The sequence below is a fragment of the Heptranchias perlo genome, chromosome 45 (assembly GCF_035084215.1).
Source record: "Heptranchias perlo isolate sHepPer1 chromosome 45, sHepPer1.hap1, whole genome shotgun sequence".
In the NCBI taxonomy this organism is placed as follows: Eukaryota; Metazoa; Chordata; class Chondrichthyes; order Hexanchiformes; family Hexanchidae; genus Heptranchias; species Heptranchias perlo.
The window spans coordinates 2,603,129-2,675,217 of record NC_090369.1 but is presented as its reverse complement, the minus strand read 5'-3'; the positions used below and the strand labels follow the sequence as shown (position 1 = coordinate 2,675,217).

General features: G+C 49.0%; 1 protein-coding gene across 6 annotated transcripts; it reads right to left on the bottom strand.

Annotated features, from left to right (window-relative positions):
* Positions 1–26,048: 26,048 nt before the first annotated feature.
* LOC137306808 (GATA-binding factor 2-like) lies at positions 26,049–71,272 on the bottom strand. 6 transcript variants are annotated; one of them, XM_067976197.1, is made up of 7 exons: positions 67,854–68,252; positions 59,220–59,452; positions 44,738–45,012; positions 37,448–37,942; positions 31,437–31,582; positions 29,954–30,079; positions 26,049–29,279 (listed from the first exon to the last, which is right to left on the bottom strand). In XM_067976197.1, exons 3-7 carry the CDS (start codon positions 44,952–44,954, stop codon positions 28,974–28,976), a joined length of 1,290 nt encoding a protein of 429 aa, XP_067832298.1. In that variant the 5' UTR covers positions 44,955–45,012; positions 59,220–59,452; positions 67,854–68,252; the 3' UTR covers positions 26,049–28,973. The 6 variants fall into 6 exon arrangements, with proteins under 6 accessions (XP_067832298.1, XP_067832299.1, XP_067832295.1 ...); XM_067976198.1 differs by lacking the exon at positions 67,854–68,252 and adding an exon at positions 67,284–67,779; XM_067976194.1 differs by lacking the exons at positions 59,220–59,452; positions 67,854–68,252 and adding an exon at positions 71,034–71,272.
* Between the last annotated feature and the right edge of the window lie 817 nt (positions 71,273–72,089).

Genomic DNA, 72,089 nt, shown 5'->3' with positions numbered 1-72,089 from the left:
GCAAAATTGACTGGGGATCAAGGACTCCGTTAGGTCCCCAGAAATGTTGGCCTCACATGAAGACTTTATGCTGTTTGATGCAGAATATAAGGGTAAACTAAGCAATGAGTTCAAATCATGTGTATTAAAACAGTGAGCTGAATTGGTGTACATTAAAACAATGAGCTGAATTGGTGTGTATTAAAACAATGAGATGAATTGGTGTATATTAAAACAATGAGCTGAATTGGTGTATATTAAAACAGTGAGCTGAATTGGTGTACATTAAAACAATGAGCTGAATTGGTGTGTATTAAAACAATGAGCTGAATTGGTGTATATTAAAACAATGATCTGAATTGGTGTATATTAAAACAATGAGCTGAATTGGTGTATCTTAAAACAATGAGCTGAATTGGTGTATATTAAAACAATGAGCTGATTTGGTGTATATTAAAACAATGAGCTGAATTGGTGTATATTAAAACAATGATCTGAATTGGTGTATCTTAAAACAATGAGCTGAATTGGTGTATATTAAATCAATGAGCTGAATTCGTGTATATTAAAACAATGAGCTGATTTGGTGTATATTAAAACAATGAGCTGATTTGGTGTATATTAAAACAATGAGCTGATTTGGTGTATATTAAAACAATGAGCTGATTTGGTGTATATTAAAACAATGAACTGAATTGGTGAATATTAAAACAATGAGCTGATTTGGTGTATATTAAATCAATGAGCTGAATTTGTGTGTTTTAAAACAATGAGCTGTGTTGGTGTATATTAAACAATGAGCTGTGTTGGTGTATATTAAACAATGAGCTGTGGGTTGGTGTATATTAAACAATGAGCTGTGTTGGTGTATATTAAACAATGAGCTGTGGGTTGGTGTATATTAAAACAATGAGCGGAATTGGTGTATATTAAAACAATGAGCGGAATTGGTGTATATTAAAACAATGAGCGGAATTGGTGTATATTAAAACAATGAGCTGAGTTGTGTATTAAAGCAAAGAGCTGAATTGGTGTATATTAAAACAATGAGCAGAATTGGTGTGTATTAAAACAATGAGATGAATTGGTGTATATTAAAACAATGAGCTGAATTGGTGTATATTAAAACAGTGAGCTGAATTGGTGTACATTAAAACAATGAGCTGAATTGGTGTGTATTAAAACAATGAGCTGAATTGGTGTATATTAAAACAATGATCTGAATTGGTGTATATTAAAACAATGAGCTGAATTGGTGTATCTTAAAACAATGAGCTGAATTGGTGTATATTAAAACAATGAGCTGATTTGGTGTATATTAAAACAATGAGCTGAATTGGTGTATATTAAAACAATGATCTGAATTGGTGTATATTAAAACAATGAGCTGAATTGGTGTATCTTAAAACAATGAGCTGAATTGGTGTATATTAAATCAATGAGCTGAATTCGTGTATATTAAAACAATGAGCTGATTTGGTGTATATTAAAACAATGAGCTGATTTGGTGTATATTAAAACAATGAGCTGATTTGGTGTATATTAAAACAATGAGCTGATTTGGTGTATATTAAAACAATGAACTGAATTGGTGAATATTAAAACAATGAGCTGATTTGGTGTATATTAAATCAATGAGCTGAATTTGTGTGTTTTAAAACAATGAGCTGTGTTGGTGTATATTAAACAATGAGCTGTGTTGGTGTATATTAAACAATGAGCTGTGGGTTGGTGTATATTAAACAATGAGCTGTGTTGGTGTATATTAAACAATGAGCTGTGGGTTGGTGTATATTAAAACAATGAGCTGTGGGTTGGTGTATATTAAACAATGAGCTGAATTGGTGTGTATTAAAACAATGAGCTGAATTGGTGTATATTAAAACAATGATCTGAATTGGTGTATATTAAAACAATGATCTGAATTGGTGTATATTAAAACGATGAGCTGAATCGGTGTATATTAAAACAATGAGCAGAATTGGTGTATATTAAAACAATGATCTGAATTGGTGTATATTAAAACGATGAGCTGAATCGGTGTATATTAAAACAATGAGCTGATTTGGTGTATATTAAAACAATGAGCTGAATTGGTGTATATTAAAACAATGAGCTGAATTGGTGTATATTAAACAATGAGCTGAATTGGTGTATATTAAACAATGAGCTGAATTGGTGTATATTAAAACAATGAGCTGAATTGGTGTATATTAAACAATGAGCTGAATTGGTGCATATTAAACAATGAGTTGAATTGGTGTATATTAAAACAATGAGCTGAATTGGTGTATATTAAAACAATGAGCTGAATTGGTGTATATTAAAACAATGAGCTGAATTGGTGTATATTAAATCAATGAGCAGAATTGGTGTATATTAAAACAATGAGCGGAATTGGTGTATATTAAAACAATGAGCTGAATTGGTGTATATTAAACAATGAGCTGAATTGGTGTATATTAAAACAATGAGCGGAATTGGTGTATATTAAAACAATGAGCTGAATTGGTGTATATTAAACAATGAGCTGAATTGGTGTATATTAAAACAATGAGCTGAATTGGTGTATATTAAAACAATGAGCTGAATTGGTGTATATTAAACAATGAGCTGAATTGGTGTATATTAAATCAATGAGCGGAATTGGTGTATATTAAAACAATGAGCGGAATTGGTGTATATTAAAACAATGAACTGAATCGGTGTATATTAAAACAATGAGCTGAATTGGTGTATATTAAATCAATGAGCTGAATTGGTGTGTATTAAAACAGCGAACTGAATTGGTGTATATTAAAACAATGAGCTGAATTGGTGTATATTAAAACAATGAGCAGAATTGGTGCATATTAAATCAATGAGCTGAATTGGTGTGTATTAAAACAGCGAACTGAATTGGTGTATATTAAAACAATGAGCTGGATTGGTGTATATTAAAACAATGAACTGAATCGGTGTATATTAAAACAATGAGCTGAATTGGTGTATATTAAAACAATGAGCGGAATTGGTGTATATTAAAACAATGAGCTAAATTGGTGTATATTAAAACAATGAGCGGAATTGGTGTATATTAAAACAATGAGCTGAATTGGTGTATATTAAAACAATGAGCTGAATTGGTGTATATTAAACAATGAGCTGAATTGGTGTATATTAAAACAATGAGCTGAATTGGTGTGTATTAAAACAGCGAACTGAATTGGTGTATATTAAAACAATGAGCTGGATTGGTGTATATTAAAACAATGAACTGAATCGGTGTATATTAAAACAATGAGCTGAATTGGTGTATATTAAAACAATGAGCTGTGTTGTTGTATATTAAACAATGAGCTGTGGGTTGGTGTATATGAAAGAATGCGCTGTGTTGGTGTATATTAAACAATGAGCTGTGTTGGTGTATTTTAAAACAATGAGCAGTGTTGGTGTATATTAAAACAATGAGCTGTGTTGGTGTGTATTAAAACTATGAGCTGTGTTGGTATATATTAAACAATGAGCTGTGTTGGTGTGTATTAAAACAATGAGCTGTGGGTTGGTGTATATTAAACAATGAGCTGTGTTGGTGTATATTAAACAATGAGCTGTGGGTTGGTGTATATTAAACAATGAGCTGTGTTGGTGTATATTAAACAATGAGCTGTGGGTTGGTGTATATTAAAACAATGAGCTGTGGGTTGGTGTATATTAAACAATGAGCTGTGTTGGTGTATATTAAACAATGAGCTGTGTTGATGTATATTAAAACAATGAGCTGTGGGTTGGTGTATATTAAAACAATGAGCTGTGGGTTGGTGTGTATTAAAACAATGAGCTGTGGGTTGGTGTATATTAAACAATGAGCTTGTTTGTGTATATTAAACAATGAGCTGAATTGGTGTATATTAAACAATGAGCTGTGTTGGTGTGTATTAAACAATGAGCTGTGTTGGTGTATATTAAACAATGAGCTGTGGGTTGGTGTCTATTAAACAATGAGCTGTGTTGGTGTGTATTAAACAATGAGCTGTGTTGGTGTGTATTAAACAATGAGCTGTGTTGGTGTGTATTAAAACAATGAGCTGTGGGTTGGTGTATATTAAACAATGAGCTGTGGGTTGGTGTATATTAAAACAATGAGCTGTGGGTTGGTGTATATTAAAACAATGAGCTGTGGGTTGGTGTCTATTAAACAATGAGCTGTGTTGGTGTGTATTAAACAATGAGCTGTGTTGGTGTGTATTAAAACAATGAGCTGTGGGTTGGTGTCTATTAAACAATGAGCTGTGTTGGTGTGTATTAAACAATGAGCTGTGTTGGTGTGTATTAAAACAATGAGCTGTGGGTTGGTGTATATTAAACAATGAGCTGTGGGTTGGTGTATATTAAACAATGAGCTGTGTTGGTGTATATTAAAAATGAGCTGTGTTGGTGTATATTAAACAATGAGCTGTGGGTTGGTGTATATTAAACAATGAGCTGTGTTGGTGTATATTAAACAATGAGCTGTGTTGGTGTATATTAAACAATGAGCTGTGTTGGTGTATATTAAAACAATGAGCTGTGGGTTGGTGTATATTAAACAATGAGCTGTGTTGGTGTATATTAAACAATGAGCTGTGTTGATGTATATTAAAACAATGAGCTGTGGGTTGGTGTATATTAAAACAATGAGCTGTGGGTTGGTGTGTATTAAAACAATGAGCTGTGGGTTGGTGTATATTAAACAATGAGCTTGTTTGTGTATATTAAACAATGAGCTGAATTGGTGTATATTAAACAATGAGCTGTGTTGGTGTGTATTAAACAATGAGCTGTGTTGGTGTATATTAAAACAATGAGCTGTGTTGGTGTATATTAAACAATGAGCTGTGGGTTGGTGTATATTAAAACAATGAGCTGTGGGTTGGTGTCTATTAAACAATGAGCTGTGTTGGTGTATATTAAAACAATGAGCTGTGGGTTGGTGTATATTAAACAATGAGCTGTGTTGGTGTATATTAAACAATGAGCTGTGTTGGTGTATATTAAACAATGAGCTGTGTTGGTGTATACTAAACAATGAGCTGTGTTGGTGTATATTAAAACAATGAGCTGTGGGTTGGTGTATATTAAACAATGAGCTGTGTTGGTGTATATTAAAACAATGAGCTGTGGGTTGGTGTATATTAAACAATGAGCTGAATTGGTGTATATTAAACAATGAGCTGAATTGGTGTATATTAAATCAATGAGCGGAATTGGTGTATATTAAAACAATGAGCGGAATTGGTGTATATTAAAACAATGAGCTGAATTGGTGTATATTAAACAATGAGCTGAATTGGTGTATATTAAAACAATGAGCTGAATTGGTGTATATTAAAACAATGAGCGGAATTGGTGTATATTAAAACAATGAGCGGAATTGGTGTATATTAAAACAATGAGCGGAATTGGTGTATATTAAAACAATGAGCTGAGTTGTGTATTAAAGCAAAGAGCTGAATTGGTGTATATTAAAACAATGAGCAGAATTGGTGTATATTAAATCAATGAGCTGAATTGGTGTGTATTAAAACAGCGAACTGAATTGGTGTATATTAAAACAATGAGCTGGATTGGTGTATATTAAAACAATGAACTGAATCGGTGTATATTAAAACAATGAGCTGAATTGGTGTATATTAAATCAATGAGCTGAATTGGTGTGTATTAAAACAGCGAACTGAATTGGTGTATATTAAAACAATGAGCTGAATTGGTGTATATTAAAACAATGAGCAGAATTGGTGTATATTAAATCAATGAGCTGAATTGGTGTGTATTAAAACAGCGAACTGAATTGGTGTATATTAAAACAATGAGCTGGATTGGTGTATATTAAAACAATGAACTGAATCGGTGTATATTAAAACAATGAGCTGAATTGGTGTATATTAAAACAATGAGCGGAATTGGTGTATATTAAAACAATGAGCTGAATTGGTGTATATTAAAACAATGAGCGGAATTGGTGTATATTAAAACAATGAGCTGAATTGGTGTATATTAAAACAATGAGCTGAATTGGTGTATATTAAACAATGAGCTGAATTGGTGTATATTAAAACAATGAGCTGAATTGGTGTGTATTAAAACAGCGAACTGAATTGGTGTATATTAAAACAATGAGCTGGATTGGTGTATATTAAAACAATGAACTGAATCGGTGTATATTAAAACAATGAGCTGAATTGGTGTATATTAAAACAATGAGCTGTGTTGTTGTATATTAAACAATGAGCTGTGGGTTGGTGTATATGAAAGAATGCGCTGTGTTGGTGTATATTAAACAATGAGCTGTGTTGGTGTATTTTAAAACAATGAGCAGTGTTGGTGTATATTAAAACAATGAGCTGTGTTGGTGTGTATTAAAACTATGAGCTGTGTTGGTATATATTAAACAATGAGCTGTGTTGGTGTGTATTAAAACAATGAGCTGTGGGTTGGTGTATATTAAACAATGAGCTGTGTTGGTGTATATTAAACAATGAGCTGTGGGTTGGTGTATATTAAACAATGAGCTGTGTTGGTGTATATTAAACAATGAGCTGTGGGTTGGTGTATATTAAAACAATGAGCTGTGGGTTGGTGTATATTAAACAATGAGCTGTGTTGGTGTATATTAAACAATGAGCTGTGTTGATGTATATTAAAACAATGATCTGTGGGTTGGTGTATATTAAAACAATGAGCTGTGGGTTGGTGTGTATTAAAACAATGAGCTGTGGGTTGGTGTATATTAAACAATGAGCTTGTTTGTGTATATTAAACAATGAGCTGAATTGGTGTATATTAAACAATGAGCTGTGTTGGTGTGTATTAAACAATGAGCTGTGTTGGTGTATATTAAAACAATGAGCTGTGTTGGTGTATATTAAACAATGAGCTGTGGGTTGGTGTATATTAAACAATGAGCTGTGTTGGTGTCTATTAAACAATGAGCTGTGTTGATGTATATTAAACAATGAGCTGTGTTGGTGTATATTAAAACAATGAGCTGTGGGTTGGTGTATATTAAAACAATGAGCTGTGGGTTGGTGTATATTAAACAATGAGCTTGTTTGTGTATATTAAACAATGAGCTGAATTGGTGTATATTAAACAATGAGCTGTGTTGGTGTGTATTAAACAATGAGCTGTGTTGGTGTATATTAAAACAATGAGCTGTGTTGGTGTATATTAAACAATGAGCTGTGGGTTGGTGTATATTAAAACAATGAGCTGTGGGTTGGTGTATATTAAACAATGAGCTGTGTTGGTGTATATTAAAACAATGAGCTGTGGGTTGGTGTATATTAAACAATGAGCTGTGTTGGTGTATATTAAACAATGAGCTGTGTTGGTGTATATTAAAACAATGAGCTGTGGGTTGGTGTATATTAAACAATGAGCTGTGGGTTGGTGTATATTAAACAATGAGCTGTGTTGGTGTATATTAAAACAATGAGCTGTGGGTTGGTGTATATTAAACAATGAGCTGTGTTGGTGTATATTAAAACAATGAGCTGTGGGTTGGTGTATATTAAAACAATGAGCTGTGGGTTGGTGTATATTAAAACAATGAGCTGTGGGTTGGTGTATATTAAACAATGAGCTGTGTTGGTGTATATTAAACAATGAGCTGTGTTGGTGTATATTAAACAATGAGTTGTGTTGGTGTATATTAAACTATGAGCTGTGTTGGTGTATATTAAGCTATGAGCTGTGTTGGTGTGTATTAAACTATGAGCTGTGTTGGTGTATATTAAACAATGAGCTGTGTGTTGATGTATATTAAACTATGAGCTATGTTGGTGTATATTAAACAATGAGCTGTGTTGGTGTATATTAAACAAAGAGCTGTGTTGGTGTATATTAAAACAATGAGCTGTGTTGGTGTATATTAAAACAATGAGCTGTGTTGGTGTGTATTAAAACAATGAGCTGTGGGTTGGTGTATATTAAACTATGAGCTGTGTTGGTGTATATTAAACAATGAGCTGAATTGGTGTATATTAAACAATGAGCTGTGTTGGTGTGTATTAAACAATGAGCTGTGTTGGTGTATATTAAACAATGATCTGTGGGTTGGTGTATATTAAAACAATGAGCTGTGGGTTGGTGTATATTAAACAATGAGCTGTGTTGGTGTATATTAAACAATGAGCTGTGTTGGTGTATATTAAACAATGAGCAGTGTTGGTGTATATTAAACAATGAGCTGTGGGTTGGCGTATATTAAAACAATGAGCTGTGGCTTGGTGTATATTAAACAATGAGCTGTGTTGGTGTATATTAAACAATGAGCTGTGTTGGTGTATATTAAAACAATGAGCTGTGGGTTGGTGTATATTAAAACAATGAGCTGTGTTGGTGTATATTAAACAATGAGCTGTGGGTTGGTGTATATTAAACAATGAGCTGTGTTGGTGTATATTAAAACAATGAGCTGTGGGTTGGTGTATATTAAACAATGAGCTGTGTTGGTGTATATTAAACAATGAGCTGTGTTGGTGTATATTAAACAATGAGCTGTGTCGGTGTATATTAAGCTATGAGCTTTGTTGGTGTATATTAAAACAATGAGCTGTGGGTTGGTGTATATTAAACAATGAGCTGTGTCGGTGTATATTAAGCTATGAGCTGTGTTGGTGTATATTAAAACAATGAGCTGTGTTGGTGTATATTAAACAATGAGCTGTGTCGGTGTATATTAAGCTATGAGCTGTGTTGGTGTATATTAAAACAATGAGCTGTGTTGGTGTATATTAAGCTATGAGCTGTGGGTTGGTGTATATTAAACAATGAGCTGTGTTGGTGTATATTAAACAATGAGCTGTGTTGGTGTATATTAAGCTATGAGCTGTGTTGGTGTATATTAAGCTATGAGCTGTGTTGGTGTATATTAAGCTATGAGCTGTGTTGGTGTATATTAAGCTATGAGCTGTGTTGGTGTATATTAAACAATGAGCTGTGTTGGTGTATATTAAGCTATGAGCTGTGTTGGTGTATATTAAGCTATGAGCTGTGTCGGTGTATATTAAGCTATGAGCTGTGTTGGTGTATATTAAGCTATGAGCTGTGTTGGTGTATATTAAGCTATGAGCTGTGTTGGTGTATATTAAGCTATGAGCTGTGTTGGTGTATATTAAGCTATGAGCTGTGTCGGTGTATATTAAGCTATGAGCTGTGTTGGTGTATATTAAGCTATGAGCTGTGTTGGTGTATATTAAGCTATGAGCTGTGTTGGTGTATATTAAGCTATGAGCTGTGTTGGTGTATATTAAGCTATGAGCTGTGTTGGTGTATATTAAGCTATGAGCTGTGTTGGTGTATATTAAGCTATGAGCTGTGTTGGTGTATATTAAACAATGAGCTGTGTCGGTGTATATTAAGCTATGAGCTGTGTTGGTGTATATTACGCTATGAGCTGTGTTGGTGTATATTACGCTATGAGCTGTGTTGGTGTATATTAAGCTATGAGCTGTGTTGGTGTATATTACGCTATGAGCTGTGTTGGTGTATATTAAGCCATGGAGTGATTGTTTCGGTGTGAGAGTTGCTGTGTTGGAGGGGGGAGGTGAGCGATCTGGGTATCGAGCCAGGATCAGGACCGTAAGAGGGTCTACCCTCGGCCTGTATTGAGCGCCCTCTGCTCCGTCAAGGGATGTGTGGTGACGATCGCATCGAAGGTTGGAGTAAAAATTAAATGAGCTGGAACTCCGGCTCCTACAAACTGCGGAAATTCTCCCTGCCACCATTCTTCCCATCCTCCTGCAATCTCCAGGCTTTGAAATCCCAAGCTTGGCCTCACCTGATCACTAATTCACGATTTACCTCGTCTTTTCGCCAGCACTTTCCAGCCGTGGTGGCGTCCTGGGCTGCGGGCCTAACTCCTCCTCTCCAACCTTCCTTTGTTTGACCGGAGTCCAAGGCAGAAGGCCGCAACCTGCAGCGTGAGCGCCCGCGTGCCGTGCTGGCGATCCTGCAATTGAGTCAGAGTTAGCAGCGTGGCGGGAACGCAGGGTCGCGTCTACGATCCCCTCCTTCCCCCCCCGACACTTACGTGACCCGGTCCCTGAAAGTCAGTCGGAAGCTTTGGAAAGATGTCAGACGAGGAGCCGGGCGCACCCCCTGCAAAATCTGAGGGGGGGAATCAGATCGGAGGGAAGAGGGCGGGCGGGCGGGCGGGGCGGGGGGGATGTCACTTGGACACGACCTCCAGCTACCCCGCCCCAGCAGCTTTTGGAAGCAGAACTATAGCTGAGGCCTAACTAGGCCTCTGAAACCATGGGAACGGCGTGGAGCCGAGGGAGGGTGGATGGGATTTAGTGCAGCGAAGAGAAATTGAGTGGGGTTTTAATTTTGATCAAATGGGATTGTGGTGAGGAGAGGGTACGATTGAAATAAATAAAGAAAGAAAGATGAAGTCCAGCGGGAGGCCAAATCCTGTCTGCACAGCCTGCTGATGAGGAACATTGTTCCTTCTCGATAAAAATCTTTGGCCCTGGAAGTAAGAAAGTGAGACAGCAAAAAAACACATGAGATCACCCTTGTTAATTTTCTCGCTGTTGCAACCCTCTTTCCAGGCTCCTCTGTGGGAGATCAGAGAGATCGGCCTGCAGATTTGCTCCACAGCACCCTCTTTGAATAGGCCCGAAGACGTGGGAAAAGGGGTGAAGGGGACACGGCGGAGGAGAGGCTGTGATGTAACTTCTCGGGAGAACAAGGGTGGGCGGTGTGGGAAACCGAAGCAAAGTGACTGCTTGTCGTGCTCAACAATCTCCTTCAACGCTCCTTTGCTCACAGCCGCTGTAACCTTATACCTTCCCTGTCAGCTGCAGCTCAAATGGGTAGCTCCCTCCCCCCCTCTGGTTCAGAAGGTCGTGGGCTCGAGCCCCCACTCCACAGACATGAGCCCCATAATCCAGGCCGACACTCTCCGGTGCAGTACTGAGGGAGCGCCGCACTGTCGGAGGTGCCGCCCTTCGGATGAGACGTTAAACCCTGGCTCCCTGTCTGCCCTCTCAGGTCAATGTGAAAGATCCCACGGCCGCTATTTCGAAGAAGAGCAGGGGGAGTTCTCCCCAGTGTCCTGAACCAATATTCATCCCTCAACCAGCATCAGTAAAACAGATTATCTGGTCATTTATCACATTGCTGATTGTGGGAGCTTGCTGTGCGCAAATTGGCTGCCGCATTTCCTACATTACAACTGTACCCGTAGACTGGAAGGAGGCTAAAATAGTTCCAATTGTTTAAAAGGGGGAATAAGGCAGAACCTGGTAACAATAGGCCCATCGGCTTGACGTCAGTTATAGGGAAGATGCTTGAGGGAATCAATAGGGATGCAATATATGTCCACTCAGACAAAGTCCATTTCAGACAATAGATACTGTCTACCTGGACTTTCAGACAATAGACATTGTCTACCTGGACTTTCAGACAATAGATACTGTCTACCTGGACTTTCAGACAATAGACATTGTCTACCTGGACTTTCAGACAATAGACATTGTCTACCTGGACTTTCAGACAATAGACATTGTCTACCTGGACTTTCAGACAATAGATACTGTCTACCTGGACTTTTAGACAATGGATATTGTCTACCTGGACTTTTAGACAATGGACGTTGTCTCCCTGGACTTTTAGACAATAGATACTGTCTACCTGGACTTTTAGACAATAGATGCTGTCTACCTGGACTTTTAGACAATAGACATTATCTACCTGGATTTTCAGAAAGCTTTTGATAAGGTACCACACAAGAGACTTCTCTACAAGATAGAATCTTGTGGAATTCATGGTAATCTGCTGCGATGGATTGAGAATTAGCTGAATGCCCGCAGGCAGAAAGTGGATGTCGATGGATTTGGATCTGCTTGCTTGGAGATCAGTCATCAGTGGTGTCCTGCTAGGATCGGCATTGTGATTTTTGCTATTTACTGTTTTAATTGATTATCTAGACTTGGGCGGGGGGGGCGGGTGGCGGGATTTGGAGCTTAGGAGGAACAAGGGAGGTCTGGCCATAGTCGGAGGGGTAATATGGAGAAAGGCGAGAGATGTTGCCGCAGAGAGAGAGGATTTGGAGGCTAGAGGTGGCAGTAGAACTGGCAGAGGGCAAACCTGACAGAAGAGTAAACGTAAACTGTGTCAGGGGGTGAGGTAAGAAAAAAAAATGTTGCCTGCCTAATCATTCTTTGCCGGGATCAAAATGCAAGTGACAATACATTAAAATTGCCACTGTTGAATGATCGTTTAAATGCACTGCCCAAAAGGAAATCAGTGTTTTGAGATAAAGTATTCCCCGCATAAATATTTTTATCTTGTTGGGAGATGTTAGGGGAGGGAGGAGTGCAGAGAGGCAGGAGCAAGAGAAATGTCACTCAGAGGGAGCATGGGTCAAAATGTGCGGTCAGCAATCTATTAGGCTCGCTCGCTCTTTGGCACTTCCCAAATTGTTGCACAAGGGATCGAGCAGATAAGCTGCAGGGCTCTTCCATCGATGAGAGATGTTGTAGGAAAAAAAGTAATGGGTTTCTGCTCCTCTCAGACAGATTGCTTTTAAACGGAGAATTGTGCCACCAGAGAAGGCCAAAGAACCTGCCCTGGGAGTGTTTGATGGGACAGTGTAGAGGGAGCTTCACTCCGTATCTAACCCTGTACCTGCCCTGGGAGTGTTTGATGGGACAGTGTAGAGGGAGCTTCACTCTGTATCTAACCCTGTACCTGCCCTGGGAGTGTTTGATGGGACAGTGTAGAGGGAGCTTCACTCTGTATCTAACCCTGTACCTGCCCTGGGAGTGTTTGATGGGACAGTGTAGAGGGAGCTTCACTCTGTATCTAACCCTGTACCTGCCCTGGGAGTGTTTGATGGGACAGTGTAGAGGGAGCTTTTCTCTGTATCTTACCCTGTACCTGCCCTGGGAGTGTTTGATGGGACAGTGTAGAGGAAGCTTTACTCTGTATCTAACCCTGTACCTGCCCTGGGAGTGTTTGATGGGACAGTGTAGAGGGAGCTTTACCCTGTATCTAACCCGTGCTGTACCTGCCCTGGGAGTGTTTGATGGGACAGTGTAGAGGGAGCTTTACTCTGTATCTAACCCTGTACCTGCCCTGGGAGTGTTTGATGGGACAGTGTAGAGGGAGCTTTACTCTGTATCTAACCCTGTACCTGCCCTGGGAGTGTTTGATGGGACAGTGTAGAGGGAGCTTTACTCTGTATCTAACCCGTGCTGTACCTGCCCTGGGAGTGTTTGATGGGACAGTGTAGAGGGAGCTTTACTCTGTATCTAACCTGTGCTGTACCTGCCCTGGGAGTGTTTGATGGGACAGTGTAGAGGGAGCTTTACCCTGTATCTAACCCGTGCTGTACCTGCCCTGGGAGTGTTTGATGGGGACAGTGTAGAGGGAGCTTTACTCTGTATCTAACCCTGTACCTGCCCTGGGAGTGTTTGATGGGACAGTGTAGAGGGAGCTTTACTCTGTATCTAACCCTGTACCTGCCCTGGGAGTGTTTGATGGGACAGTGTAGAGGGAGCTTTACTCTGTATCTAACCCGTGCTGTACCTGCCCTGGGAGTGTTTGATGGGACAGTGTAGAGGGAGCTTTACTCTGTATCTAACCCGTGCTGTACCTGCCCTGGGAGTGTTTGATGGGACAGTGTAGAGGGAGCTTTACTCTGTATCTAACCCGTGCTGTACCTGCCCTGGGAGTGTTTGATGGGACAGTGTAGAGGGAGCTTTACTCTGTATCTAACCCGTGCTGTACCTGCCCTGGTCTCTATGCTTTACTGCTGCTTTCACTCAGGAGCTCATTGGAGAGCCCTTGTAGAATGCTCACTCCTCTGTGGTGTGAAAGACCCTCATTTGCATGTTTTTCGAAGTGCCTTACCAAAAAAGAAAATTGCAAAGAAGAGATAAAAGTCCCTTCTCGATGATTTTCCCAGTGTGCCCCCTTTGAAGTGGGCAGCTGTCAGAGCCCTGACAGGCCTGGGTTAAATTTGGCCGACTGACCTGCGCATTTAGAAAAGAAAACGTGAAATCTATTTGGAACGTTCATTTTTTTTCTGTCTTAAATTTAAGTTTCACATTTGGCCGGGGTGGCGAGGGAGGGTGGGGGGTGGATTTGTTGGAGAGGTTCGTTTTTTTGACAATGACGATACGATTCGAGTAAGTTCAGCCCACTGTGAATGTCAACGTAGAAAAAGCAGATCGTAGACGGTGATGACATAGCTTGGAATTGCGGGGCCCGGCTCCCTTGTTGGTTTTAGGCGTCTGGTGCCTTGATTTGACTCCAGCCCACAAGGGCCAAAGGATGGGCATGGACATGGTCAGGTACAGCACATCACGCCAACTTACATTGGCTCCCAGTCCGGCAACGCCTCGAATTTACAATTTTCAACCTTGTGTTCCAATCCCTCCATGGCCCACGCCCCCCCTCCCTATCTTTGTAACCTCCTCCAGCCCCTGCAACCCTCCGAGATCTCTGAGCTCCTCCAATTCTGGCCTCTTGCCCATCCCCCTCGATTCCCATCGCTCCGCCATTGGCGGCCGTGCCTTCAGCCGCCTGGGCCCTAAGCTCTGGAATTCCCGCCCTAAACCTCTCCGCCTCTCCCTCCTCCTTTAAGGCTCTCCTTAAAACCTCCCTCTTTGATCGAGCTCTCCTAATGTTTCTTTATGTGATTTGGTGCCAATTTCTGTCTGATTTCGCTCCTGTGAAGCGCCTTGGGATGTCTCACTACGTTAAGGGCGCTACAGGGAGAACAGACTGTGAAGAAGTGTCAGTTTGGGCTCAGTCGGTAGCACTCTGAGTCAGACGGTTGTGGGCACCAGCCCCACTCCAGGACATAATCCAGGCTGACACTTCAGTTCAGTACTGAGGGAGTGCTGCACTGTTGGAGGTGCCATCTTTTGGGCGAGACGTTAAACCGAGGCTCCACCTGCCCTCTCAGGTGGATGTTAAAGATCTCAAGGCCACTATTGGAAGAAGAATTCTCCCTGGTGTTCTGGGCCCTCAACCAGCGCCACCGAAAAAACAGCCAGTTATCGGTTTTGTGGGATCTTGCTGTGCGTAAATTCCCCCGCAGAACAACAGTGACTACGCTTGCGGATGAGACGTTAAACCAAGGCTCCTTCTGCCCTCTCAGGCGGACGTAGCCGCTATTGGAAGAAGAGCAGGAAGGGGGCGGGGGGGGGGGAGTTCTCCCCACTGTCCCGGGGCCAATATTTATCCCTCAACCAACATCGCTTAAAAATGCAGGAGTTCTGGTCATTTATCACCGTGCTGTCTGTGGGATCCTGCTGTGCGCAAACTGGCTGCCACGTTTCCTACATCACAACAGTGACCGCACTTCAAAAGTACTTCATTGGCTGTTGAGGCGCTTTAGGACGTCCCGAGGACGTGAAAGGTGCTGTAGAAATGTCAGCTCTTCCTCTCTCAAATGAAACTCTCTTCGAACTGATATACACGACTTCCCTTCCCCCTCCTTCCTCCCCCCCAGCTAATGGAACAAAATGTATTTTCCGTTCTCATCATGTTGCACAGTCATCTAGCGTCTGAAGTGATGGGCAGGGCGGTGGGAGTGGTGCCTCGCTGAAGCTGCCTCGCTCTCTCAATGTGTGCGAGATCGATAAGCTATCAGGCCCGACATGTGTTGAATCAGTCTTTGGGGGGGAGGGAGGAGGGGGGAAGGTGGTTTAAGGAGGGGGGCGGTATTGCACTCAGCAAGGAACGATTACAGAAAATGCCAGCTGTTACCGATGCTGAGTGTGTATGTTAGTCCTCCCCACCGCCACCCCCACCCACCCCCCGACTCCAAATTCTTCACCTGATCAGAGATCTGATAGGAACATAGGAACAGGAGGAGGCCATTCAGCCCCTCGTGCCCGCTCCACCATTTGATAAGATCGTGGCTGATCTGTGATCTAACTCCATATACCTGCCTTTGGCTCATATCCCTTAATACCTTTGGTTGCCAAAAAGCCATCTGTCTCAGATTTAAATTTAGCAATTGAGCTAGTATCAATTGCCGTTTGCGGAAGAGAGTTCCAAACTTCTACCACCCTTTGTGTGTAGAAATGTTTTCTAATCTCGCTCCTGAAAGGTCTGGCTCTAATTTTTAGACTGTGCCCCCTAGTCCTGGAATCCCCAAACAGCGGAAATAGTTTCTCTCTATCCACCCTATCCGTTCCCCTTAATATCTTATAAACTTCGATCAGATCACCCCTTAACCTTCGAAACTCTAGAGAATACAACCCCGATTTGTGTAATCTCTCCTCGTAACTTAACCCTTGGAGTCCGGGTATCATTCTAGTAAACCTACGCTGCACTCCCTCCAAGGCCAATATGTCCTTCCGAAGGTGCGGTGCCCAGAACTGCTCATAGTACTCCAGACCTGACAACAACTTGCATTTATATAGCGCCTTTGACGTAGAAAGTTGTCCCACGGCGCTTCACAGAGGCGTAATTCGACAAGAGTCAACACCAAGCCAATATTAGGAGGGGTGACTAAAAAGAAAATCAAAGAGGGGGGATTTTAAGGAGGGCCTTGAAGGAGGAGAGCGAGTTGAGGTTTAGAGAGGGAATTCCAGAGTGTAAGGGCCAGAAGGCTGAAGGCACGGCCGCCAATGGTGGGGCGAAGGGATTTCGGGATGCGCAAGAGGCCAGACGAACGCAGAGTTTTTGGAGGGTTGAAGGGCTTTGGATGAGTAGAAGTTAATGGAGAGTGGAGGATGGGAGGTCGGCCAGGGGAACATTGGGATAGTTGAATCTGGAGTTTTTGTTAACAGATAGGCTGAGTCAGGGTGGAGATGTGCGTGGAAGTAGACAGTCTTGTGATGGAGAGGGAATGGGGTTGGAAACTCAGCATGGAGTCATATAGGACGCCGAGGACGCAAACAGTCTGGCTTAACCTGAGATAGTGGGCAGGGAGGGGGGATGGAAGGGAGGGAGGGAGTTTGTGGTGGGGGCCGAAGATGATGCTTAACTGGAGGAAATTGGACTGGAATCGGACGAGCAGGCTGACAACATGGAGGCAGTGGAAGGGTCAAGAGAGGTGGTGGAGAGCCAGAGCTGGGTGTCATCGGCGTACATGATGAACCTGACCCCATGTCTTCGGATGATATCACCAAGAGGCATCGTGTAGGTATGGGAGAGGAGGGGGTCCAAGGATTGATCCTTGAGGGGCTCCAGAGGTACTGGTGCGGAGGAAGGAAGAGAAGCCATTGCTGGAAATGCTCTGACTACAGTTGGATTGGTAAGAGTGGAACCAGGCAAGGGCAGTCCCACTCAGCTGGACAAAGGAAGAGAGGCGTTGGAGGAAGATGGTGTGGTCAACTGTGACCAAATGCTGCAAAGAACTTGAGAAGAATGAGGAGGGACATTGCCATTTGTGACTATGGTTGGGGCCGTTTCAGTGGTGGGGCGAAAACCTGATTGGAGAAATTCAAACACGGAGCTGCAGGAGAGATAGGCATGGATTTGGGAGGTGACAACACATTTAAGGACTTTGGAGAAGAAAGGGAGGTTGGAGATGGGGTGGTCGTTTGCAAGGACAGAGGGGTCATGGGTGAGCTTTTTGAGGAGGGAGGTGATGATGGCAGTTTTGAGAGGGAGGGGGACAGTACCTGAGGAGAGGGAACCATTTACAATATCAGCTAACACGGGGCCCAGGAAGGTAAGCTGGGTGGTCAGCAGTTTGGTGGGAATGGGGTTGAGGGAGTAGGAGGTGGGTCTCGTGAACAAGATGAGCTCGGAGAGGGCATGGGGAGAGATAGGAGAAAAAATTAGACGCGGTTCAGGGCTAGGATAAGGGGGCGCCTGGGGGGGAGGTTTGGCTTGGTGGGCCAGGGAAGGGAGGCAGCTGAACAGATGGTCTCAATCTTAGTGACAAAGAAGTCCATGAGCTCCTCGCACTTGTTGTTGGAGGTGAGGGTGGAGGGGGGGCAGGGGAGAGGGATTTATAGAGGCGGTTGGGAGTGCAAAAAAAGAGCCGGGAGTTATCTTTGCTTTTCAGGATGTAGTGAGCAGTTTTGACAGAGGACAGCAAGGCCCCAAGAGCGCTTGCTGTGATCTAGCCAGATCTGGCGATGGACAGTTCGACCAGTTGTGTGCCCAGATACAGTCGACTCTGCGCCCCTTGGACTTGAGGAAGCGAAGATGGGGACCGTACCAGGGGGAACGACCAGGCTGGGAGAGAGTAAGGCAGGAAAGGTGGAGGTGAGAGAATGGTTGAGCAGATCAACAGTTGCAGAAGTATCATGGCAAATGGAGGGCTAAAGCTGATCGGACTCCCTCTTTAAAAGGGGTCCTAATGGTGATGATCCCCCTTGAAATGGGTTCCCACTGATGAGATTCATTTTTTAAAGAAGCCCTGCAGGCAAAACTCCCTCTTTAAAAGGGGTCCCAATAGCAAAACTCCCTCTTTAAAAGGGGTCCCAATAGCAAAACGCCCTCTTTAAAAGGGGTCCCAATAGCAAAACGCCCTCTTTAAAAGGGGTCCCAATGGCAAAACTCCCTCTTCAAAAGGGGTTCTGATGATGAGATTCTCTCTTTTAAGGGGACCTGCTGGCTAAACTCCCTCTTTAAACAGGGGCCTGATGGCCAGACATTTTAAAATGGCCTTAAAGCAAGACTCCCTGTTTAAAAGGAATCCTGAAGGTGAAAAAGCCTCTTTAAGAGGGGTCTCTGATGGCGAAATGCCTTCTTTACTGACATTGGGTTGGCCCAGGAGAGCATAGAACCCCCCTGGAGGTACCAACCCTCTAAGGATTAGGGAGCAAACTGTTAGAGAGGCCCGAGAACCCATTGCCTTTTCATTCTTGAGACACCCAAGTGAAGGGCCATGGGTGGCAGGGCAGAACACCACACAGTGCAAGTATTAGTGTACCAGTTAGAATAGCCATAATAAGCTTTTAAAAAGATATCCATATGTTAGTACTCATTCTGCAACGGTTATACGAGAGATTGAATTACTAATAAGCACTCATATGCGGAATATCCAGGGTGTAATAAACAACCTCAGACATTAAAGGCACACACAGCAAATGGTAGCAGCTAAGCTCACCACTAAACGAGCTTACATGTCAACAGCACACACACAGAATGTGATGACATATGGGACCCCACATTTGTCCTCCGTGACCAAACCTCTAAAAGATACAACACACTGGAGCTCTCGGGGAACTTCAATCGAGTCTTGCCGAGGCTAGTGTAAGCAGTCGAGGCCACCCGCTTGCGACCTCCTGAAGGAGTCCTCAGTATTTTGCTCTGAATTGGAGACCGCTGTGACTTACGGTAATCGGCAAAAGAACCAAAGGCGAGATGAGGAGAATTTTTTTTTTTACGCAGTGAGTTGTTATGATCTGGAATGCACTGCCCGAAAGGGTGGTGGAAGCAGATTCAATAGTAACTTTCAAAAGGGAACTGGATATGAAGGGGAGCAATTTGTAGGGCTATGGGGAAAAGGCAGGGGAATGTGACTAATTGGATAGCTCTTTCAAGGAGCCGGCACAGGCACAATGGGCCGAATGGCCTCCTTCTGTGTGCTGTCTCGTTCTACGAACCTATGGATATTTCCTGTCCTGTTCCTTTTCCTACCCCCACCGCATCTCCTTCCCTGGAGAAATGTTCCACACTGCACTTTTTAAAATTTAATTTGTTGCGTCTCCTCTTACACAAAGGTCGCGATTGCAGATTGCACGCAGTTTAACGTTGCAATCTCCCAGAATGATGCAAGCACCCTTCCTCTGGCGAGCTGCAAGAACATAATAAACTGACCACAGCCACAAGAGAGGCTCTTGCTGACGCGACAACACGGGGCAACTTCCACTTACGGTTGCGAGCGGCGTACCAGAGGTGCCCCACCTCGCGCCAAGGAGGCGAACATGGTTAAAAGTGGCAAGCTGCCTCCGTCACGCGAGTGGTGGCTGAGCAGCACCTCATGCGTTCGCTATCCTCTGTCCCTCTTGTTCTATATTGCTTTTTCTCCCTCTGTAAGTGTTTCTCTTCCTCTCTTGTTGGAGAGTGAAGGCGGCGGGGGGGGTAAAAAACAAGAGAAAGTTATGGAGGCAGGGCTATCCCAGCATCCACAGCACCTGTGAAAGCTCTCTATTAAGAACATAAGAAATAGGAGCAGGAGCAGGCCATACGGCCCCTCGAGCCTGCTCCGCCCTTCAATCAGATCATGGCTGATCTTCGACCTCAACTCCACTTTCCCTCCAGATCCCCATATCCCTTGATTCCCTTAGAGTAAAAAAATCTCTCGATCTCAGCCTTGAATATACTCAACGACTGAGCATCCACAGCCCTCTGGGGTAGAGAATTCCAAATATTCACCACCCTCTGGGTGAAGAAATTCCTCCTCATCTCAGTCCTAAATATCCGACCCCTTATCCTGAGACTATGTCCCCTAGTTCTAGACTCTCCAGTCAGGGGAAACACCCTCTCAGCATCTAGCCTGTCAAGCCCTCTTAGAATCTTATATGTTTCAATGAGATCACCTCTCATTCTTCTAAACTCCAGAGAGTATCGGCCCAATCTACTCAATCTCTCCTCATAGGACAACCCTCTCATCCCAAAGAATCAATCTAGTGAACCTTCATTGTACCGTCTCTAAGGCAAGTATATCCTTCCTTAGATAAGGAGACTAAAACTGCACACAGTACTCCAGGTGAGGTCTCACCAAAGCCCTGTACAATAGCAGCAAGACTTCCTCACTCTTGTACTCCTACTCCCTTGCAATAAAGGCCATGCATCTTTCACGACCTCAGGATGTCCCAAAGCGATTCACAGCCAATTAAATACTTTGAAGTGTCGTCACTGTTGTAATGTAAGGAAACGCGGCAGCCAATTTGTGCACAGTAAGGTCCCACAAACAACTATTAGATTAATGACCAGATCATCTGTTTTAGTGATGTTAGTTGAGGGGTAAATATTGGCCCCACCGGGAGAACTCCACAGCTCTTCTTCAAATGGTGCCGTGGGGTTTTTTACATCCACCTGAGAGGGCAATCGGGAATTCTGAGGAATTAGGAATTGTTTACAATGGGAGTGTATAGGAAAGGGTTCAGTCCAATAGGACTTTATAGTGAGAGTGAATAGGAAGGAGTTGGGTCCATTGCGATTCTGTACAATAGGAGGGAATAGGAAAGGCTTCGGTCCATTAGGATATTATCATTATCATTGTATCATGCAGCTACCAGGATGGTGGAATTCTGTGAAACGGGAGTGAATGGGAAGGGGTGTGATCCATTGGGATTCTGTACAATGGGGATGAATAGGAAGGGGTTTGGTCCATTGGAATTCTGTGAAACGGGAGTGAATGGGAAGGGGTTTGATCCATTGGGATTATGTACAATGGGGGTGAATAGGAAGGGGTTTGGTCCATTGGAATTCTGTGAAACGGGAGTGAATGGGAAGGAATTTGGACTTAAATGAAGGGACTGAGTGTAATGTATCCAAGTTTGCTATACAAAGCCAGGTGGGAAAGTAAGCTGTGAGGAGGACACAATGAGTCTGCAAAGGGATGTAGACAGATTAAGTGATTGGGCAAGAAGGTGGCAGATGGAGTATAATGTGAGGAAATGTGAGGTTATTCACTTTGGTAGGAAAAATAGAAAAACGGAATATTTTTTAATGGTGAGTGAGAAACTATTAAATGCTAATGTTCAAAGGGATTTGGGTGTCCTTGAACATGACACACAGAAAGTTAACATACAGGTACAGCAAACAATTAGGAAGGCAAATGGTATGCTGGTCTTTATTGCAAGGGGGTTGGAGTACAAGAGTAAGGAAGTCTTGCTGCAATTGTACAGGGCTTTGGTGAGACCACACCTGGAGTACTGTGTACAGTTTTGATCTGTGCAACGAAGGTTCACTGGATTGATTCCTGGGATGAGAGGGTTGTCCTATGAGGAGAGATCGAGTAGAATGGGCCTATACTCTCTGGAGTTTAGAAGAATGAGAGGTGATCTCATTGAAACATATAAGATTCTGAGAGGGCTTGACAGGGTAGTTGCCGAGAGGCTGTTTCCGCTGGCTGGAGAGTCTAGAACTAGGGGACATAGTCTCATGATAAGGGGTCGGACATTTAAGACTGAGATGAAGAGGAATTTCTTCACTCAGAGGGTTGTGAATCTTTGGAATTCTCTATCCCAGATGGCTATGGATGCTCATTTGTTGAGTATATTCAAGACTGAGAGCGATAGAATTTTAGACTCTAAGGGATTCAAAGGATATGGGGATTGGGCAGGAAAGTGGAGTTGAGATAGAAGATCAGCCGTGATCTTGTTGAATGGCAGAGCAGGCTCGAGGGGCCGCATGGCCTACTCCTGCTCCTATTTCTTATGTTCTTACGATTTGGTCCATTAGGATTCTGTACAATGGGAGTGAACGGGAAGGGGTTTGGTCCATTAGGATTCTGTACAATGGGAGTGAACGGGAAGGGGTTTGGTCCATTAGGATTCTGTACAATGGGAGTGAACGGGAAGGGGTTTGGTCCATTAGGATTCTATACAGTGGGAGCGAAAGGGAAGAAATTGGGTTTATTGAGAATTTATGGGGCAGGAGTGAATGGAGAGAGGCTTTGATCTGGTCTGTGTCTGTACGAGGTCAATAATGTGGACTATCTCGGATCTCAATAGTACTCCTTATTATAAAGGCGAATATAGAGACTTATTAAGGAACAAAGCATTATGAAGAGTGTCTGCAAGGCAATGAAGTCCACAAAGGAGCAGGAGGACAATATCAGCTGTTTCTTTATCTCTTCTCCACAAGTTTCCTTTGGTTGATGGGTTTATGTGATGATAATGCAGTTTTCAGGAATCTCCAACAAACAGAGAACACCAAAGCAGTCCCCGCTGCATAACAGAGAGATGAGAATAAAGATATGCGAGGACAACATACAACGGACAGAATAATGCTATTTTTAAAAAAAAAACAAGTCAAATAATGTGCCGCAAGTCTGTTTTTCTATCCATGAGGAAGGGCAGGGAAACATGGAAAAGCTTCATCTCAGAGTATATCTTAAAAAGAGCACTGAGGATGAGGCGGAAGATGTCATGGCAACTCCATGTTGACGCTCAAACAACATAGTGCTTTAACATAGTAAAACATCCCAAGGCGCTTCACAGGAGCGTAAATCAGACAAAATTTGACACCGAGCCACATAAGGAGATATTAGGACAGGTGACCAAAACCACGGTCAAAGAGGTAGGTTTTAAGGAGGGTCTTAAGGGAGGAGAGCGAGGCGGAGAGGTTTCGGGAAGGAATTCCAAAGCTTATGGCCTTGACGGCCAAGGTACGGCCGCCAATGGCGGAGCGATGGAAATCGGGGATATGCAAGAGGCCAGAATTGGAGGAGCGCAGAGATCTTGGAGGGTTGTAGGGCTGGAGAAGGTAACAGAGATGGGGGGGCGAGGCCATGGAGGGATTTGAACACGAGGACGAGAATTTTAAAATCGAGCCCTTGCAGGACCAGGAGCCAATGTAGGTCAGTGTGCACGGGGGGGTGATGGGCGAATGGGACTTGGTGCTTGAACACAGAGTTGCAGGACAAGTTCCCCTGATGGCTCAATGCTCTGCAGTCTGCTACTGAACCACACAGACCAGGAAGGCCCCAGGGTGCATCCCTGCTCTGCGTCAAGTAAGTTGACTTTAGCCAGGATTGCAGTAGGGGTGCTAGAAGATAACTGGCCTCAGCGTCTGTGGGCGAGGGACAGAGGGCTGTGGAATGCACCATCGGAGTTTGTGAGTGTTTAACATTTAAGAATGGGTTAGATTGGCAGTGTCAGGAAAAGTGGGGTTGAAGGGATATGGGAACAGGGCGGGCACATGGGATTAGGGCTACTGCTCGTGTGGAGGATGAAAACTCCAATAGGGAGTGGTTGGGCAGAATGGCCTGTTTCCGTGTTTTAACTGCTGTGTAACTGAGGTCTGTTTAAGTGACTATAAACAATTTCGGAGCACTGTTTGAGGACCAAGCAGACCTGGCCAACATCGCTCCCTCAACCAAATGTTAATTGCATGATTTACATCAATGAGTGTTAATTGTATTCAGGTGGTGGGTATCAATTGGGGACTGTCTTGTATCTTTTTTATAGGAGAGTTTATCTCGGGGGTGGTGTGTGGAAGGGGGATCTCTATGAATAAAAGCTTGGAAAGAACTGAAGACCAGGCTTTAGTATTCTATCCTTTACCACATGGCTATCCATTTATAACACCAAAACCAACATTCACTGGTCAGCCATCTCATTTGCTGTTTCTGGGATCTTGCTGTGCCTTATCTACCTGCGGCCGCACTTCACAAATAACTCGTGGGCTGAGAAACGCTTCAGGATGTGAAAGGCACTGTATCATTGCAATTTTTTTCTTAAACCATCTTAGCAACCATCTCCACCTCAACTCACCCCAACAGCTTTCAAACTCAACCAGCTCATTTCCCCTGCTGAATTGTGTAGGAGTTAATCGATGCAGAATTTACCGCTTTCACAGACAGTCTGCTTCGCTACTCTGTGGGGGGAGAACATTTTTAAAATTTCCTCTTTTGCTTAAATTTTCAATTGGATCTTTCGGTTCAACACATCCGACTGTTCAACAGACTACAGTCCCTCTTGTGAAAGTTTTTGATCAAGGTGAGGGATGTTAGTGCTGGGTAACAAAGCCTCTTTCTGAGCTCCCTCTACACTGTCCCCATCAAACACTCCCAGGGCAGGTACAGGGTTAGATACAGAGTAAAGCTCCCTCTACACTGTCCCATCAAACACTCCCAGGGCAGGTACAGGGTTAGATACAGAGTAAAGCTCCCTCTACACTGTCCCATCAAACACTCCCAGGGCAGGTACAGGGTTAGATACAGAGTAAAGCTCCCTCTACACTGTCCCATCAAACACTCCCAGGGCAGGTACAGCAAGGGTTAGATACAGAGTAAAGCTCCCTCTACACTGTCCCATCAAACACTCCCAGGGCAGGTACAGGGTTAGATGCAGAGTAAAGCTCCCTCTACACTGTCCCCATCAAACACTCCCAGGGCAGGTACAGGGTTAGATACAGAGTAAAGCTCCCTCTACACTGTCCCATCAAACACTCCCAGGGCAGGTACAGGGTTAGATACAGAGTAAAGCTCCCTCTACACTGTCCCATCACTCCCAGGGCAGGTACAGCACGGATTAGATACAGAGTAAAGTTCCCTCTACACTGTCCCATCACTCCCAGGGCAGGTGCAGCACGGAGTTGGATGCAGAGTAAAGCTCCCTCTACACTGTCCCATCAAACACTCCCAGGGCAGGTGAGTTAGTTGATCACAGCAGAGGTGGGAGGGAGGGAAACTACAATCGGCATCAGTACCCTGGGCTAGGGAGGGCATAAATCAGGCAGGGTTCCTAATCCCAGTTACATCTGCTGTGGTGTGTCTGCGAACCTGGGGCTTAGCTGCCCAACGGGAGAGAATAGTCTCTGTCTGGGCTCACACATCTACTGGGATGAAGTAGAGTGCTGTGGAAAGATACTTGTTCAGAATCAGTGCCTTTAGGAAAGGAGGGGAGGAGCGGGGAAAAAAAAAGGTTTTCTTCAGCTTTTCTGAAATGAACTGTTATGGGGGAAAAGATATTTTAGGATGGAGCTTCCAATCTGCAAAGTTCGAGTGCGGACACTTAAGCTTGTGCTATTTTGACACGAGCGGTAACAGGTTTATTTTAACGGGGTTGACGCCTGCATAAAGATAGCGCAGGTGGGAAAAGTACTGCCGGGCGCAGTGCATGAAACCGTGTCGGGGCCTGGAAGCTTCAACGGGTCAAGCCTGGGAGTATCCCGCCCGCCTCCCCACGTTAACCCTCCCACCCCAGGGCCACTGATCGGAGGCCCCAGGTGCCTCCTCGTAGGGGAGGATCGGGGCGGACTTCTCCCCTCCTGCCTCATTGCAGAGTGGCACCTCCGGAGCCCAGGAGGAGGTGACGCCCACCCTCCTGCCCTCGCTCCAGTTGGCACCGAGCACAGGTACCCCTAATAGTGGGTGAGGGGTGGGGGAAATGCCAGAATATCTCAAGCAAGAGGGATCTTCACCCTCAACAACCAAAAATGACTTACTGAACCAAGCAATTTATTGTTTTTTGGGGGCATTTATGCAGTATAAGATCAGCAATTTATTCCACACAGTAATATATAAATATACATTGACAAATATTTCATTACTTGAGGAAGCTGAGCGAGCATTTTAAAAAAACAATAGTCTGACATAAACAGCCCATCCTTTTACTGCTTAGAGTAGGTGGGGTGGAATTGCTAACTACAGTGGGTGGGCATGGGGTTGCTAACACATATGAATAGGTAATATATGGATAATGCTATAAAATAATATGACAAACGCACAGTTTTCCATTGCACTAAATAATTCACACAGACCTGCCAACCTCAAGACAGCGGGTAGCTTCTTAATGCGTATTCATTTCGGTCTTACTGCTTCAGGCAGACATCCTACAACCCAGGCTACTCGTAGCTCACGTTTCACCAGCGTTACCCCCTACCTCGGACAAGGATCACTGTGAGGTGGATGGAAGTGGGATATCTGGAGCCGTCCCGGCTTTGGGATGTTTGTTTACTTCCAGCTGCGGGTTAAGATGGTGACGGGAGCCTGAGCGCCGTGAGAGTGCTGCTTCGCATACCCCTAACAGCGTAAGCAAGCATGGAGCGAGGGAAGAGCGTTTGGCCCATTAAAGCCTGTCCCTTCCCTAGACCCCGTGTACGTCTTTAGCGTGGCGTCTACCCAACTGGTTTGACCTCCTGAGGGAAGGAACTAACAGGGGTCGTCTCTATCTCTGCTCATCCTTATAACCCCCTCATGCTCGTCCAGCTCGTTCCTTAATTTGGCTGGGAGTCTATTCCACCTGTCCCTGTGTGAGGAGGAAAAATAAACAAAGGGTCTTGCGTGGGGCTTGCTGATGTGACACACACGTCCCACTAGTTCTATAGTCTGCTCGGCGTACTACTCAAAGACCACCGAGGCCAGTTCTGCAGGTGAAGGTCACTTTCCGTGGGGCACCACGGGTGGCTCGAGCTCTTCCCAGTCGTCCCAGTTGGGTCCACTGCCTGGAGCGAGGAGCCTCTCAGTTCTATTGGTAAGGCTCGGTGTTGAGGGTGTCCAAAGGCTCGAGTGCCTGCCATCTGTTCTGGTGAAGATCGGTTGCGCAGGGGTCCATGGCCCTTCCGGAGGAAGCCGGATCTCCACCGGTGAGGCTCGAAGGCTTCCTGATGTGCTAAGTTTTTTTTTCATTCAGGTAAGGTATGTGGATATCCAAGGGCGACGTCGCAGGACACCATCCTGGGTTGAAAAAGAGTAGGGGCGAGGGTAAGATAAATCAAGGAATAGAAGTTAGGTTAGCCTTGGAGAGGGTGCAGAGAAGATTGACTAGAATGGTACTTTTGGTCACCTGTCCTAATATCTCCTTATGTGGCTCGGGGTCAAATTTTGTCTGATTTACACTCCTCTGGGACATTTTACTACATTAAATGCGCTGTATAAATGCAGGTGGTTGTTGGTACCAGGGATGAGGGACTTCAGTTTACGTGGAGAGACTGGAGAAGCTGGGGTTGTTCTCCTTAGAGCAGAGAAGGTTAAGGAGAGATTTAATAGAGGTGCTCAAAATCATGAGGGGTTTTGATAGAGTAAATAGGGAGAAACTGTTCCCAGTGGGCAGGAGGGTCGGTAACCAGAGGACACACAGGTTTAAGATAATTGGCAAAAGAACCAGAGGGGAGATGAGGAGACTTTTTTTTACGCAGCGAGTTGTTATGATCTGGAATGCGCTGCCTGAAAGGGCGGTGGAAGCAGATTGAATAGTAACTTTCAAAAGGGAATTGGATAAATACTTGAAGGGGAAAAAAAATTGCAGGGCTGTGGGGAAAGAGTAGGGGGTGTGGGATCTAATTGGACAGCTCTTTCAAAGAGCTGGCGCAGGCGCGATAGGCCTGTGGACTCCTTCTGTGCTGTACGATGCTATGATTCTAGGTGATGCCAAGCTCGGGTTTTAACAGTCGGTTGAGTGGAGGAGGATGGGGAGACTGAGGGAGGTGAGGAGGTCCATCGTTTCGAATTCCTGGGAAGTAATGAGTTGAGAGCGGGAGGCACAGTGAGGATGCAGGGGGGAGGAGGAAGAGGAGCGTGCAGCACGGTGGATTTGGAGCTTAGGAGGGACAAGAAAGAAGTAATGACGACAATGGTAAGAGAGGGACGACAGTATTAAAGATGGATGGTAATGGATCAACCAGTGTACAAGAGAAGCTTAATTCTCCAAGAGCATGATCCACGTGAAGTCACAGGGAATTGATCAACACGACATCATTCCAAGAGCTCGGCACCTTCCCCAGCAGCGGGGTTATCCGATAAAGGTTAGCGGGTGAAATACCAGTCAAAGGTCAAAGGCTGCTTTTTCAGGTTTATTCTTCCAAACCCAATTCTTCGAAGTCGAAGCTGCTGGGAGGTTTTTTTTTTAAATTAGGGAAGGCGGGCCCAGGCCTGCAGTGGAGGGCGCCGCCGAGATTAAACAGAGCAGAAGATGAGGTAAATCAGGTTCTAGGACACAGAGCTTGGCTTTTAAGAGCCTGGATCAACAAATACAACGGGCTTTTTGTTCAGAAAATCCATCTCCACTCAAGGAACGCTTCGTTTCCTGTTAAATCGTCTGGACCACTGTGACAAGTTGGGCCACTGAACAAGCGATGGAAAGATGTAAAGTCATCAGTTGATGTGTAAATTTTGAAAAAAAAAATATATAGCGCTGGATCGGGCCTGGGATCGATGACAGACTCCGGAGAGAAGGGAGGCCAAATGTTGAATTCTTACGGAGAAGAGCTACCAAGTCACAAATATAAAACGTACTAATCCAGCACCGTTTGCCAATACCATAATCACGTCAAGTAGAGTGTGCACGTGCCATCTTGTGTGGGATATCAGCGATAGTCCATGCGTTATCCCGCCTGCTTTGCGGCCTTTTGCTGGGTGAGGTGATGCTTTAACTGAGGGCTGACACCATACTGGCCGCAGGGTGGTGGCTGTAGGTTAAGGTTGACTGCGGGTGCAGGGCAGTAGGCGTGGCTAGCAGGTGAGGGGTGTGGCTGTGGGGCATCATGTGGCCAACGGAGGTCATGTGATTCTGGAAAGCTGTGGCGCTCAAGGAGAAAGGGGATCCCTCCTCCAATAAATCTTTGGTCAGCTCCCCGTAGAGATCCTGAGATTTCTTTGCCTTCTTGGACTTGTTGGAGACTTTCCTGTTACGTGTTTGGATTCCGTCTTTCTTCATCGTTAAAGGTCTGTTCACCTGCAGGGAAAGCAAAGTTTCAATGAAAGGGGTCGGGTGGAGCCACATGATAGGAGTAATAGAGGGAGCTTTAATTTGTATCTAACCCCTGTTGTACCTGCCCTGGGAGTGTTTGATGGGACAGTGTAGAGGGAGCTTTACTCTGTATCTAACCGTGCTGTACCTGCCCTGGGAGTGTTTGATGGGAACAGAGTAGAGGGAGCTTTACTCTGTATCTAACCCGTGCTGTACCTGCCCCTGGGAGTGTTTGATGGGACAGTGTAGAGGGAGCTTTACTCTGTATCTAACCCGTGCTGTACCTGCTCTGGGAGTGTTTGATGGGACAGTGTAGAGGGAGCTTTACTCTGTATCTAACCCTGTACCTGCCCTGGGAGTGTTTGACGGGACAGTGTAGAGGGAGCTTTACTCTGTATCTAACCCTGTACCTGCCCTGGGAGTGTTTGACGGGACAGTGTAGAGGGAGCTTTACTCTGTATCTAACCCGTGCTGTGCCTGCCCTGGGAGTGTTTGACGGGGACAGTGTGAAGGGAGCTTTAACATCCTAAGGCACTTTGCAGCGTCGTAATTAGACACAAATGGACACCGAGCCACAGGGAGGAGATATTCGGAGGGAGGTGACCAACAAGCTCGGTTAAAGGAGGGTCTTCAACGAGGATTGGGACCCTCACACTTACGTTGTGCAGTTTGTAGTACAACCCGCAGGCGTTGCAGACCGGGTCCCCGCTGGCATTGCGTCTCCACAGCGTGGTGGTGGTGGTGTGGCAGTTGGCGCACTGCGTGCCCGCTCTCTTGCTCACGATCTGAATCAAGAAAAGGTTTAAAAAAAGACGCTGAGACCAGCTTTCCCTTCAGTCCTATCCCCCCGTGGGAGGGATTGTAGGGGGGGGCAGAGTCCGGTTCCGTGGATACCCTCCAGCTTCTCGCACAAGTGACCGTTCCACACCCGCGAGCCTCGACGCTGAGTGCCGGCAAGGGTATTTGGGTATGGAGGGTGCCACAGCCAAACTGTGTCCTTTCCTCGTGGTACGGCAGTGTAGTGGTTACGTTGCTGGACTAATAATTTGGGGAACGTGAATTCAAATCCCACCAGGGTGGTTTGAGAATTTGAACTCAGTTTTTAAAAAATTGGAAATAAAAAGCTGGTATCAGCAAAAGTGACCGCGAAGCTGTCAGATTGTCGGAAAAACCCAAATGGTTCACTAAAGTCCCTTTAGGGAAGGAAACCTGCCCTCCTTACCCGGACTGGGCCTATATGTGACTCCAGTCCCACTACGCTCTGAAGTGGGCCTAGCGAGACACTCTGTTGTATCAATCCGCCACCGGCGGTTCAAGGCGAAGGCGCCTCTCGGGGGCAACTGGGGGCGGGCAGTAAATGCCGGCCTTGCCAGCGACACCCACACCCCCAGAATGATTAAAAAAACAAAACTCCGCATCTACCCCCACCATTTTCCAGCAGAGGTCACCGGATAGCTGCCACGGGGGGTGGGGGGGTGGTAATTGCCCCCTCCCCTAACTCAGGGGCGTTAAGGCCGTCGGTAGCGTCCCCCTACGATCACTTCGACTGAGATCGACTAACTGAACACGCCGGTGATTGAATGTGGGACCTTGCTGGTCTGTGCGGGTCAGCAGCTCGTGGATATTTGCTGACCCGTCGGTGGGAGGTGCGGGTGGGGGGGGAACCAGGAATCGGGAAATTCAGTTATCTGGAGAAGCTGGGATTGTTCTCCTTAGAGCAGAGGAGGTCAAGGGGAGATTTAATCGAGGTGTTTAAAATCATGAGGAGTTTTGATGGAGTAAATAAGGAGAAACTGTTTCCAGTGGCAGGAGGGTCGGTAACCAGAGGACACAGATTTAAGGTAATTGGCAAAAGAATTACAGGTGGGATGAGGAGAATTTTTTTTATGCAGAGAGTTGTTGTGACCTGGAATTCGCTGCCTGAAAGGGCGGTGGAAGCAGATTCAATAGTAACTTTCAAAAGGATAAAAACTTGAAAAGGAAAAACGTGCAGGGCTACGGGAAAAGAGCAGGGGGAGAGTGGGACTGATCGGATTGCTCCTTCAAAGAGCCGGCATCGGCACGACGGGCCGATACGTTCCAGGCGGGCTGTAGTTTTACCCACCCCGCCTACCCCGGGGTCTGAGACCGATCGCCACTCACCAGTCGTTTCTTTGGTCTGATGAGGGGTCGGTTCTGCCCGTTCATTTTGTGGTACAGGCCGCAGGCGTTGCACAGGTAGTGTCCCGTCCCGTCTCGCCGCCACAGCGGAGTGGCTGTTGCTCCGCAGTTCACGCATTCCCGGGCCTCTGCAATTAAGCACATGGGACCCGATTCAGTAAGACCCGGGGAGATGTCGTCTTTGGGAGCAGGGAGACAAATTGGAGGGACAAATAAGCTTTAACAAGAGAGGGTGGGGTGTGTCAGCCATGGCTCAGTGGGTAGAACTCTGGCCTTTGAGTCAGAAGGTCATGGGTTCGAGCCGATGGGGTACCTGTCTCACACCGATACCCCACAGACCCTATCCACACTACGTGGGTACTGGTCTCACACCGATACCCCACAGACCCTATCCACACTACATGGGTACTGGTCTCACACCGATACCCCACAGACCCTATCCACACTACGTGGGTACTGGTCTCACACCGAGACCCCACAGACCCTATCAACACTACATGGGTACTGGTCTCACACCGATACCCCACAGACCCTATCCACACTACATGGGTACTGGTCTCACACCGATACCCCACAGACCCTATCCACACTACATGGGTACTGGTCTCACACCGAGACCCCACAGACCCTATCCACACTACATGGGTACTGGTCTCACACCGAGACCCCACAGACCCTATCCACACTACATGGGTACCTGTCTCACACCGAGACCCCACAGACCCTATCCACACTACATGGGTACCTGTCTCACACCAATACCCCACAGACCCTATCCACACTACATGGGTACTGGTCTCACACCGATACCCCACAGACCCTATCCACACTACATGGGTACTGGTCTCACACCGAGATCCCACAGACCCTATCCACACTACATGGGTACTGGTCTCACACCGATACCCCACAGACCCTATCCACACTACATGGGTACTGGTCTCACACCAATACCCCACAGACCCTATCCACACTACGTGGGTACTGGTCTCACACCGATACCCCACAGACCCTATCCACACTACGTGGGTACCTGTCTCACACCGATACCCCACAGACCCTATCCACACTACATGGGTACTGGTCTCACACCGAGACCCTACAGACCCTATCAACACTACATGGGTACTGGTCTCACACCGAGACCCCACAGACCCTATCCACACTACATGGGTACTGGTCTCACACCAATACCCCACAGACCCTATCCACACTACATGGGTACTGGTCTCACACCGAGACCCTACAGACCCTATCCACACTACATGGGTACTGGTCTCACACCGATACCCCACAGACCCTATCCACACTACGTGGGTACTGGTCTCACACCGATACCCCACAGACCCTATCCACACTACATGGGTACTGGTCTCACACCGATACCCCACAGACCCTATCCACACTACGTGGGTACTGGTCTCACACCGAGACCCCACAGACCCTATCAACACTACATGGGTACTGGTCTCACACCGATACCCCACAGACCCTATCCACACTACATGGGTACTGGTCTCACACCGATACCCCACAGACCCTATCCACACTACATGGGTACTGGTCTCACACCGAGACCCCACAGACCCTATCCACACTACATGGGTACTGGTCTCACACCGAGACCCCACAGACCCTATCCACACTACATGGGTACCTGTCTCACACCGAGACCCCACAGACCCTATCCACACTACATGGGTACCTGTCTCACACCAATACCCCACAGACCCTATCCACACTACATGGGTACTGGTCTCACACCGATACCCCACAGACCCTATCCACACTACATGGGTACTGGTCTCACACCGAGACCCCACAGACCCTATCCACACTACATGGGTACTGGTCTCACACCGATACCCCACAGACCCTATCCACACTACATGGGTACTGGTCTCACACCGAGACCCCACAGACCCTATCCACACTACATGGGTACTGGTCTCACACCAATACCCCACAGACCCTATCCACACTACGTGGGTACTGGTCTCACACCGATACCCCACAGACCCTATCCACACTACGTGGGTACCTGTCTCACACCGATACCCCACAGACCCTATCCACACTACATGGGTACTGGTCTCACACCGAGACCCTACAGACCCTATCAACACTACATGGGTACTGGTCTCACACCGAGACCCCACAGACCCTATCCACACTACATGGGTACTGGTCTCACACCAATACCCCACAGACCCTATCCACACTACATGGGTACTGGTCTCACACCGAGACCCTACAGACCCTATCCACACTACATGGGTACTGGTCTCACACCGATACCCCACAGACCCTATCCACACTACGTGGGTACTGGTCTCACACCGAGACCCCACAGACCCTATCCACACTACATGGGTACTGGTCTCACACCAATACCCCACAGACCCTATCCACACTACGTGGGTACTGGTCTCACACCGAGACCCCACAGACCCTATCCACACTACATGGGTACTGGTCTCACACCGAGACCCCACAGACCCTATCCACACTACATGGGTACTGGTCTCACACCGAGACCCCACAGACCCTATCCACACTACATGGGTACTGGTCTCACACCGAGACCCTACAGACCCTATCCACACTACATGGGTACTGGTCTCACACCGAGACCCCACAGACCCTATCAACACTACATGGGTACTGGTCTCACACCGAGACCCCACAGACCCTATCCACACTACATGGGTACCTGTCTCACACCGAGACCCCACAGACCCTATCCACACTACATGGGTACTGGTCTCACACCGAGACCCCACAAACCCTATCCACACTACATGGGTACTGGTCTCACACCAATACCCCACAGACCCTATCCACACTACGTGGGTACTGGTCTCACACCGAGACCCCACAGACCCTATCCACACTACATGGGTACTGGTCTCACACCGAGACCCTACAGACCCTATCAACACTACATGGGTACTGGTCTCACACCGAGACCCCACAGACCCTATCCACACTACATGGGTACTGGTCTCACACCGAGACCCCACAGACCCTATCCACACTACATGGGTACTGGTCTCACACCGAGACCCCGCAGACCCTATCCACACTACATGGGTACTGGTCTCACACCGAGACCCCACAGACCCTATCCACGCTACATGGGTACTGGTCTCACACCGATACCCCACAGACCCTATCCACACTACATGGGTACTGGTCTCACACCGAGACCCCACAGACCCTATCCACACTACATGGGTACTGGTCTCACACCGAGACCCCACAGACCCTATCCACACTACATGGGTACTGGTCTCACACCGAGACCCCACAGACCCTATCCACACTACGTGGGTACCTGTCTCACACCGATACCCCACAGACCCTATCCACGCTACATGGGTACTGGTCTCACACCGATACCCCACAGACCCTATCCACACTACATGGGTACCTGTCTCACACCGATACCCCACAGACCCTATTCACACTACATGGGTACTGGTCTCACACCGAGACCCCACAGACCCTATCCACACTACATGGGTACTGGTCTCACACCGATACCCCACAGACCCTATCCACACTACATGGGTACTGGTCTCACACCGAGACCCCACAGACCCTATCCACGCTACATGGGTACTGGTCTCACACCGATACCCCACAGACCCTATTCACACTACATGGGTACTGGTCTCACACCGAGACCCCGCAGACCCTATCCACACTACATGGGTACCTGTCTCACACCGAGACCCCGCAGACCCTATCCACACTACATGGGTACCTGTCTCACACCGAGACCCCGCAGACCCTATCCACACTACATGGGTACTGGTCTCACACCGAGACCCCACAGACCGTATCCACACTACATGGGTACTGGTCTCACACCGAGACCCCACAGACCCTATCCACACTACATGGGTACTGGTCTCACACCGAGACCCTACAGACCCTATCCACACTACATGGGTACTGGTCTCACACCGAGACCCCACAGACCCTATTCACACTGCATGGGTACTGGTCTCACACCGATACCCCACAGACCCTATCCACACTACATGGGTACTGGTCTCACACCGAGACCCCACAGACCCTATCCACACTACATGGGTACTGGTCTCACACCGAGACCCCACAGACCCTATCCACACTACATGGGTACTGGTCTCACACCGATACCCCACAGACCCTATCCACACTACGTGGGTACTGGTCTCACACCGAGACCCCACAGACCCTATCCACACTACATGGGTACTGGTCTCACACCGAGACCCCACAGACCCTATCCACACTACGTGGGTACTGGTCTCACACCGAGACCCCACAGACCCTATCCACACTACATTGGTACTGGTCTCACACCGAGACCCCACAGACCCTATCCACACTACATGGGTACCTGTCTCACACCGAGACCCCACAGACCCTATCCACACTACATGGGTACTGGTCTCACACCGAGACCCCACAAACCCTATCCACACTACATGGGTACTGGTCTCACACCAATACCCCACAGACCCTATCCACACTACATGGGTACTGGTCTCACACCGATACCCCACAAACCCTATCCACACTACATGGGTACTGGTCTCACACCGAGACCCTACAGACCCTATCCACACTACATGGGTACTGGTCTCACACCGAGACCCCACAGACCCTATCCACACTACATGGGTACCTGTCTCACACCGAGACCCCACAGACCCTATCCACACTACGTGGGTACTGGTCTCACACCAATACCCCACAGACCCTATCCACACTACATGGGTACTGGTCTCACACCGATACCCCACAGACCCTATCCACACTACATGGGTACTGGTCTCACACCGAGACCCCACAGACCCTATCCACACTACATGGGTACTGGTCTCACACCGAGACCCCACAGACCCTATCCACACTACATGGGTACTGGTCTCACACCGAGACCCCACAGACCCTATCCACACTACATGGGTACTGGTCTCACACCGATACCCCACAGACCCTATCCACACTACATGGGTACCTGTCTCACACCGAGACCCCACAGACCCTATCCACACTACATGGGTACTGGTCTCACACCGAGACCCCACAGACCCTATCCACACTACGTGGGTACCTGTCTCACACCGAGACCCCACAGACCCTATCCACACTACATGGGTACTGGTCTCACACCGAGACCCCACAAACCCTATCCACACTACATGGGTACTGGTCTCACACCGAGACCCCACAGACCCTATCCACACTACATGGGTACTGGTCTCACACCGAGACCCCACAAACCCTATCCACACTACATGGGTACTGGTCTCACACCGAGACCCCACAGACCCTATCCACACTACATGGGTACTGGTCTCACACCGAGACCCCACAAACCCTATCCACATTACTGTCACAGGTACCTGTCTCACACCGAGACCCCACAGACCCTATCCACATTACTGTCACAGGTACCTGTCTCACACCGAGACCCCACAGACCCTATCCACATTACTGTCACAGGTACCTGTCTCACACCGAGACCCCACAGACCCTATCCACATTACTGTCACAGGTACCTGTCTCACACCGAGACCCCACAGACCCTATTCACATTACTGTCACAGGCACCTGTCTCACACCGAGACCCCACAGAACCTATCCACATTACTGTCACAGGTACCTGTCTCACACCGAGACCCCACAGACCCTATTCACATTACTGTCACAGGTACCTGTCTCACACCGAGACCCCACAGACCCTATCCACGTTACTATCACAGGTACCTGTCTCACACCGAGACCCCACAGACCCTATCCACGTTACTGTCACAGGTACCTGTCTCACACCGAGACCCCACAGACCCTATCCACGTTACTGTCACAGGTACCTGTCTCACACCGAGACCCCGCAGAGCTTACCCAGGCTCCACATGTGACAGATACAAGTCGCACTGCTCTAGAGGCTCTGCCCTGTCTCCCAGTGCTGGTCTCTTTAACCTGGGTCTTACCGGGTGGCGATAATGGCATCTTATATTTGTGTTGTGGTGAATACCCTTCACTGAGATAGCCACCTGTGGACTGGTAGAAGCTCCCGTTGTAAGCCTGGGGAGTGTTGGCGTAGGGATGGTTGGTCAGGCCCAGCTGGACCTCCGGGCCCAGCGACAGCAGGCTGGAGTTCACGGGACTGGCCCTCTCCATCTTCATGATCTCGCCGTACTTTGGGCTCTCTTTCTCGTCCCGCCCGCCCAGGGCTGGCGCTGGCTCCGGGCTGACTTCCTTGAGTGGCGTGGCCGCGAACCCGTAGAGGTGCTGGCTGTGGTGTGGCGCCGATAGCCCAGAGGAGGTCTGGTACAGGGGGAGGGTCCCGTGGTTGCCGGGGTGCAGGGAGACCTTGCTGTAGGCCCCGACCGTCGACCAGGCCGTGTTGTACGGGTGGCCGATCGCCTGCCCGCTCTCCATCCACTGCAGGCTGCTCAGCAAGTGAGGGGAGTACACCTGACGGCCTGTGGGAAAGATAAAACTGCTGGTTTACAAGAAGAAAACAGCTTCTTGAAGGAGGAGTGTCTGCATCAATCGTGAATGGGCATCTCAACCATCGCTCACTGTGGTTAGCTAGAGTGTTACATGTGGTTTAGGGCTGTGAAAACTTGAAAACACTCGACACAGGCCTCTGGAAGACATTTTTTGACAGGAAGTGTGTTCTATCTTATAATTGTAAAAGATATGGGCGCTCTCATAATCTTTTGGAGAGGGGACAGTGAAAGGATAAGTCCCCTTTGGTGTGGGAGGAAGGGACTGGTATCTGGACAAGGCTGCAGTAACTCGACTGAAGTTTCTTATGAACTGAGAGAAAGGGGGGAGGGAAGGAAGAAGGACCTGAGCCACATGGCCGTACGGCAAGAGAGAGATATAGAGGGAAATGGCTGTGAAGCGGCAGAGGTTTTGGGGGAAAACATCAGAGCTTCAGCCTGGGTTATGAGCTCGAGTTATATAGAATTACATAGAATTTGCAGCTCAGAAACAGGCCATTCGGCCCAACTGGTCCATGTCGGTGTTTATGCTCCACATGAGCCACCTCCCTCCCTGCTTCATCTCATCCTATCAGCGTATCCTTCTATTCTTTTCTCCCTCATGTGTTTATCCAGCTTCCCCTTAAATGCATCTATGCTATTCCCCTCAACCACTCTTTGAGTAAAAGAAGTTTCTCCTGAATTCCCTATTGGATTTATTGGTGACTATCTTATATTTATGGCCCCTAGTTTTGGTCTCCCCCACAAGTGGAAACATCTTCTCTACGTCTCCCCTTTATAATTTTAAATGCCTCTATCAGGTCACTCCCTCAGCCTCCTCTTTTCCAGAGAAAAGAGCCCCAGCCTGTTCAGGCTTTCCTGATAGTTAGAACTTCTCAGTTCTGGTATCATCCTTGTAAATCTTTTTTGCACCTTCTCCAGTGCCTCTATATCCTTTTAAAAATATGGAGACCAGGACTGTGCACAGTGCTCCAAGTGTGGTCTAACCGAGGTATATGGAGACCAGAACTGTGCACAGTGCTCCAAGTGTGGTCTAACCGAGGTATATGGAGACCAGAACTGTGCACAGTGCTCCAAGTGTGGTCTAACCGAGGTATATGGAGACCAGAACTGTGCACAGTGCTCCAAGTGTGGTCTAACCAAGGTATATGGGGACCAGAACTGTGCACAGTGCTCCAAGTGTGGTCTAACCGAGGTATATGGAGACCAGAACTGTGCACAGTACTCCAAGTGTGGTCTAACCGAGGTATATGGAGACCAGAACTGTGCACAGTACTCCAAGTGTGGTCTAACCAAGGTATATGGGGACCAGAACTGTGCACAGTGCTCCAAGTGTGGTCTAACCGAGGTATATGGAGACCAGAACTGTGCACAGTACTCCAAACTCAAGTTCTAGAGCAGGCCTCAAACCCACAATCTTCTGACTCAGAGGGTGGGAGAGCGATACCATTGGCGATGATGTTGAATTTAGTTGGGAAAATGGTGTGCAGTTCTGGGCACCCCGTTTATAGGGAAGGTATTCGAGCAACAGAGGGGGAACAGCAAAGATTCACTAGAGAGTTAACAAAAATGAGAGGCTATAGATAGGATGAAAGGTCCAACAAACTGCAGTAATTTTTTCACTGGAACTGAAAAGGTTAAGGGAGGGTTTTTAAAATTCTGGAAGCTTTTGAGAGGGTGAATAGGAAAGATTATTTTTACTGGTTGGTGAGTCGGTAACAAAGGGGCACAGACTGAGGATTATCACTTGAGAAAGAAATGTTTTCACACAGGGTTATTATTTGAGGGACTTCAGTGATGTGAAGAGACTGGAGCATCTGGGATCGTTCTCCTCAGAGCAGAGAAGGTTAAGAGGAGATTTAATAGAGGTGTTCAAAATCATGAGGGGTTTTGCAAGAGTAAATAAGGAGAAACTGTTTCCAGTGGCAGGAGGGTCAGTAACCGGAGAACACAGGTTTAAGGTAATTGGCAAAAGAACCAGGGGGGAGATGAGGAGAATTTTTTTTAACGCAGCGAGTTATTATGATCTGGAATTCACTGCCTGAAAGGGCGGTGGAAGCAGATTCAATAATAACTTTCAAAAGGGAATTGGATAAATACTTGAAAGGGAAAAATTTGCAGAATTATGGGGAAAGTGCAGGAGAATGGGACTAATTTGATAGCTGTTTCGGCACAGGCACGATGGACTGAATGGTCTCTTCCAGTGCTGTATTATTCTGTGATTAAATCAGGGAATGCTTTTCCGCAGGGGTTACCGAGGCGGAGACTGTAACATCATTTAAAATGGGAATTTGCAGACGTGTTTGAAAAGGAAGAAAAACAAATGCTACAGGGGAAAGGGCAGGGAGATGGGATTACAGGAGATGGCTCCACTGAAGGGCTAGCACCAGCACAGGCACAATAGGTAATTTGCGGATGAGGGACTGTTCAAACAGTTGGGCTCTGTAATTCCTTCAAGCAAGTTTCTTTAGGGTGTCATCAGCCCTCGCTGCTTAAAAAAGAGAATTTTTTTAATACGTTAACCATAACTCTTCATAACAGATTTTTAAAAGGGGGCGGGTAGTGTGATGTCCTCTTTCAAAGGAGGTCAAGACCTCACTGCACAAAATGCCTGCTTGATGAGGTGCTGGTCGATATACAGATGAGGAAGATCCCAGCTTGTGTCAGCTGAGGTTCAGTGGTAGCACTCTCGCCTTGGAGTCAGAAGGTTGTGGGTTTGAGCCCCGCTCCAGAGACTGGTGCACATAATTCTAGGTTAACACTCCCAGTGCAATAGTGAGAGAGCGCGGCACTGTCGGAGGGTCAGTACTGAGGGAGCGCCGCACTGTCGGAGGGTCAGTACTGAGGGAGCGCCGCACTGTCGGAGGGTCAGTACTGAGGGAGCGCGGCACTGCCGGAGGGTCAGTACTGAGGGAGCGCCGCACTGTCGGAGGGTCAGTACTGAGGGAGCGACGCACTGTCGGAGGGTCAGTACTGAGGGAGCGCCGCACTGTCGGAGGGTCAGTACTGAGGGAGCGCCGCACTGTCGGAGGGTCAGTACTGAGGGAGCGCCGCACTGTCGGAGGATCAGTACTGAGGGAGCGCTGCACTGTCGGAGGGGCAGTACTGAGGGAGCGCCGCACTGTCGGAGGGGCAGTACTGAGGGAGCGCCGCACTGTCGGAGGGTCAGTACTGAGGGAGCGCCGCACTGTCGGAGGGGCAGTACTGAGGGAGCGCCGCACTGTCGGAGGATCAGTACTGAGGGAGCGCCGCACTGTCGGAGGGTCAGTACTGAGGGAGCGCTGCACTGTCGGAGGGTCAGTACTGAGGGAGCGCCGCACTGTCGGAGGGGCAATACTGAGGGAGCGCCGCACTGTCGGAGGGTCAGTACTGAGGGAGCGCCGCACTGTCGGAGGGTCGGTACTGAGGGAGCGCCGCACTGTCGGAGGGGGTCAGTACTGAGGGAGCGCCGCACTGTCGGAGGGTCGGTACTGAGGGAGCGCCGCACTGTCGGAGGGGCAATACTGAGGGAGCGCCGCACTGTCGGAGGGTCAGTACTGAGGGAGCGCTGCACTGTCGGAGGGTCAGTACTGAGGGAGTGCTGCACTGTCGGAGGGGCAGTACTGAGGGAGCGCGGCACTGTCGGAGGGGCAATACTGAGGGAGCGCCGCACTGTCGGAGGGTCAGTACTGAGGGAGCGCTGCACTGTCGGAGGGTCAGTACTGAGGGAGTGCTGCACTGTCGGAGGGGCAGTACTGAGGGAGCGCGGCACTGTCGGAGGGTTAGTACTGAGGGAGCGCCGCACTGTCGGAGGGGCAATACTGAGGGAGCGCCGCACTGTCGGAGGGTCAGTACTGAGGGAGCACTGCACTGTCGGAGGGTCAGTACTGAGGGAGCGCCGCACTGTCGGAGGGTCAGTACTGACGGAGCGCTGCACTGTCGGAGGATCAGTACTGAGGGAGCGCTGCATTGTCGGAGGGACAGTACTGAGGGAGTGCTGCACTGTTGGAGGGTCAGTACTGAGGGAGTGCTGCACTTTCGGATGTAGACATTAAACCGAGGCCCTGTCTGCCCTCTCAGGTGGACGTAGACGATCCCACGGCCACTATTGAAAGAACAGCAGTGGGAAGTTCTCACCGGTGTCCTGGGGACCAATATTTATCACTAAAACAGATGATCTGGTCGTTATCACATCACTGTTTGTGGGACCTTGCTGTGAGTAAATTGGTTGTTGCGTTTCCCTACATTACAACAGTGGTTACACTTCACTGGCTATAAAGTGCTTTGTGACGTCCTGAGGTCAGGAAAGGCGCTGTATAAATGCAAGATTTTCTTTCTCGAGCAGCCTGTGCTCGTGGGATGGAGGGAGCTGAGGCAGCGGAAGGAGAGGCTTTATCTATAAACGAGGCTGATTAGTTTTATAGATAACTTACAACAGTCAGGAAATTGTAACACTGCACAAATTACTGAAGTGACACGACTTTCCTCAGCCCTGCAGGGGCTGGCTTTGAGTAGAGCCCCACTGAAGCTTTTCCCCTTATCCCGCCCAACTTTCCCTTCAAATTCCGAGGGTTTTCTCTCCCTCCCCCTCACCCGCGCCAGACAAGTGCCAGGCAATGACCATCTCCAACAAGAGAGAGTCTAACCACTTCCCCTTGACATTCAACGGCATTACCATCGCCGAATCCCCCACCATCAACATCTTGGGGGTCACCGTTGACCAGAAACTTAACTGGACCAGCCACATAAATACTGTGGCTACAAGAGCAGGTCAGAAGCTGGGTATTCTGCGGCGAGTGACTCACCTCCTGACTCCCCAAAGCCTTTCCACCATCTACAAGGCACAAGTCAGGAATGTGATGGAATACTCTCCACTTGCCTGGATGAGTGCAGCTCCAACACCACTCAAGAAGTTCGACACCACCCAGGACAAAGCAGCCCGCTTGATTGGCACCCCATCCACCACCCTAAACATTCACTCCCTTCACCACCGGCACACAGTGGCTGCAGTGTGTACCATCCACAGGATGCACTGCAGCAACTCGCCAAGGCTTCTTCGACAGCACCTCCCAAACCCGCGACCTCTACCACCTAGAAGGATAAGAGCAGCAGGCACATGGGAACACCACCACCTGCACGTTCCCCTCCAAGTCACACACCATCCCGACTTGGAAATATATTGCCGTTCCTTCATCGTCGCTGTGTCAAAATCCTGGAACTCCCTCCCTAACAGCACTGTGGGAGAACCTTCACCACACGGACTGCAGCGGTTCAAGAAGGCGGCTCACCACCACCTTCTCAAGGGGCAATTAGGGATGGGCAATAAATGCCGGCCCACATCCCATGAACGAATAAGAAAAAACCTCCCCCCACCCCACCACAATGTTCTCCAGAAGGTTCCACAGGCGCTTGGCCGCCCTCTGCTACCTCGGCCATTCCTGGTGTATGACCAGGGGAGGATTTGTAACGGCCGAGCCCAGTCTGGTCTTCACTTTGACCATCTGGACAGTGATCGGGAGCGGTGAACCCTGGTTGATTCCACCACCACCCCCCAACCTCCCTTAGTCCAGAAAGGCCCTCCGTTACCCTGACTGAGATCGGGTCAATCAGCACGGACGTAACCTGGAACCTTCCTGGTTATGTAGGGCCGAATACCGTACAGTGCAGAGTATTGACCAACTGAGCCTCGGAGATGTTTTTGAAGCGGCAGTGTTGCTGTGAAATGACTATATGGCAAACCTTTCTTTTGTAAAAGGGAGAGGGAGTATGGCGGGGTGGGGGAGGGAAGAGAAGACCCAGGAGACCTGTGCGTCATCATCATGTTGAGGAACCTGCCCGCAGATGGCACAATGCTGTCCTGTCATCATCCCGTGTGACTGCAGATAACGAAACGAGAAAAAAGAGCGAGCTTGCATGTATATAGCGCCTTTCACGACCTTATTGGACTGGACTGGACTGGACGTTGGGCACTGGGATCTGGCTGGACCCCTGGCTAACTCCTTGGTCTAACAGTGTGCACGGAAGTCCGTCGGGCTCCTGGTTTTCGGAATCCTCGGTCTAACGGTTCACGGCTGCTGGAGAAGGAGGGAAGCCAGAGTGTCGGCCGTGGCTCAGTGGGTCTCACTCTGGCCTCTTGTGTCGGAAGGTCTTGGGTTCGAGTCCCCACTCCAGAGACTTGAGGAAGCTACATCATTAAATAAATTTAAAACAGAAATAGACAGTTTCCTAGAAGTAAAGGGAATTAGGGGTTATGGGGAAATTGGACATGAATTTAGATTTGAGGTTAGGATCAGATCAGCCATGATCTTATTGAATGGCGGAGCAGGCTCGAGGGGCCGATTGGCCTACTCCTGCTCCTATTTCTTATGTTCTTATGTAAAATATAGGCTGACACTCCTCGGTGCCAGTACCGAGGGGGCGCCGCGTTGTTGGAGGGGCCGTTTTTCGGATGAGACGTTAAACCGAGGCCCCCGTCTGCCCTCTGGGGCAGACTTATAAGATTCCACGGCCACTAGTGGAAGAAGAGCAGGTGAGTTCTCCCCGGTGTCCTGGGGCCAATATTTATCCCTCAACCAACATCGCCATTATCTGGTCATTTATCTCATTGCTGTTTGTGGGATCTTGCTGTGCGCAAATTGGCGGCCGCGTTTCCTACATTACAGCAGTGACCACACTTCAAAAAAAAAAGTAGTTCATTGGCTGTGAAGTGCTTTGGGACGTCCTGAGGTGGTGAAAGGTGCTGTAGAAATGGGAGTCCTTCCCTTCAGGGAGGAGGAGCAGGTTACTCACCGTGCCGGTAGCTCCCGATCGACCTGCCGTGCACCGGGCTGGCGTAATACGACGGCACCAGGTTGCTCTCTCCCTCGCCGTGGCCGAAGAAGATGTCGGTGTCGTCGGCGGCGGGCTGCAGCGGGATCTCGTCCGCGTAGTGGAGCAGCGACTCCTGCCCGGGGCTCAGCAAGGGGTGGTGGGGCAGCCAGCGGGGCTGGTCCGATGACTCCTCCATTTCGCTCGTCAGGGGGGGTCGAGCTCCTCCGCCCGACAGATCCTCCCGCACTCTCAACCTGCAAAGTGTGTGAAGGAGACGTGTGAGCGTAGGGACAGGAGGAGGCCGTTCAGCCCCTCGTGCCTGTTCCGCCATTCGATTAGATTGTGGCTGATCTGTATCTTAACTCTATCTGCCTCTTGGCTCCTTAACCCTTGCGTAACTAAAATCTATCAATCTCAGTTTAGAGATTTTCAATCGACCCCCAGCCTCAACAGCTTTTTTGGGGGGAGAGAGTTCCAGATTCCCACTCCCCTTTGTGTGAAGAAATGCTTCCTGACGTCACCCCTGGCTCTAATTTTAAGGCTGCATCCCCTTGTTCTGGACTCCCCCCACCAGAGGAAATAGTTTCTCTCTATCTACCCTATCGAATCCTTTTTATATATTTTTTATATTCATTCTCGGGATGTGGGCGTCGCTGGCAAGGCCGGCATTTATCGCCCGTCCCTAGCTGCCCCATGAGAAGGTGGTGGTGGGCCTTCTGCTTGAACCGCTGCAGTCCCGTGTGGTGAAGGTGCACCCACAGTGCTGTTGGAGACGGAGTTCCAGGATTCTGACCCATCAACGATGAAGGAACGGCCGATATATGTCCCAGTCGGGATGGCGTGTGTCCTGATATGATTGGGCCAGCGATGGGAGGTTGGAACCGAGTCTGTCCTCTGTGGCGCTCTCGGTAATCCGACAGGCAGGTCCGCGGTACTCCAGGGGGAGATTGATTCCACCAGGGGGGTGCAGACCCGTCGCTGGGGAATGGGCAGCCTCATGCCCGGTTCCAGGTAAACCAGGGCCCCAGTAGGTAGGTTGTCCTGACTAGACAAGCAGCAGGATGCTTCCCAGTGACCTGTGCTGGTAGGCTGTGTGATTTCTTAGCTGGTTAAACTCCAGCGATGCACACTTGGAGGACTCCTAAGATTTGGAACTTATCATAGAAATTTACGGCACAGAAGGAGGCCATTCGGCCCATCGTGTCTGTGCTGGCCAAAAAAGAGCTATCCAGCCTAATCCCACTTTCCAGCACTTGTAGGTTATGGCATCTCAAGTGAATATCCAAGTACTTTTTAAATGAGTTGAGGGTTTCTGCCTCTACCACCTTTTCAGGCAGTGAGTTCCAGACCCCCACCACCCTCTGGGTGAAAAAAATTCTCCTCAGCTCCCCTCTAATCCTTTTACCAATTACTTTAAATCTATGCCCCCTGGTTATTGACCTCTCTGCTAAGGGAAATAGGTCCTTCCTAACCATTCTATCTAGGCCCCTCATAATTTTATACACCTCAATTAAATCTCCCCTCAGCCTCCTCTGTGCCAAAGAAAACAACCCCAGACTATCCAATCTTTATACTTAGTATACGAACAAGTGTCAGCTGTGGCTCAGTTGGTAGCACTCGTGCCGCTGAGTCAGAAGTGGGTTCGAGCTCTGCTCCAGGCCTGATGCTCCCCAGTGCAATACAGAGGGAGTGCTACACTGTCGGAGGTGCCATCTTACGGATGAGATATTAAATCGAGGGCCCCGTCTACTCTCTCAGGTGGGTGTGGAAGATCCCACGGCCACTATTGATTTGATAGGGTCGATAGAGAGAACCGATCTCCTCAGGTGGGAGAATCTAGAACGGGAGGAGGGGGGGGAACAACCTTAAAATTAGAGCTAGGCTGTTCAGGGGTGATGTCAGGAAGTGCTCCTTCACACAAAGGGGGGGGTGGAAATCTGGAACTCTCTCCCCACAAAAAGGCTGGGGGTCAACTGAAAATTTCAAAACTGAGATTGATAGATTTTTGTTGGGTAAGGGTATCGAGGGTTATGGAACCAAGGCGGGGAGATGGAGTTAAGACACAGACCAGCCATGATCCAAATGAATGATGGAACAGGCTCGAGGGGCTGAATGGCCTGCTCCTGTTCCTCTGTTCCTTTTGGAAGAAGAGCCGGGGCGTTCTTCCCCAGTGTCCTTGGCCAACATTCCTCCCTCTACCAAAGACGCCTGCATCTGACTGCTGTTTGCAAGATGTCACCGTTGCAGTAGTCTACACGATAATGGACACCACTGTCCCTCAGAAGCACTTCAAGAAGCTTTGATGAGGTGAAAAGGCAGGAGACAAATACAAGTCTTGAAATGTGTCTGTGCTTTATCTTCTGGCCTTTTGCCCAGTTTCAACCCTCAGCCATTTCATCCTAACTCAGCATTCACACAGGAAATGAGGCACCCGATTTAAACTTTAAAGTGAAGATGCACAGAAGTTCTGAAGTACTCAAGGGGGAGATTTTATTCAACATTTGCATCAGACTTCACAATCCACAGTGAGTCATCCTTACCATGATCAAAAGGAACCCCATACCCAGTGAGTCATCCTTACCCTGCTGAGAAAGAAATCAGTACAGTAACCTGTACCCTGAATAACCAGGGATCCCGTACAGTAGTGGCAACCCTGAATAAGCAGGGTCCCCATAAAGTGACCCGTACCCTGACTAAACAGGGGCCCTGTACAGTGACCCGTACCCTGAATAAACAGGGACCCCGTACAGTGACCCGTACCCTGATTAAACAGGGACCCCGTACAGTAACCCTTACCCTGAATAAACAGGGACCCTGTACAGTGACCCGTACCCTGAATAAACAGGGACCCCGTACAGTGACCCGTACCCTGATTAAACAGGGACCCCGTACAGTAACCCTTACCCTGAATAAACAGGGACCCCGTACAGTGACCCGTACCCTGAATAAACAGGGAGCCTGTACAGTGACCCGTACCCTGAATAAACAGGGACCCTGTACAGTAACCCTTACCCTGAATAAACAGGGACCCTGTACAGTAACCCTTACCCTGAATAAACAGGGACTCTGTACAGTAACCCTTACCCTGAATAAACAGGGACCCTGTACAGTAACCCTTACCCTGAATAAACAGGGACCCTGCACAGTAACCCTTACCCTGAATAAACAGGGACCCTGTACAGTAACCCTTACCCTGAATAAACAGAGACCCCGTACAGTAACCCTTACCCTGAATAAACAGAGACCCCGTACAGTAACCCTTACCCTGAATAAACAGAGACCCCGTACAGTAACCCTTACCCTGAATAAACAGAGACCCCGTACAGTAACCCTTACCCTGAATAAACAGGGACCCTGTACAGTGACCCGTACCCTGAATAAACAGGGACCCTGTACAGTAACCCTTACCCTGAATAAACAGGGACCCTGTACAGTGACCCTTACCCTGAATAAACAGGGACCCTGTACAGTAACCCTTACCCTGAATAAACAGGAACCCTGTACAGTAACCCTTACCCTGAATAAACAGGGACTCTGTACAGTAACCCGTACCCTGAATAAACAGGGACTCTGTACAGTAACCCTTACCCTGAATAAACAGGGACCCTGTACTGTAACCCTTACCCTGAATAAACAGGGACCCTGTACAGTGACCCTTACCCTGAATAAACAGGGACTCTGTACAGTGACCCGTACCCTGAATAAACAGGAACCCTGTACAGTAACCCGTACTCTGAATAAACAGGAACCCTGTACAGTAACCCGTACTCTGAATAAACAGGGACCCCGTACAGTAACCCTTACCCTGAATAAACAGGGACTCTGTACAGTGACCCTTACCCTGAATAAACAGGGACTCTGTACAGTAACCCTTACCCTGAATAAACAGGGACTCTGTACAGTAACCCTTACCCTGAATAAACAGGGACGCCGTACAGTAACCCTTACCCTGAATAAACAGGGACTCTGTACAGTAACCCTTACCCTGAATAAACAGGGACTCTGTACAGTAACCCTTACCCTGAATAAACAGGGACCCCGTACAGTAACCCTTACCCTGAATAAACAGGGACTCTGTACAGTAACCCTTACCCTGAATAAACAGGGACCCTGTACAGTGACCCTTACCCTGAATAAACAGGGACTCTGTACAGTGACCCGTACCCTGAATAAACAGGGACCCCGTACAGTAACCCTTACCCTGAATAAACAGGGACTCTGAACAGTAACCCTTACCCTGAATAAACAGGGACCCCGTACAGTAACCCTTACCCTGAATAAACAGGGACCCTGTACAGTGACCCTTACCCTGAATAAACAGAGACCCCGTACAGTAACCCTTACCCTGAATAAACAGGGACTCTGTACAGTAACCCTTACCCTGAATAAACAGAGACCCCGTACAGTAACCCTTACCCTGAATAAACAGGGACTCTGTACAGTAACCCTTACCCTGAATAAACAGGGACCCCGTACAGTAACCCTTACCCTGAATAAACAGGGACTCTGTACAGTAACCCTTACCCTGAATAAACAGGGACCCTGTACAGTGACCCTTACCCTGAATAAACAGGGACCCTGTACAGTAACCCTTACACTGAATAAACAGGGACCCTGTACAGTAACCCTTACCCTGAATAAACAGGGACCCTGTACAGTGACCCTTACCCTGAATAAACAGGGACCCTGTACAGTAACCCTTACACTGAATAAACAGGGACCCTGTACAGTAACCCTTACCCTGAATAAACGGGAACCCTGTACAGTAACCCTTACCCTGAATAAACAGGGACTCTGTACAGTAACCCTTACCCTGAATAAACAGGGACCCTGTACAGTAACCCTTACCCTGAATAAACAGGGACCCTGTACAGTAACCCTTACCCTGAATAAACAGGGACTCTGTACAGTAACCCTTACCCTGAATAAACGGGAACCCTGTACAGTAACCCTTACCCTGAATAAACAGGGACCCTGTACAGTAACCCTTACCCTGAATAAACAGGGACCCTGTACAGTAACCCTTACCCTGAATAAACAGGGACCCTGTACAGTAACCCATACACTGAATAAACAGGGACTCTGTACAGTAACCCTTACCCTGAATAAACAGGGACCCCGTACAGTAACCCTTACCCTGAATAAACAGGGACCCTGTACAGTAACCCTTACCCTGAATAAACAGGGACCCTGTACTGTAACCCTTACCCTGAATAAACAGGGACTCTGTACAGTAACCCTTACCCTGAATAAACAGGGACTCTGTACAGTAACCCTTACCCTGAATAAACAGGGACTCTGTACAGTAACCCTTACCCTGAATAAACAGGGACTCTGTACAGTAACCCTTACCCTGAATAAACAGGGACTCTGTACAGTAACCCTTACCCTGAATAAACAGGGACTCTGTACAGTAACCCTTACCCTGAATAAACAGGGACCCCGTACAGTAACCCTTACCCTGAATAAACAGGGACCCTGTACAGTAACCCTTACCCTGAATAAACAGGGACTCTGTACAGTAACCCTTACCCTGAATAAACAGGGACCCTGTACAGTGACCCTTACCCTGAATAAACAGGGACCCCGTACAGTAACCCTTACCCTGAATAAACAGGGACCCTGTACAGTAACCCTTACCCTGAATAAACAGGGACCCTGTACAGTAACCCTTACCCTGAATAAACAGGGACTCTGTACAGTAACCCTTACCCTGAATAAACAGGGACTCTGTACAGTAACCCTTACCCTGAATAAACAGGGACCCCGTACAGTAACCCATACCCTGAATAAACAGGGACTCTGTACAGTAACCCTTACCCTGAATAAACAGGGACCCTGTACAGTAACCCTTACCCTGAATAAACAGGGACCCTGTACAGTGACCCTCACCCTGAATAAACAGGGACCCTGTACAGTGACCCTTACCCTGAATAAACAGGGACCCCGTACAGTAACCCTTACCCTGAATAAACAGGGACTCTGTACAGTAACCCTTACCCTGAATAAACAGGGACTCTGTACAGTAACCCGTACCCTGAATAAACAGGGACTCTGTACAGTAACCCTTACCCTGAATAAACAGGGACCCTGTACAGTAACCCTTACCCTGAATAAACAGGGACTCTGTACAGTAACCCTTACCCTGAATAAACAGGGACCCTGTACAGTGACCCTTACCCTGAATAAACAGGGACCCCGTACAGTAACCCTTACCCTGAATAAACAGGGACCCCGTACAGTAACCCTTACCCTGAATAAACAGGGACCCTGTACAGTGACCCGTACCCTGAATAAACAGGGACCCCGTACAGTAACCCTTACCCTGAATAAACAGGGACCCTGTACAGTAACCCTTACCCTGAATAAACAGGGACCCTGTACAGTAACCCTTACCCTGAATAAACAGGGACCCTGTACAGTAACCCTTACCCTGAATAAACAGGGACCCTGTACAGTAACCCTTACCCTGAATAAACAGGGACCCTGTACAGTAACCCTTACCCTGAATAAACAGGGACTCTGTACAGTAACCCTTACCCTGAATAAACAGGGACCCTGTACAGTAACCCTTACCCTGAATAAACAGGGACCCTGTACAGTAACCCTTACCCTGAATAAACAGGGACCCTGTACAGTAACCCTTACCCTGAATAAACAGGGACCCTGTACAGTAACCCTTACCCTGAATAAACAGGGACGCTATACTGTAACCCTTACCCTGAATAAACAGGGACTCTGTACAGTAACCCTTACCCTGAATAAACAGGGACCCCGTACAGTAACCCTTACCCTGAATAAACAGGGACCCTGTACAGTAACCCTTACCCTGAATAAACAGGGACACTGTACAGTAACCCTTACCCTGAATAAACAGGGACTCTGTACAGTAACCCTTACACTGAATAAACAGGGACCCTGTACAGTAACCCTTACCCTGAATAAACAGGGACCCTGTACAGTAACCCTTACCCTGAATAAACAGGGACTCTGTACAGTAACCCTTACCCTGAATAAACAGGGACCCTGTACAGTAACCCTTACCCTGAATAAACAGGGACTCTGTACAGTAACCCTTACCCTGAATAAACAGGGACCCTGTACAGTAACCCTTACCCTGAATAAACAGGAACCCTGTACAGTAACCCTTACCCTGAATAAACAGGGACCCTGTACAGTAACCCGTACCCTGAATAAACAGGGACCCCGTACAGTAACCCTTACCCTGAATAAACAGGGACCCCGTACAGTAACCCTTACCCTGAATAAACAGGGACCCTGTACAGTAACCCTTACCCTGAATAAACAGGGACTCTGTACAGTAACCCTTACCCTGAATAAACAGGGACCCTGTACAGTGACCCTTACCCTGAATAAACAGAGACCCTGTACAGTAACCCTTACCCTGAATAAACAGGGACTCTGTACAGTAACCCTTACCCTGAATAAACAGGGACCCTGTACAGTGACCCTTACCCTGAATAAACAGGGACCCTGTACAGTAACCCTTACCCTGAATAAACAGGGACTCTGTACAGTAACCCTTACCCTGAATAAACAGGGACTCTGTACAGTAACCCTTACCCTGAATAAACAGGGACCCTGTACAGTAACCCTTACCCTGAATAAACAGGGACCCTGTACAGTGACCCTTACCCTGAATAAACAGGGACCCCGTACAGTAACCCTTACCCTGAATAAACAGGGACTCTGTACAGTAACCCTTACCCTGAATAAACAGGGACCCTGTACAGTGACCCTTACCCTGAATAAACAGCGACTCTGTACAGTAACCCTTACCCTGAATAAACAGGGACCCTGTACAGTAACCCTTACCCTGAATAAACAGGGACTCTGTACAGTAACCCTTACCCTGAATAAACAGGGACTCTGTACAGTAACCCTTACCCTGAATAAACAGGGACTCTGTACAGTAACCCTTACCCTGAATAAACAGGGACCCTGTACTGTAACCCTTACCCTGAATAAACAGAGACCCTGTACAGTAACCCTTACCCTGAATAAACAGGGACTCTGTACAGTAACCCTTACCCTGAATAAACAGGGACTCTGTACAGTAACCCTTACCCTGAATAAACAGGGACTCTGTACAGTAACCCTTACCATGAATAAACAGGAACCCTGTACAGTAACCCTTACCCTGAATAAACAGGGACTCTGTACAGTAACCCTTACCCTGAATAAACAGGGACTCTGTACAGTAACCCTTACCCTGAATAAACAGGGACTCTGTACAGTAACCCTTACCCTGAATAAACAGGAACCCTGTACAGTAACCCTTACCCTGAATAAACAGGGACCCTGTACAGTAACCCTTACCCTGAATAAACAGGGACCCTGTACAGTGACCCTTACCCTGAATAAACAGGGACCCCGTACAGTAACCCTTACCCTGAATAAACAGGGACCCTGTACAGTGACCCGTACCCTGAATAAACAGGGACCCCGTACAGTAACCCTTACCCTGAATAAACAGGGACCCTGTACAGTAACCCTTACCCTGAATAAACAGGGACTCTGTACAGTAACCCTTACCCTGAATAAACAGGGACTCTGTACAGTAACCCTTACCCTGAATAAACAGGGACTCTGTACAGTAACCCTTACCCTGAATAAACAGGGACCCTGTACTGTAACCCTTACCCTGAATAAACAGGGACCCCGTACAGTAACCCTTACCCTGAATAAACAGGGACTCTGTACAGTGACCCTTACCCTGAATAAACAGGGACTCTGTACAGTAACCCGTACCCTGAATAAACAGGGACTCTGTACAGTGACCCTTACCCTGAATAAACAGGGACTCTGTACAGTGACCCTTACCCTGAATAAACAGGGACTCTGTACAGTAACCCTTACCCTGAATAAACAGGGACTCTGTACAGTAACCCGTACCCTGAATAAACAGGGACCCCGTACAGTAACCCTTACCCTGAATAAACAGGGACCCTGTACAGTAACCCTTACCCTGAATAAACAGGGACCCTGTACAGTAACCCTTACCCTGAATAAACAGGGACCCTGTACAGTAACCCTTACACTGAATAAACAGGGACCCTGTACAGTAACCCTTACACTGAATAAACAGGGACTCTGTACAGTAACCCTTACCCTGAATAAACAGGGACCCTGTACAGTAACCCGTACCCTGAATAAACAGGGACTCTGTACAGTAACCCTTACCCTGAATAAACAGGGACCCTGTACAGTAACCCTTACCCTGAATAAACAGGGACTCTGTACAGTAACCCTTACCCTGAATAAACAGGGACTCTGTACAGTAACCCTTACCCTGAATAAACAGGGACTCTGTACAGTAACCCTTACACTGAATAAACAGGGACTCTGTACAGTAACCCTTACCCTGAATAAACAGGGACTCTGTACAGTAACCCTTACCCTGAATAAACAGGGACTCTGTACAGTAACCCTGACCCTGAATAAACAGGGACTCTGTACAGTAACCCTTACCCTGAATAAACAGGGACTCTGTACAGTAACCCTTACCCTGAATAAACAGGGACTCTGTACAGTAACCCTTACCCTGAATAAACAGGGACTCTGTACAGTAACCCTTACACTGAATAAACAGGGACTCTGTACAGTAACCCTTACCCTGAATAAACAGGGACTCTGTACAGTAACCCTTACCCTGAATAAACAGGGACTCTGTACAGTAACCCTTACCCTGAATAAACAGGGACCCTGTACAGTAACCCTTACCCTGAATAAACAGGGACTCTGTACAGTGACCCTTACACTGAATAAACAGGGACTCTGTACAGTAACCCTTACCCTGAATAAACAGGGACTCTGTACAGTAACCCTTACCCTGAATAAACAGGGACCCCGTACAGTAACCCTTACCCTGAATAAACAGGGACTCTGTACAGTGACCCTTACCCTGAATAAACAGGGACCCTGTACAGTAACCCTTACCCTGAATAAACAGGGACTCTGTACAGTAACCCTTACCCTGAATAAACAGGGACTCTGTACAGTAACCCTTACCCTGAATAAACAGGGACCCTGTACAGTAACCCTTACACTGAATAAACAGAGACCCTGTACAGTAACCCTTACCCTGAATAAACAGGGACCCTGTACAGTGACCCTTACCCTGAATAAACAGGGACTCTGTACAGTAACCCTTACCCTGAATAAACAGGGACCCTGTACAGTAACCCTTACCCTGAATAAACAGGGACCCTGTACAGTGACCCTTACCCTGAATAAACAGGGACTCTGTACAGTAACCCTTACCCTGAATAAACAGGGACCCTGTACAGTGACCCTTACCCTGAATAAACAGGGACTCTGTACAGTAACCCTTACCCTGAATAAACAGGGACCCCGTACAGTAACCCTTACCCTGAATAAACAGGGACTCTGTACAGTGACCCTTACCCTGAATAAACAGGGACCCTGTACAGTAACCCTTACCCTGAATAAACAGCGACTCTGTACAGTAACCCTTACCCTGAATAAACAGGGACTCTGTACAGTAACCCTTACCCTGAATAAACAGGGACCCTGTACAGTAACCCTTACCCTGAATAAACAGGGACTCTGTACAGTAACCCTTACACTGAATAAACAGAGACCCTGTACAGTAACCCTTACCCTGAATAAACAGGGACCCTGTACAGTGACCCTTACCCTGAATAAACAGGGACTCTGTACAGTAACCCTTACCCTGAATAAACAGGGACCCTGTACTGTAACCCTTACCCTGAATAAACAGGGACTCTGTACAGTGACCCTTACCCTGAATAAACAGGGACTCTGTACAGTGACCCTTACCCTGAATAAACAGGGACTCTGTACAGTAACCCTTACCCTGAATAAACAGGGACTCTGTACCGTGACCCTTACCCTGAATAAACAGGGACTCTGTACAGTAACCCTTACCCTGAATAAACAGGGACCCCGTACAGTAACCCTTACCCTGAATAAACAGAGACCCTGTACAGTAACCCTTACCCTGAATAAACAGGGACCCTGTACAGTGACCCTTACCCTGAATAAACAGGGACCCTGTACAGTAACCCTTACCCTGAATAAACAGGGACCCTGTACAGTGACCCTTACCCTGAATAAACAGAGACCCTGTACAGTAACCCTGACCCTGAATAAACAGGGACCCTGTACAGTAACCCTTACCCTGAATAAACAGGGACTCTGTACAGTAACCCTTACCCTGAATAAACAGGGACTCTGTACAGTAACCCTTACCCTGAATAAACAGAGACCCTGTACAGTAACCCTTACCCTGAATAAACAGAGACCCTGTACAGTAACCCTTACCCTGAATAAACAGGGACTCTGTACAGTAACCCTTACCCTGAATAAACAGGGACTCTGTACAGTAACCCTTACCCTGAATAAACAGGGACCCTGTACAGTAACCCTTACCCTGAATAAACAGGGACTCTGTACAGTAACCCTTACCCTGAATAAACAGGGACTCTGTACAGTAACCCTTACCCTGAATAAACAGGGACCCTGTACAGTAACCCTTACCCTGAATAAACAGGGACCCTGTACAGTAACCCTTACCCTGAATAAACAGGGACTCTGTACAGTAACCCTTACCCTGAATAAACAGGGACTCTGTACAGTAACCCTTACCCTGAATAAACAGGGACTCTGTACAGTAACCCTTACCCTGAATAAACAGGGACCCTGTACAGTAACCCTTACCCTGAATAAACAGGGACCCTGTACTGTAACCCTTACCCTGAATAAACAGGGACCCTGTACAGTAACCCTTACCCTGAATAAACAGGGACTCTGTACAGTAACCCTTACCCTGAATAAACAGGGACTCTGTACAGTAACCCTTACCCTGAATAAACAGGGACTCTGTACAGTAACCCTTACCCTGAATAAACAGAGACCCTGTACAGTAACCCTTACCCTGAATAAACAGAGACCCTGTACAGTAACCCTTACCCTGAATAAACAGGGACTCTGTACAGTAACCCTTACCCTGAATAAACAGGGACTCTGTACAGTAACCCTTAGCCTGAATAAACAGGGACCCTGTACAGTAACCCTTACCCTGAATAAACAGGGACCCTGTACAGTAACCCTTACCCTGAATAAACAGGGACCCTGTACTGTAACCCTTACCCTGAATAAACAGGGACTCTGTACAGTAACCCTTACCCTGAATAAACAGGGACTCTGTACAGTAACCCTTACCCTGAATAAACAGGGACCCTGTACAGTAACCCTTACCCTGAATAAACAGGGACCCTGTACAGTAACCCTTACCCTGAATAAACAGGGACCCTGTACAGTAACCCTTACCCTGAATAAACAGGGACTCTGTACAGTAACCCTTACCCTGAATAAACAGGGACTCTGTACAGTGACCCTTACCCTGAATAAACAGGGACCCTGTACAGTAACCCTTACCCTGAATAAACAGAGACCCTGTACAGTAACCCATACACTGAATAAACAGGGACCCCGTACAGTAACCCTTACCCTGAATAAACAGGGACCCTGTACAGTAACCCTTACCCTGAATAAACAGAGACCCTGTACAGTAACCCTTACCCTGAATAAACAGGGACTCTGTACAGTAACCCTTACCCTGAATAAACAGGGACTCTGTACAGTAACCCTTACACTGAATAAACAGGGACTCTGTACAGTAACCCTTACCCTGAATAAACAGGGACTCTGTACAGTAACCCTTACCCTGAATAAACAGGGACTCTGTACAGTAACCCTTACCCTGAATAAACAGAGACCCTGTACAGTAACCCTTACCCTGAATAAACAGGGACTCTGTACAGTAACCCATACCCTGAATAAACAGGGACCCCGTACAGTAACCCTTACCCTGAATAAACAGGGACCCTGTACAGTAACCCTTACCCTGAATAAACAGAGACCCTGTACAGTAACCCATACCCTGAATAAACAGGGACTCTGTACAGTAACCCTTACCCTGAATAAACAGGGACTCTGTACAGTAACCCATACCCTGAATAAACAGGGACTCTGTACAGTAACCCTTACCCTGAATAAACAGGGACCCCGTACAGTAACCCTTACCCTGAATAAACAGGGACTCTGTACAGTAACTCTTACCCTGAATAAACAGGGACTCTGTACAGTAACCCTTACCCTGAATAAACAGGGACCCTGTACAGTAACCCTTACCCTGAATAAACAGGGACTCTGTACAATGACCCTTACCCTGAATAAACAGGGACTCTGTACAGTAACCCTTACACTGAATAAACAGGGACTCTGTACAGTAACCCTTACCCTGAATAAACAGGGACTCTGTACAGTAACCCGTACCCTGAATAAACAGGGACTCTGTACAGTAACCCTTACCCTGAATAAACAGGGACCCTGTACAGTAACCCTTACCCTGAATAAACAGGGACCCTGTACTGTAACCCTTACCCTGAATAAACAGGGACCCTGTACTGTAACCCTTACCCTGAATAAACAGGGACCCCGTACTGTAACCCTTACCCATCATAAGTTTAAAGACCTCTATCAGGTTTCCTCTTAGTCTTCCCTTTTTCTATTCCTCTAGAAATGAACCACAGTACTTTACACTGTTTGTGGCCTTATCAACTTGCGTTGCTACTTCTAGCAATTTATGTATCTGTATTCCCATATCTCTTTGCTCTTCTACCCCATTTAGTTTCTTACCTTCCAAGGTTTAAGTGGCCTCCTTATTCCTCGTTGCAAAATGAACCACCTCGCACTTTGCTATATTGAATTTCTTTTGCTATTTATCCACCCACTCTGCAAGCGTGTTTATGTCTCCCTGTATTTTGGTGCAGTCCTCCATATCATTAGCTATACCCTCCAATTTGCTATCATCTGCAAATGCCGACACCATGCCTCCAACTTCTGAGTCCAAATCGTTTCTGTATATGGCGAACAACAGTGGTCCCAGCACAGATCCCCGCGGGACGCCACTTCCCACATTCCGGCAGTCTGACAATTTCCCTTAACTCCATTTTACCCGCCTTTGCTCCATATCCCTCGATACCCTTGCCTAACAAAAATCTAACAATCTCAGTCCTGAAAGCTCCAATTGACCCCCAGCATCCACTGCTTTTTGGGGGTGGTGGGGGGGTAAAGAGAGTTCCAGATTTCCACTACCCTTTGTGTGAAGAAGTGTTTCCTGATTTCACTCCTGAATGGCCTGGCTCTAATTTTAAGATTATGTCCACTTGATTCCCCCACCAGAGGAAATAGTTTCTCTGTATCTAACCTATCGAATCTTTTTAACATTTTAAACGCCTCAATCTTCTACACTCAAGGGAATACAAGCCATGTTTATGCAACCCGTCCTCATAATTTAATCCTCTAAGCCCCAGTATCATTCTGTGATGCACCCCCTCGGTGGCCAATATATCCTTCCTGAGGTGAGGTGCCCAGAACTGAACGCAGTTACCTCCAGATGGGGGTCTGGCCAAGGCTCTGCACAGCCGGAGCAACTGCCCCTTTTCAAGGCTGCAAGTCCCAAGTTCCTCCCGTCTGGCCTCAGACCTCAGACCTCAGGGGCCAGCCTCGTGGCTCTTCTCCCGAACCGAGTCCAGGGGCCCTGAGTCCCTCCCTTGCGTCTCAGTGACCAGGAGTGGACGCCGTCCTCGAGGTGCGATCTCGCTCAGCGCTCGATTCGCTTTGCTGAGGGTGGGGGAGGAGGGAAGGTTTCAGTGTTACTGCAGGGGTATCAAAAATAAATAAATCTCAAGTTCCGATTGACGGCAATTATCCCTCCATTCTTCCCTCTAAACGTGCAAAAGGGCAAATGTTGACGATGGCAGCAGTGGAGGAGATTCCCCAGCTGGACATGGATGTTTTCCTAACTTGCTGCTTCATTAGTTGATCTCACTCTGGGCAATAATGCATCTTAGTCACCCTGGGGCAGAAAGGAGGGGAAGTCAGCTGGGTTACCGCTCCAGATTGACCCCACACCCCCCACCAATTGGTATTGGAGGGTAGTCGGGGTTTATGGAACTGCCTTCCAGTGACAGTCAGCGCCTTCAGGAAAGGAGGGGAGGAGCTAGTCGGTGGGGAGGGGGTGAGAGCAGAACAGAAGAATCACTCATTATAAACAAGGAATGGTACGAATCAGTCCCAAAGGACAGGGATGACTTTGAATACAGGAGATTGCAGTTCAGTCCACCCTCACCTATTCCCCCTCCCCATTTAATATACTTTTTTGGGTCATCAGAAAAGTGTCATTACTGGGCAACAGAGTGCTTTATACCCATTGTAAGCAAGGGTGACTCCCAGCTTAGATACAGAGTAAAGCTCCCTCTACACTGTCCCATCAAACACTCCCAGGGTAGGTACAGGGTTAGATACAGAGTAAAGCTCCCTCTACGCTGTCCCATCAAACACTCCCAGGGCAGGTACAGGGTTAGATACAGAGTAAAGCTCCCTCTACACTGTCCCATCAAACACTCCCAGGGTAGGTACAGGGTTAGATACAGAGTAAAGCTCCCTCTACACTGTCCCATCAAACACTCCCAGGGCAGGTACAGGGTTAGATACAGAGTAAAGCTCCCTCTACACTGTCCCATCAAACACTCCCAGGGCAGGTACAGGGTTTAGATACAGAGTAAAGCTCCCTCTACACTGTCCCATCAAACACTCCCAGGGTAGGTACAGGGTTAGATACAGAGTAAAGCTCCCTCTACACTGTCCCATCAAACACTCCCAGGGCAGGTACAGGGTTAGATACAGAGTAAAGCTCCCTCTACACTGTCCCATCAAACACTCCCAGGGCAGGTACAGGGTTTAGATACAGAGTAAAGCTCCCTCTACACTGTCCCATCAAACACTCCCAGGGTAGGTACAGGATTAGATACAGAGTAAAGCTCCCTCTACACTGTCCCGTCAAACACTCCCAGGGCAGGTACAGGGTTCGATACAGAGTAAAGCTCCCTCTACACTGTCCCATCAAACACTCCCAGGGTAGGTACAGGGTTAGATACAGAGTAAAGCTCCCTCTACACTGTCCCATCAAACACTCCCAGGGCAGGTACAGGGTTAGATACAGAGTAAAGCTCCCTCTACACTGTCCCATCAAACACTCCCAGGGCAGGTACAGGGTTAGATACAGAGTAAAGCTCCCTCTACACTGTCCCATCAAACACTCCCAGGGCAGGTACAGGGTTTAGATACAGAGTAAAGCTCCCTCTACACTGTCCCATCAAACACTCCCAGGGTAGGTACAGGATTAGATACAGAGTAAAGCTCCCTCTACACTGTCCCGTCAAACACTCCCAGGGCAGGTACAGGGTTCGATACAGAGTAAAGCTCCCTCTACACTGTCCCGTCAAACACTCCCAGGGCAGGTACAGGGTTAGATACAGAGTAAAGCTCCCTCTACACTGTCCCGTCAAACACTCCCAGGGCAGGTACAGGGTTAGATACAGAGTAAAGCTCCCTCTACACTGTCCCATCAAACACTCCCAGGGTAGGCACAGGGTTAGATACAGAGTAAAGCTCCCTCTACACTGTCCCATCAAACACTCTCAGGGCAGGTACAGGGTTAGAGACAGAGTAAAGCTCCCTCTACACTGTCCCATCAAACACTCCCAGGGCAGGTACAGCACGGGTTAGATACAGAGTAAAGCTCCCTCTACACTGTCCTGTCAAACACTCCCAGGGAAGGTACAGCACGGGTTAGATACAGAGTAAAGCTCCCGCTACACTGTCCCATCAAGCACTCTCAGGGCTGGTACAAGACGAGTTAGATACAGAGTAAAGCTCTGACTACACTGCCCCATCAAATGCTTCCAAGGCAGGTACAGCACACGTTAGATAAAGAGTAAAGCTGCCTCTACACTGTCCCATCAAATACTCCCAGGGCAGGTACAGCATGGGGTTAGAACAGAGTAAAGCTCCCTCTACATTGTCCCATCAAACACTCCCAGGGCAGGTACAGCACAGGTTAGATACAGAGCAAAGCTCCCTCTACACTGTCCCAGCAAACAGAGTTAACCTCCCTCTAACCCCATCCCCTGCTGCATCAGTGTGAAATTCCCTACATCATTCATTCTGAGACTGAGTAAAATCTCCTCTAAAAACTGCAATGACACACAGACAGAAACCCTCCTTCTGATCCCCCAATACCAAGTATGGACATTGCAGCTATATTGTGCCTTTCACCCAACTTAACATCCAAGGTGCTTTACAGGAGCTGGAAGTTAGGGGAGGACTGAAGCCACCAGTCAAAAGAAAAGTACTGTATTGATGAGGTTTTTGAAGGAGTGCTTTTAAGTAGGAAGGTGTAGAATCATATGATCTTACAGCACAGAAGGAGGCCATTCGGCCCCTCGTGCCGTTGCCAGCTCTTTGGAAGAGCTATCCAATTAGTCCCTCTCCCCCACTCTTTCCCTGCAGCCCTGCAAATTTTTCCTTTTCAAGTGTTTATCCAATTCCCTTTTGAAAGTTATTATTGAATCTGCTTCCACTGCTTTTTCAGGCAGTGCATTCCAGATCAGAACAACTCGCAGCGTAAAAAAAATCCTGCTCACTTTCCCCCCGGTTCTTTTGCTGCTTATCTTGAATCTGTGTCCTCTGGTCACCGGCCCTCCCACCAGTGGAAAGAGTTTCTCCTTAATTACTCTATCAAAACCCCTCATAACTTTGTTGGGGAATGTTTTCCATAGGGTATGACTGAGATGATACACCCACACCAGTACAAACAGGCCGCCTGTCAGAGGTCTCAGATGTTCCTCTGCATTCATTCTTCATTTCCGATACCGTTGCTCAGCTTTAAGTCCGCTTCTTGTGCCTGTTTAAAACTGGATGCTGCTACTTGAACAGGCAGTGAGCAGGCCGGGGTTGGGGGGCTCAGTTTAACATCTCATCTGAAGTACGACACCTCTGACAGTACAATTACATGTAACCTGTCTCACTGGGGGCGGTGGGGGGAATGGGGTGGTGGGGGAATGGGGCTGTGGGGGGAATGGGGTCATGGGAGGAATGGGGCGGTGGGAGGAATAGGGCGGTGGGGGGAATGAGGCGGTGGGGGGAATGGGGTGGTGGGGGGATTGGGGCGATGGGGGAATGGGGCGATGGGGGGAATAGGGTGGTGGGGGGAATGGGGTGGTGGGGGGATTGGGGCGATGGGGGGAATGGGGCGATGGGGGGAATAGGGCGGTGGGGGGAATGAGGCGGTGGGGGGAATGGGGCGGTGGGGGGATTGGGGCGATGGGGGAATGGGGCGATGGGGGGAATGGGGCGATGGGGGGAATAGGGTGGTGGGGGGAATGGGGCGGTGGGGGGATTGGGGCGATGGGGGAATGGGGCGATGGGGGGAATAGGGTGGTGGGGGGAATGGGGTGGTGGGGGGATTGGGGCGATGGGGGGAATGGGGCGATGGGGGGAATAGGGCGGTGGGGGGAATGAGGCGGTGGGGGGATTGGGGCGATGGGGGGAATGGGGCGGTGGGGGGATTGGGGCGATGGGGGAATGGGGCGATGGGGGGAATAGGGTGGTGGGGGGAATGGGGCGATGGGGGGAATAGGGCGGTGGGGGGAATGGGGCGGTGGGGGGATTGGGGCGATGGGGGAATGGGGCGATGGGGGGAATAGGGTGGTGGGGGGAATGGGGTGGTGGGGGGATTGGGGCGATGGGGGGAATGGGGCGATGGGGGGAATAGGGCGGTGGGGGGAATGAGGCGGTGGGGGGAATGGGGTGGTGGGGGGATTGGGGCGATGGGGGGAATGGGGCGATGGGGGGAATAGGGCGGTGGGGGGAATGAGGCGGTGGGGGGAATGGGGCGATGGGGGAATGGGGCGATGGGGGGAATGGGGCGATGGGAGGAATAGGGTGGTGGGGGGAATGGGGTGGTGGGGGGATTGGGGCGATGGGGGGAATGGGGCGATGGGGGGAATAGGGCGGTGGGGGGAATGAGGCGGTGGGGGGATTGGGGCGATGGGGGGAATGGGGCGATGGGGGGAATGGGGCGATGGGGGGAATAGGGCGGTGGGGGGAATGAGGCGGTGGGGGGATTGGGGCGATGGGGGGAATGGGGCGATGGGGGGAATAGGGTGGTGGGGGGAATGGGGTGGTGGAGGGATTGGGGCGATGGGGGAATGGGGCGATGGGGGGAATAGGGTGGTGGGGGGAATGGGGTGGTGGAGGGATTGGGGCGATGGGGGAATGGGGCGATGGGAGGAATGAGGCGGTGGGGGGAATGGGGCTGTGGGGGGAATGGGGCGATGGGAGGAATGAGGCGGTGGGGGGAATGGGGCTGTGGGGGGAATGGGGCGATGGGAGGAATGAGGCGGTGGGGGGAATGGGACGGTGGGGGAATGGGGCGGTGGGGGGAATGGGGCTGTGGGGGGAATGGGGCGGTGGGGGGAATGGGGCGGTGGGGGGAATGGGGCTGTGGGGGGAATGAGGCTGTGGGGGGAATGGGGCGGTGGGGGGAATGGGACGGTGGGGGAATGGGGCGGTGGGGGGAATGGGGCGGTGGGGGGAATGGGACGGTGGGGGAATGGGGCGGTGGGGGGAATGGGGCTGTGGGGGGAATGGGGCGGTGGGGGGAATGGGGTGGTGGGGGGAATGGGACGGTGGGGGAATGGGGCGGTGGGGGGAATGGGGCTGTGGGGGGAATGGGGCGGTGGGGGGAATGGGGCGGTGGGGGGAATGGGGCTGTGGGGGGAATGAGGCTGTGGGGGGAATGGGGCGGTGGGGGGAATGGGGCGATGGGAGGAATGGGGCGGTGGGAGGAATGGGGCTGTGGGAGGAATGGGGCTGTGGGAGGAATGAGGCGGTGGGGGGAATGGGGCGGTGGGGGAATGGGGCGGTGGGAGGAATGGGGTGGTGGGGGGAATGGGACGGTGGGGGAATGGGACGGTGGGGGAATGGGGCGGTGGGGGGAATGGGACGGTGGGAGGAATGGGACGGTGGGAGGAATGGGACGGTGGGGGGAATGGGACGGTGGGAGGAATGGGACGGTGGGGGGAATGGGGCGGTGGGGGGAATGGGACGGTGGGAGGAATGGGACGGTGGGAGGAATGGGACGGTGGGGGGAATGGGACGGTGGGGGAATGGGACGGTGGGAGGAATGGGACGGTGGGGGGAATGGGACGGTGGGAGGAATGGGACGGTGGGAGGAATGGGACGGTGGGAGGAATGGGGCGGTGGGGGAATGGGACGGTGGGAGGAATGGGACGGTGGGAGGAATGGGACGGTGGGGGGAATGGGACGGTGGGAGGAATGGGACGGTGGGAGGAATGGGACGGTGGGGGGAATGGGACGGTGGGAGGAATGGGACGGTGGGAGGAATGGGACGGTGGGAGGAATGGGACGGTGGGAGGAATGGGACGGTGGGAGGAATGGGACGGTGGGGGGAATGGGACGGTGGGGGGAATGGGACGGTGGGAGGAATGGGACGGTGGGGGGAATGGGACGGTGGGGGGAATGGGACGGTGGGGGGAATGGGACGGTGGGGGAATGGGACGGTGGGAGGAATGGGACGGTGGGAGGAATGGGACGGTGGGAGGAATGGGACGGTGGGGGGAATGGGACGGTGGGGGGAATGGGACGGTGGGAGGAATGGGACGGTGGGGGGAATGGGACGGTGGGAGGAATGGGACGGTGGGGGGAATGGGACGGTGGGGGGAATGGGACGGTGGGGGGAATGGGACGGTGGGGGGAATGGGACGGTGGGAGGAATGGGACGGTGGGGGGAATGGGACGGTGGGGGGAATGGGACGGTGGGAGGAATGGGACGGTGGGAGGAATGGGACGGTGGGAGGAATGGGGCTGTGGGGGGAATGGGACGGTGGGAGGAATGGGACGGTGGGAGGAATGGGACGGTGGGAGGAATGGGACGGTGGGAGGAATGGGACGGTGGGAGGAATGGGACGGTGGGGGGAATGGGACGGTGGGAGGAATGGGACGGTGGGAGGAATGGGACGGTGGGGGGAATGGGACGGTGGGAGGAATGGGACGGTGGGAGGAATGGGACGGTGGGAGGAATGGGACGGTGGGGGGAATGGGACGGTGGGAGGAATGGGACGGTGGGAGGAATGGGACGGTGGGGGGAATGGGACGGTGGGAGGAATGGGACGGTGGGAGGAATGGGACGGTGGGGGGAATGGGACGGTGGGAGGAATGGGACGGTGGGGGGAATGGGACGGTGGGAGGAATGGGACGGTGGGAGGAATGGGACGGTGGGGGGAATGGGACGGTGGGAGGAATGGGACGGTGGGAGGAATGGGACGGTGGGAGGAATGGGACGGTGGGGGGAATGGGACGGTGGGAGGAATGGGACGGTGGGAGGAATGGGACGGTGGGAGGAATGGGACGGTGGGGGGAATGGGACGGTGGGAGGAATGGGACGGTGGGAGGAATGGGACGGTGGGAGGAATGGGACGGTGGGAGGAATGGGACGGTGGGAGGAATGGGACGGTGGGGGGAATGGGACGGTGGGAGGAATGGGACGGTGGGAGGAATGGGACGGTGGGAGGAATGGGACGGTGGGGGGAATGGGACGGTGGGGGGAATGGGACGGTGGGAGGAATGGGACGGTGGGAGGAATGGGACGGTGGGAGGAATGGGACGGTGGGAGGAATGGGGCGGTGGGGGGAATGGGGCGGTGGGGGGAATGGGGCGGTGGGGGGAATGGGTTGGTAGGGGCCCTCTCAGTCACCACCGTCGGGTTACTGCCGCTGCAGCACATTAGCGACAGACGTTAATTCGTCAGGCAGGTATTCGTTTGATAGGCACATACTGAGTATCTGAATTCTGTCTCCAATAACCCCATCCCCCTCCCCCTCTCTCGGACCCCCACCCTTGGCGACGGAACGTTACATCATTTGGGTGGCCTCACAGCCCCATCAATCAGCAAAAACAAGATCCACCCAACCCGATAAACTCAGATCTTTAAGTTCAACAAACGCTTTACGGAGACTCGAAGCTCAGGCAAATGTCGAAGATCCCATCGCCACTATTGGAAGAAGAGCAGAGGGGCGAGGGAGTGCTCCCTGGTGTCCTGGGCCACCGTTCCTCCCTCAACCAAACATCGTCGTTAACTGGTCATTCACCTCATTGCTCTAGTCTGCGGGACATGGCCGGCACAGTTACTGGAATATCGTTTTCGAAAAGTGATTAGTTGCACGTCAAATGTTGAGGCATTTCTGTCAGCGTTCAACGTCAACAGGAGGGGCACCGACTCAGCTCGGTTTCCGCCGATCGCAGATTCAGGGTGAGAGTATCACGAAGACGGCTGCTCCCGTTCAGTGCGGCATTCTGAGCGAGACACCTCCCCAGTGCAGTACCGAGGGAGCGCTGCACTGTCGGAGGCGCCGTCTTTCGGACGAGGCGTTAAACCGAGGCCTCTGTCTGCCGTAAAAGATCCCGCGGCCACTATTTTGAAGGAGAGCGGGGTCGGGGGGGGGGCGGGTGCGGAGTTCTCCCCGGTGTCCTGGGGCCAATTTTTATCCCTCATCGCTTAAAAAAAAAACCAGATGATCTGGTCACTTACCGCATTGCTTGTTTGTGGGATCTTGCTGTGCACACATTGGCTGCCACGTTTCCTACATTACACCAGTGACTGCCCTCCACAAAAGTACTTCACTGGCTGTGAAGCGGTTTGGGACGTCCTGAGGTCGTGAAAGGAGCCGGAGAAATGGGAGTTCTTTCTTTCCCTGAAATGGGACCAGAGCTTCCGAGGCGAGCGCTAACCTAGGCCAAGTTAACGGAGCCCGCTCGCAGACAAGTTTATGGCTTAGACAAGCCTTGGGTGCGAGGGGAGTGAAAACCTATAATCACTCGCAACCCAGAAAAGAAAGAAAAACTGCTTCAAAGCAGAAAATTAAAACAGATGAGGTTCTGGGGCAACAGAATTGAGCCAGGGTTCCAATGCAGAAAATTACTCCTTGGTGTGTAATTCCTGATCACGCAGAGGGAAAACTTTTTTTTAAAAAAAGATTGAGACAGGATCTACTCATTTCAGGCAAATTTTGCTCCCTGACAAACAGCCTGCAAGGAGGGGAAAATACTCAAAACAGAAAGATAAAAAAGTGCAGATAATAATCTTTAAAAAGCCACTAACCTTTAGAAAAAGTTTTTAAAAAGCCCTGTGCAGCAATCTTGAAGTCAGCGTTAGTTCCTACACAGTTTCTTGAATCTTTTCTCTCTATTTTTTTTTTCCTTCGAAGAACGACATGGGACTGAAGGGAAGGGGTGATTGGACCCAATGATACACGGACGGTGGCTTTATGTCGGCTGGCTCAGAGTCGAGTGCAAGCAGGGGTGGGCGGTGGGGGGGGGTGGTGTGGGGGGAGGAAAAAGCTGAAGGATTGTCAGTCCTTGCCTGATAGGCCCGCCTCCAGCCAGCCAGCCGCCAATCTGAAGCATCACCCCTCCCAGAGTACCGGCATCCTGCGAGCTGGCTGTGGAGGCTGGAGCACTCCAACCGGCCAGACTCGAGCCTACCGTGCTCTGCCGTACACTTCCGGGCAAGGACGATCCTGAGGTGTGAGTTTTTTTCAGTCACCAGGCTTGTATTGCCTCCCACCACAACTTGGTTTGAAGCAACCACCCTCTCCGCAGAGCTCTGAGTCATAGAAGAACCTTACATTTTGCGCTAAGATAATCTCCTTGTGGGGTTCAGCATCCTCGGCCACTCCTGTAAGTGGACCTTGCGTCCCCTACGAACCGGACTGTGCCTTTTCCTTGCCCAGTAAATGTAGCCAGCCCAGGGGATGAAGAAAGAACATTTATCGCTGGACTCGGGTTTACTGAAATATATCACGTGCCACCATGTGATCTCCTCGTTTTCGGTAGAATTAAAGAATTTCTGCAGCGCTTCTCATGAACCTCAGTACTTTTGAAGTGTAGTGACTGTTGTAATGTGGGAAACATGGCAGCCAATTTGCAGCGGCAAGATCCCACAAACAGTAAAGTGATAATGACCAGGTAATCTGTTACATCCATCTGAGAGGGCAGACAGGGGCCTCGGTTTAACATCTCATCCGAAAGACGGCACCAACAGTGCAGCACCCCCTCAGTACTGCCCCTCCGACAGTGCATCGCCCCCTCAGTACTGCCCCTCCGACAGTGCAGCTCCCTCAGTACTGCCCCTCCGACAGTGCAGCGCTCCCTCAGTACAGCCCATCCAACAGTGCAGCGCTCCCTCAGTACAGCCCATCCAACAGTGCAGCGCTCCCTCAGTACTGACCCTCCGACAGTGCAGCTCTCCCTCAGTGCTGACCCTCCGACAGTGCAGCACTCCCTTAGTACTGACCCTCTGACAGTGCGGCGCTCCCTCAGTACTGCCCCTCCGACAGTGCGGCACTCCCTCAGTACTGACCCTCTGACAGTGCAACACTCCCTCAATACTGCCCCTCCGACAGTGCATCGCCCCCTCAGTGCTGCCCCTCCGACAGTGCAGTGCTCCCTCAGTACTGCCCCTCTGACAGTGCAGCACTCCCTTAGTACTGACCCTCTGACAGTGCGGTGCTCCCTCAGTACTGACCCTCCAACAGTGCGGCACTCCCTCAGTACTGACCCTCTGACAGTGCAACACTCCCTCAATACTGCCCCTCCGACAGTGCATTGCCCCCTCAGTACTGCCCCTCCGACAGTGCAGCGCTCCCTCAGTACTGACCCTCCGACAGCGCAGCGCTCCCTCGGTGCTGCCCCTCCGACAGTGCAGTGTCTCCTCAGTACTAACCTTCTGACAATGCAGCCCCTCCGACAGTGCAGCGCTCCCTCAGTACTGATCCTCTGACAGTGCAGCGCTCCCTCAGTACTGACCCTCCGACAGTGCAGCGCTCCCTCAGTACTGACCCTCCGACAGTGCGGCGCTCCCTCAGTACTGACCCTCTGACAGTGCAGCGCTCCCTCAGTACTGCACCGGGGAGTGTCGGCCTGGATTAGGCGGGGGGGGGGGCTCATGTCTCTGGAGTGGGGCTCGAACCCACGACCTTCTGACTCGGAGGTGAAAGCGCTAACCACCGAGCCAGGTAGGCGGATGAATATACACTCGCTCGGGCTATAAACTACCAAATCAATTCATTGAACATTAAACGGCTAAATAGATAGTGCTCAGTGCAAGCGGGATATTTACAGTAATTCACCGCTCTTCTCCAGAGCGTCACAACGATAAAGAAGCTTCCTTCTGCGCTAAACCCTCGATATATAAAACTGACCCCTGTTAAGCAGTCGCAACTTCTTACCCGGTGAAACACTACATGGAGCCTCTGATTAGCCTCGTGCCCCCCCCCCCCCCCGATGGCCTCAGGCTGACTGACTGGCGAGCTGAATATAAGCCCACGATTGGAAGCCAAGGCCTCGGGACGCTCAAGTGTGCGTCGGGAGTGTAACCAGGTAAAGCAGTGCAGCTTAGCGGCACAGGGCCTGGTAAGCATGCTGCTGCAGTTCCATATTACCCATTAAGGCATTAGCTTGGAGGGTTAGATAGAATTATACAGCGCTGCAGAAGGCCATTCGGTCCATCGTGCCTGTGCCGGCTCTTTGGTAGAGCTATCCAATTAGTCCCACTCCCCCCTGCCCTTTCCATCGCAAATTTTTCCCTTTTCAGGTATTTATCCAACTCCCTTTTGAAAGTTACTATTGAATCTGCTTCCACCCTTTGATGTGGAGATGCCGGTGATGGACTGGGGTTGACAATTGTAAACAATTTTACAACACCAAGTTATAGTCCAGCAATTTTATTTTAAATTCACAAGCTTTCGGAGGCTTCCCCCACATCGTTCACCTGACGAAGGGGGAAGCCTCCGAAAGCTTGTGAATTTAAAATAAAATTGCTGGACTATAACTTGGTGTTGTAAAATTGTTTACAATTGTCCACCCTTTGAGGCAGTGAATTCCAGATCATAACAATTTGCTGTGTAAAAAATTTTTCCTCATCTCCCCTCTGGTTCTTTTGCCAATTACCTTAAATCTGTGTCCTCTGGTTACCGACCCTTCTGCCACCGGAAACAGTTTCTCCTTATTTACTCCATCCAAACCTCTCATGATTTTGAACACCTCTATCAAATTTCCCCTTAACCTTCTCTGCTCTAAGGAGAACAACTCCAGCTTCTCCAGTCTCTCCACATAACTGAAGTCCCTCACCCCTGGTACCATTATAGTAAATCTCCTCTGCACCCGCTCCAAGGCCTTGACATCCTTCCTAAAGTGCGGTGCCCAGGATTGGAGACAACACTCCAAGCTGTACTCTTTATGTATTCATAAAAATCATTCAGTGTTTTAAAGTCAATCCTACCCAGAAATGTTCAAGACTGGGGTCCCAACACGGGCTGCTCCTTCCATCTTACTCGCTCCATTCTGGATCAGTTTTCGGCCAGTCCTTCAGGCACCTACTGGCAAAGTCCTTCCCATCTCACTGGCAATGCTGGCCCAGCGACCGGCGGTGGTTATGACCATGGGGCAGAGAGAGACGTCCGAGACTCGTGGCTGCTCTTTGAATCAAGGCCGGGGATCGACGGCGAGTGACCTGCCAGGGGTGCAAACAGGTTTTGCCGTTACTGATATATTTTTTTTGGTTGAATTCATTCTCGGGATGTGGGTGTCGCTGGCATTCATCGCCCATCCCCAGTTGCCCTGAGAAGGTGGCGGTGATGGTGGGCCTTCTTCTTGAACCGCTGGGTAACGACAACATCTCATCTGAAAGACGGCACTTCCGACAGTGCAACACTCCCTCAGTGACCTGAGATAAGCTTCCGACCCCATATCCACTCCATCACCGAGACCGCCTACCTCCACCTCTGTAGAATCGCCCGTCTACGCCCCTGCCGCTGCTGCTCATCTGCTGCTGAAACCTCATCCGTGCCTTTGTTACATCCGGACTGCACTGCTCCAATGCTGACCTGGCCGGACTCCCATCTCCACCCTCCTTAAACTTGAGCTCATCCAAAACTTTGCTGCCCATATCCTATCTCGGACCAAGTCCCGGTCACCCATCACCGCACCCTGTGCTTGCCGACGTCCACTGGCTCCCGGTCCGGCAACACCTCGATTTTAAAATTCTCATCCTTGTTTTCAAATCCCTCCACGGCCCTCGCCCCCCCCCCCCCACCTCCCTATCCCTGTAACGTCCTCCAGCTCTACAACCCTCCGAGATCTCCGCGCTCCTCCAATTCCGGCCTCTTGCGCGTCTCCACCATTGGCGGCCGTGCCTTCAGCTGCCTCGGCCCCTAAGCTCTGGAATTCCCTCCCTGAACCTCTCCGCCTCTCTCTCTCCTCCTTTAAGACGCTCCTTTGAAACCTCCCTCGTTGACCGAGCTTTTGGTCACCTGTCCTAATATCTCCTTATGTGGCT

What these genes read in the sequence shown, in the direction of transcription:
- LOC137306808 (XM_067976194.1), bottom strand. Translation starts at nt 71,080, where the DNA reads ATGGAAGGAGCAGCCCGTGTTGGGACCCCAGTCTTGAACATTTCTGG. An exon ending in GATCGGGAGCTACCGGCACG is followed by an intron (nt 37,943 to 44,737) that starts GTGAGTAACCTG and finishes TCTTTCCCACAG; the next exon opens with GCCGTCAGGTGTACTCCCCT. An exon ending in GATGCCATTATCGCCACCCG is followed by an intron (nt 31,583 to 37,447) that starts GTAAGACCCAGG and finishes GCTTAATTGCAG; the next exon opens with AGGCCCGGGAATGCGTGAAC.